The sequence below is a fragment of the Chelon labrosus genome, assembly GCF_963514085.1.
Source record: "Chelon labrosus genome assembly, chromosome: 18".
Taxonomy (NCBI): domain Eukaryota; kingdom Metazoa; phylum Chordata; class Actinopteri; order Mugiliformes; family Mugilidae; genus Chelon; species Chelon labrosus.
In genome coordinates this window covers 1,056,960-1,129,048 of record NC_140351.1, presented here as the reverse complement: position 1 = coordinate 1,129,048, position 72,089 = coordinate 1,056,960, and the positions used below count along the sequence as shown (strand labels likewise).

The following is a 72,089-nucleotide window of genomic DNA, read 5'->3' as shown; positions in this document are numbered from 1 at the left end:
AAGGACAGACTTTAGGAAGACACAGGAGACCACCTCTAGGAGAAGACAAGGAAGACAAGGACAGACTTTAGGAAGACACAGGAGACCAACTCTAGGAGAAGACAAGGAAGACAAGGACAGACTTTAGGACGCTACAGGAGACCAACTCTAGGAGAAGACAAGGAAGACAAGGACAGACTTTAGGAAGCTACAGGAGACCAACTCTAGGAGAAGACAAGGAAGACAAGGACAGACTTTAGGACGCTACAGGAGACCAACTCTAGGAGAAGACAAGGAAGACAAGGACAGACTTTAGGAAGCTACAGGAGACCAACTCTAGGAGAAGACAAGGAAGACAAGGACAGACTTTAGGAAGACACAGGAGACCAACTCTGGGAGAAGACAAGGAAGACAAGGACAGACTTTAGGAAGCTACAGGAGACCAACTCTAGGAGAAGACAAGGAAGACAAGGACAGACTTCAGGAAGCTACAGGAGACCAACTCTAGGAGAAGACAAGGAAGACAAGGACAGACTTTAGGAAACTACAGGAGACCAACTCTGGGAGAAGACCAGGAAGACAAGGACAGACTTTAGGAAACTACAGGAGACCAACTCTAGGAGAAGACAAGGAAGACAAGGACAGACTTTAGGAAGCTACAGGAGACCAACTCTAGGAGAAGACAAGGAAGACAAGGACAGACTTTAGGAAGCTACAGGAGACCAACTCTAGGAGAAGACAAGGAAGACAAGGACAGACTTTAGGAAGACACAGGAGACCAACTCTAGGAGAAGACAAGGAAGACAAGGACAGACTTTAGGAAGACACAGGAGACCAACTCTAGGAGAAGACAAGGAAGACAAGGACAGACTTTAGAAAGACACAGGAGACCAACTCTAGGAGAAGACAAGGAAGACAAGGACAGACTTTAGGAAGACACAGGAGACCAACTCTAGGAGAAGACAAGGAAGACAAGGACAGACTTTAGGAAGACACAGGAGACCAACTCTAGGAGAAGACAAGGAAGACAAGGACAGACTTTAGGAAGACACAGGAGACCAACTCTAGGAGAAGACAAGGAAGACAAGGACAGACTTTAGGAAGCTACAGGAGACCAACTCTAGGACATTTAAGATCAGAGAGGGACTCAGATCAGTCGATACTGAATATTAAAAGCTTCTTAGTGTATACAATGACTAACCTACAGCTTCTAGCATTACATGTAGACATGTAGACATAAAAGTACAGAGAGAATATAGTATTTATATATTTTTAGTAACTCACTGCGTGAACACAACTGGAAGTGGATTTAAAATAAAATAAAATAACTCAACGTGTCCTGCTCACCTGTAACTGCTCCATGTTTTACAGTAAATTTAAAGTTCGACTAATGAAGAACTCTTTTCTTCTCCTAATGAAACCGTGTGGACAACACCCTGAGGACACAGGACAAATCAAACCAAGAGTCCTTGCTCCAGTAAATATCCTCCTCATAATTACTCCCTAGAAACCAAAGCTATATTTTGGACCAACAGTTAAATATAAGTATCTTGGTTCCATCATGAGGCAGATTAAAGCCTTGATGTTTAATTCCATGGGTCCATGAAATCATTTGGCTTCTCTATTGTTATCAGCCACTTTATATTCATATATATATATATATATATATATATATATATATATATACTGGCTAGGAGTGATTTTTAGGAGTGGACTGAGCCTAGCACAGCTCTGTCCCTGGGATTTCTCCAGACCATTCAGCCCTTCTAGATGCTCCGTTGCCCACTGAGCTCATAGAGAACAGTGAAGTGGAACCCAGAGCCCATCGGAGCTGACTGATAAACTTCCTGCCACTCTTTGGCATTCCACCAGAGTCCCAGTCCACACTTTATCTCCTGTGTGCTTCTGAAAACCTTCGGCCGTTATCAGGAAGTGGACCAAATGCACCTTTTACATCCCATATATACTATAAATATATTCCATCATCATCATCATCATCATCATCATCATTGGTTTAAAATGGTCTAAACCAGAAACAGACGACGTTGTGTTTTGTTGTAGTGATCCTGAAGGTTTATTTCTTTATAATTGTGTATTCCTGTCAACATATTACAGTTACCCTGATCCTCTACTCTCACAGCTGACACCAGTCATGTGCACTGAGGTCTGTGGGTGGTGAGGCACGATTTACAAATATGAACCCAATGGAACAGTTTAAATTAACCATGAAATCGTCTGATTTCACACCAGCTGGTTATGTTTCGTACGTCACATGATCATTATTTACACACATATAGGTCAGGTTCAGATCTGGCCGAGGAACAACCTTAAAGCTAAAGAGAGAGGGAGTATTTCCATAGTTCGTCCTCATCCATCTATCTATCTATCTATCTATCTATCTATCTATCTATCTATGAAGGATGGAGAATGAAAAGGTGGGACATGTCAGAAGACCATGAGGTAAGAGAGAGAAAGGAGAAAAGTAAAAATAAGACAAGGCTGGAGTTACATTCTTTCTTTCCTCCCTCCCTCCTCCTCTCCCTCCCCCTCTCCCCCTGTTCCCTCTAAATAAATAATGCAGAGTGTGACGCCCCCGGTGTTGTGAAGTGTTTGTTAATGGCCGTGCTAATTGCAATAAACAGGAGTGGTGTTTGAGCCGTCGAAGACAGACAACGCTTCTAATTAGGCAGCCTCAGCCTGATGGGACACTGGGAGGACAGAGGAGGAGGGAGGGAGGGAGGGAGATGAGGAGCGAAGATGAAGGATTGGGCTATAGAGGGGGGAGCAAAAAGGGAGGAGGCCACAGTGAAGGAGCAGGATGGGAGAGAAACTGGGAAGATGGCAAGACAACACTTGTAGTCAAGAGGAAGTAAAGCAGGAAGAATATTAAGAGTAGAGGTAAGAAAGAGGACAATGATGAGGAGGAGAGAGAACTGAAGGGGGACATGAGGAGGTTAGTAATGAAGAGGAGGAGGTGGGGGGGTAGAAAAATGAGGAGGGGAACAGGAGAAACCAAGGAGATGTCAGATCATGACTGATCAGAGGTGAAGCAGGAAGTAGTCTCCATGGTGACCACTGGTCTCTCTGGTCCAGGAAGTAGTCTCCACGGTGACCACTAGTCAAGGTCTCTCTGGTCCAGGAAGTAGTCTCCACGGTGACCACTAGTCAAGGTCTCTCTGGTCCAGGAAGTAGTCTCCATGGTGAAAGTCAGATGACCAGATACCTTGAGTCAGAATTCTAAACTTACATCTGAATATTGTTCCAGAGTCATGTCCATGCTCCGTTTAGACCAACAGAAAAGATTTGAAATCACTGATGGAAACTTCTTCTTCTTCTTCTTCTTCTATGAATCTAAGAACCACTGGTTTCTCCTTTACTTCTGTTCCTGGTTTCTGGATTAATACATTAAAGGACAAGGGTACATTAAACCATTGAGTTGAGTTGGCAAAACATGAAAGAAAGAAAGAAAGAAAGAAAGAAAGAAAGAAAGAAAGAAAGAAAGAAAGGACTCCTTCCCTCCATGTCGTAGTCCAGGGATGGGCAACCTAGATGATGGAGGGGGCCACAATTTTTCATCGACACTACCTGAGGGCCACATAGGACCGCACACTTAACCAGATATGATAAAACTGCCATTTTAAATATGTTTGTGTGTGTAATTAGACTATATTTATATATATACATTTATAATTATATATGTGTGTGTATGTTTATTGAAGCAAACAAAAAATAACCACTTACTGTGATTTTTTTTTTTCATTTTTATTAATTTGTGCATTTTTACACTAATAAAGAGTTCAACATTGTCCCTGTATACCCACTCTACCTCACCACTACCAGCAGTGGACACTGGTAAAAAGCTGCCTTTGTTTGTGTACTTTTGATTTAAGGTCCGCTACGACAGCAGCCCTTGCAGCTTCAGTATAGCTACCTCTCGTATTTAGCTTTGTGCAACGTGTTGTAGCTGTGACTTAAATTGGAATCCTTCATGGCAGATAACGTCTCTAAGCAGACTAGCACATAGGTTTGCCCTTATATTCTGTGAACAGGTAATCTTCTTTCACCTGAAAGACACGATTTTCTTGATCAAGTTTTCTCTCTCCTCTGCTCTGAGCCATGGCTCAACATGTCTTCTTCACTGGTAGAGAAGACCCGGTGGAAGCGTGTACGAGGCGGCGTCTGCATTAGAGGCGCCTCCTAGTGGCCAACTGTGTCATTACAACTGATTCAGTGCGGCAGAGGATACAGTTTTATCATTTTCAAAAATTAATCTAAGGGTCACGTCGAGTGAGGCCGCCAGTTGCCCATCCCTGTCGTAGTCCATTGCACTCTGCTAAAAGCAGCGTTACTCCTTCTCTGTGTAAACTATTTGGAATCACATTTCAGTCCACCTCCACATCTGGTTGTACTTCTCGTTCGTTGATGTTTTGAGTCATTTCTGTGCAGAAACTTCTCAGCACCACTCTACTTAATGCTTCTGTTGGCTCATGATGAAGATTAAACATCTCTGCATCCCCAGGAGATGAACTGCAGCGTTTGTTAAATAATTAACAAGGTGTTTATAAGATAACTACAGAGTGTGATTCTTCTAGACGACCAGGGAGCAGGAGAACATGGACAGAGAAGATGTTCCACCGTAGAGACACAAGCAGGACATGAGCAGGAAAAGAAGCAAACATATAAAGTGTTAGAAGTAACGGTGCCACTCCTCTCTTATTATCATCCTACTCTCTTAACTTTTTATGCAACATCATTAAAACTACTGAACTGTTCAAACATGTCAAACATATCTCTGAGCTGCATAATTGGATCTCTAAAGATCCCAGTAAAACATCTTTGTCATGATCATTAACCAACGTTTTAAATCTTAATATGTGTGAGTCATGCTCAAGGTCCAGACCCACGTCCAGCTCTGCAATGCACTGAGAAACAAAACCTTTAACTCAGCAACCGCCTCGCTGCAGGACACTTAATAATACATGAAAATATCACAAAAACAGAAACAGTGCTTTGGTAATCTGCACCGAGAACAGATCTGAGTTTAAGTGTAGAGGCAGAGAAGGAGTGAGACACAGAATGATGTGGATGCATGACACAGAGAGACTATAAATAAAAGAGGATTACTGGAGACACTGGTAGCAGGTGGACAAGTGGATGGCTCTGATATTCTTTCAGGTCCAAAGCTAATGGAAGGTTCTGGGTCTGGGGACAGACAGCAGTATCTTTATTAATCCCTCCTCTGTGGATTAAACGCTCGGCCATGCACGCACAAAGAAACTTTGATTGAGGCCTGACGCAAAACGTGCATCATCCAGATCTCACACTGTGTCTCTAAGGTGGAAGATTACAATGTGACTAACAGCTCATCCCTCAGCTGCAGGTTAGCAAAGTCACTTTAAGAAGAAAAAGGAGTTGGAAGGAAACACAAAGAAAAGCTGAGGCTCTCAGAATCTGAGGATTCAGGCTGGAAACAAGAAAACAGCACACAGACGAAAGGTAAGATAAGACCAGAGTAACGAGGGAGGGACAGAGACAGGAAGTAGACCTGATAGACACAAGGTAAGGGTTCATTTTCAAAATAAAATGTGAACTACACTGATAGGACACAGAGACCAGGACCTTTTTCAAAATAAAACAAGAAAACAGACTAAAACGAATGAACCACAGTCAGTTTAGTTAATCTCTGGTGCATCTCCCCCTGTAGACAGACAGACAGACAGACAGGCAGACTAAATTAAGACTTTGTTCAGATCATGTTGCTGTAATAGCAGCAAACCTGATGATGATAAATCTAAACTAGAATCAACAAATGAAACCAGGAATACGTCTTGAACTGAGATTAGCAGAGTCTAGGTTCTGATTACCAGGAGATTACAACTCAGCCATGCATCTGGAGAAGCTCCACCTCCAACACACCTGCCTCCACTCCTGCATTTAAACTCACCAGAAAGGAAAGGTAGCGTACTTGGACAGTACGCTCTGAGGAGTGCAGACGTGGCTTCAGTGCACTACAAAGTCTTTTTGTTCACCTGTTATCTGGGCCCTTCAGCCCTCCATCACGCCTCTCCCTGCATTCTCATTTATCTCTTTTCCCTCACACTCATTACTGATGCCTATTACGGTTTGTTTCTGCCAAACAGAGTTGGGGACTTAATTAGACTCACAGGTTACAAGGCAGCGCTGAGAGAGCTGCTGCTGCTGCTGCTGCTGCTGGTGAATACACCCACTTTAACCGAGGCCCGTCGCTGGGACCGGACTGAGCTGGAGCTCCAAGTTCATCATGTTAGAATGAGTCAGGGCGTCTAATGTTCACCTCAGAAAAATAAATGTTGACATCTGAACATGAAATAAAATGAAAGGGATGGAAATGATGAAGAAGAAATCAGAACTGTACACTGGCTTGTCAGAGGCAGGAGTCTTAAAGAGAGAAGGTTTCCTCTAAAGAAGCAAAAAGAAATAAAGCGTTTCTTCTTCAGCAGCTGAAACAAACTGTACTCAGTGTGTTATTGGTGTCACATGACCAGGGACACTCATGGTTGTTGTTAATCTGTTAATCCTGTGTGGGACGTACGCTGATGACTGATGGACGCCGCAAAAAAAAGTTCTTAAATTGTTCACACGAGTGATTTCACATCCACGGTTTGATGCTCCAGCTCAGTCTTTATTCTAATGAAGCATTTTTTTATTCAAATGTTTAAAGTTTACTGAAAACAAAGACTCTCCTCTGGTGAGAAGATGATTGTAATTTGTGCAAATCTATTCCATTCCTTCACTGCATCCCAGTCGGTTATTATTATATTAGTCATCAGAGTGATATCATGTAAATGTGTTGTTTAAAGAGACAGAGTCAGAAACCAAAAGCTCCAAAGAGTCTAGAGAAGGATGTCCCTCTGGTTTGATTCTATTTGTATTCTCTTGATAATTTCATTTCAAATGTTCACTCTCCCTCGTAAAGATAAATAAATAAAGCGTGCTGCGGACCACACTGAAAGGCCTTTTATTGGTTTTCCATTTATGCATCTGTTGCTACGTCCGCCCTGAGTTTCTGCTCTGTGAAACACAGCAGAGTTTCACGCTCGGTGAAACGCTGTAATCTCCATCAGAACAAAGATTGGTCCGGAGCGTGTACACCTGCTGGGAACCCAAACAAACGTCTCTTCGTTCTGCCAGATACGTCCAGGCCCATTGTAGCAGGCCGGCTCTGAATAATACACTAATTGCTGCAGCATTATCATTATGTGGGCATGTAAGCAGAGGAGAGGAAACACAGGGATACTTGGAGGGGCGGGGGTGTTAGGTGGGAGGGGAGGGGAGGGGGGCGCCCTTCAACAGAAAAGCCCTCTGGCCTGCATGTGGTCCTAATTAGAAGGCAAAGCTTTTTGACAGTAAATTGATTTTTAATTGTTCAGTCTCTGCATTCATCCAGGTGGCCAAGTTCCCCCATTTAATCTTTCTCCGTGTCTCTCTCTCTCTCTCTCTTTAAGTGGAACATGTTTGGAGCTGCTTGCCACTGTTAGCAGCAATTTCCTGAACAAGAGCAATTCATTCAGCATTAGACAGAGAGGATGGATGTGGAGGGGAGGGAGGGAGGGAGAGGAGGGAGAGAGAGGAGGGAGGGAGGGGGACAACATTGGAAACTGACAAACACAAGAGTTGTGCCATAATTGTCAGTAATGCTTTTCTACTTTAGTCATTTTGGATGTGGTACAGGCCAAACAGTCACAGTGGATGTTTTCCATTTGCTTTGATTATTTTTTTTCCCCGTCTAAGCGAGGAGCCACTCAGGCCTGTGCAGGCTAATGGCCGTGACAGTGTGTAAAAGCAGTTTGACAGCAGTGATCTACGTAAGCCATTGTTGAAGGAGGCCTGGGATTGGCTCGTCTGATTATTATGCTGCCGCTGGCTGAGCACCGATCCTGATGCTACTGGTGATCTGGTGAGTCTGAGGAAGCAGGTTTACACCAACGAACTGTCTTTTACTGAGAATCATCTGTGCTTAGGTCAACCTCTCACACGTTATGTTACTGTGGAGATGGAGGGACGTCCTGATCTGGTCCTAAATGTCCTAGAGTTGGTCTCCTGTGTCTTCCTAAAGTCTGTCCTTGTCTTCCTTGTCTTCTCCTAGAGTTGGTCTCCTGTGTCTTCCTAAAGTCTGTCCTTGTCTTCCTTGTCTTCTCCTAGAGTTGGTCTCCTGTAGCTTCCTAAAGTCTGTCCTTGTCTTCCTTGTCTTCTCCTAGAGTTGGTCTCCTGTGTCTTCCTAAAGTCTGTCCTTGTCTTCCTTGTCTTCTCCTAGAGTTGGTCTCCTGTAGCTTCCTAAAGTCTGTCCTTGTCTTCCTTGTCTTCTCCTAGAGTTGGTCTCCTGTAGCTTCCTAAAGTCTGTCCTTGTCTTCCTTGTCTTCTCCTAGAGTTGGTCTCCTGTGTCTTCCTAAAGTCTGTCCTTGTCTTCCTTGTCTTCTCCTAGAGTTGGTCTCCTGTAGCTTCCTAAAGTCTGTCCTTGTCTTCCTTGTCTTCTCCTAGAGTTGGTCTCCTGTGTCTTCCTAAAGTCTGTCCTTGTCTTCCTTGTCTTCTCCTAGAGTGGACTGGATTCAGTCCAATAAATCTTTCAGTCAAAGTTAATGTAGTGTGGAGAGGGTAGCTGGTACCTTGTGTTCTCTACTCCAGAAATGTTCTGGTCATCCAACGCTGCCATAAACTCCCTAACCCTCTCTGGAAGATGTTTCTCCTTGACGCTGTCTCCAGGAAACTTTTCTCTTCTTTTAAACGTTCAGTGTTTGTTGTTGTTGTTTGGGTGCAGCCTTTGACTGAGTGGACTCCATGGATTCTGTTTAGATGATCAACTACTACCACCTCACCACACATCCACATTACACAGACATGGTTAGTCACTGAATTCTGGTTCTTCTTCTTCTTCTACTTTTATTTTTTGCAGCTTTGACGCTAACCAACCACTATTACAACAGAAGAGGTTTTGAGGCTACAGGGACTAACCTGATATCGATCAGGACGTCCCGACTTATTAGATTTCATGTTCTGACCTTCTGTTCTCGTGGTACTGTGATATGTGTTGGCCAACCAACTGACCCACATCACTACATCAACAGTCATAACATGGCACTAAAATCTATGAGGAAGGAAAATTAAACTGTAGAAAGGTCAAGACTCCAGCAGCACTTGTAGTAGATGGAACAACTTTATTAGAGCAACACGTCTCAGCCTGTGGCCTTCACCAGGAAACACACGGCACAGGACATTTTAAATAATGGAAAAAAAAAAAACATAATTTTAAATGGGAACAACCAATCACATACATAAATCAGCCAGGAGCCTCTTGAAAGTGTGGTTTGGGTTTATTATCATGTGGTTTCCATCTTATTATTGAGCCAGGCTGGCAAAAGGAAAGAAGAGAAGAGGATTTAATGAGTTTAAGAGCAGAAGAGCTCTGCTCCTTGGATAAGATAGGACTTTATTTATCCCCGTGGGGAAATTAGAGAAAATATAGAACAGTAAATACGTTAAGATACAAAAAATATTTACATATTGCATCAGGTTTAAAGTAGCTAACCGGCTAATGTTAATGAAAGGGTGAAGTGGTGGAGGCTGAGTATACATAATGACATTCATGAATATCATGAATAAAGACAAACTCCAGTCTCAGGGCAGCTGTGGCTCCGGTAGGGCGGGTTGTCCATGAACCAGAGGAAGACCGGAGTGTCCTTGAGTAAGACGCTGAACCAGTTGGTCCCAGTGAATGTGTGAATCTGTAAAGAGTACCATTTACTATTTACTGGAGTTGCACCAAGTATTGCACCAAAATGACATGAAGAGTTATGAGGTGAAGTAACACAGGGATGAGTTATTGTAGACAGATGTATTATGTTCATTGCTTAGATCCAAGAAAGAAGCTCAGCAGCAGAGCTAAGAAATGCTGAAGTTAAAGAGTCTGACTGCTGAGGAGACAGAGGACGTCTGGAAGAGCTCCTTCATGAACCATGGGTGCAGCAGTCTCTGGATGAAGGAGCTTCCTAAAGTCCTGGAGCTGTACTCCTCAAGGTTCTTTGCGTAATGAGTTGCTCCGAGAGAACAAACTCTAAGAACATTCCTAGAATCATGATGTTTTCTCAGAGTAGATCCTGGTGAAGATAAAAGGTATTCCTAAAGAATCTCAGCTCTTCAGAGAGCTCCTAAGGTGAGATCTGTTCAGAGCAGGGAGGAGGACTTTTAGGAGGCTTAGGAGTTTCTGAAGCAGAGGAGAAAATGTCTGAGAGAAGAGGAGGAGAGATATTCTCCAAACACTGGATGACAGTGAATTAATTAAACGCTACAGATTGGATCGTGCAGGAATCATGTTCATGGCTGATCTCATTAGAGATGTGTTTACTTCTCCAACCCAACATCACAATCACAATATCACTGGAAATGAAAGTCATCACAACACTGAGGTGTTTAGCCACTGGTACACCCTCATTAATACCAAATGGATGAGGTACAAAAATGACCAGCACGGTAAATGAATTGATCTGATGCTCCATTCTAGGCTCATTATCACCAAGAGCTTTTAGGATCAACCAATCACAACGGGGTCAACCACACCTCCTCACTAAGATCAGGGTTTCTGTCCATTCCTTGATCAGAGTTCCTAAGATAAGACTCCTAGCTAGGAATGTTTGGACTGAGGTAGGAGCTCTCTGAGAGGATTCTCTGGATCTTTAGGAATACAGGCCCAAGTTGTCTCATGCAGAAGGTGAGGGGAGTTGTTCTTGATGTTTGACAGCCTCCTTTACCTTCAGCTGCTCCACTGAGTCCAGAGGACAGACCAGGATGGAGCTGGCCCTCTTCATCAGTTGAGTTTGGCTGTAGGGTAGAACCACCACTAACTACTCCTGCGTTAAACCTGGAGCACAGACGTGATGTTTGATTTCTACACCTGTACGTAAAATCCCAGCCCCCTCGTTACAGCCAAAGATACAGAAACTAGACATCTCTCTTCCGGTCTAACAATCACAGAGCTCCACCTCTCCTCCTCCTCCTCCTCCTCCTCCTCCATTTACCACTGTGAGAGGAAAAGGCAGCAGCATTGAGCCTTGGAGGAGGTGCAGCTTTATTTTTAAAAAATCAATCAGAGAGACAAACTGGTATGAAATGGCAGGGAGATAATGCAATGGTGTGGCGTGGTGACCTTTAAACATGGCCTGCCGCTACATCCCAACCACTGAAAGACCCTGACCTTTGTAGAACCATTACAGAAGCCTCTAATCTGAAAGGTGGGGGGGGGGGGGACATGCACACACATACATGCAGTATGTAATTTGTACACACACACATGCAAACCACACACAGTACAAGCATGCACTGCATTCATTTCAAGCATTACACACAAATGAAGACACAGACCTACAGAAAGAATACAGCCATGTGTGCATACAATCATGAAATCAATTAGTGCCGACACACAGGGTAGAAACCTGCAATCAGACTGAGGAGTGCATACAAACACACACACACACACACACACAGCCCTTCCTGTTGGCTGCAAAGGCCAGATGTGATAATGGCTGCCTGTATATTAATGCTGCTGGCTGGAACGCCTCTCCCTGCTCCTCAGTATTCTGCTCAGGCAGCGCTCGTATCGTTTTGAATTGCAAAAAGCCAAAAGTGGAACGGCACATTGTTTGTAATGCCATTGGCGCTGTGCATTTAGAGAAAATACAGGAAAAATATCCTGTGGAGTGTTTGAATAGATAATTATGTGTGTGTGTGTGTGTGTGTGTGTGTGTGTGCGTGTGCAGACTAAACAATCTGACCCAGGCGAATGGAAGACAAGCAGTAATTGTTGCTGTAAAGGAGAGAATGGATCAATGTGGATTGATTATCTTCTGTCCATTAAGAATAATTGGTGATGTTTGAGTTAGTGACGTGATGACACATCGACATGAGTGAGCCGGGAGTAAAACATCATTGATTCCAAAGAAGATGCACAGCGTGGCCGTCGGTTCAGAGGATGCATCTCCACCTGATCCTCCTTCTGTAGCTGGAGGAGAGAAGAGGAAAGGTTTGTCACAGATTTAAGACCTGTTCATCCTGACTTATTTTACTGAGCCTCATGTTTTCTTCCATGAACATGTTCCCGTTCTACAAATTCCCAACGACTCTTCCAATCTGAATAATTGTTTCTGCACAAACATAATTATAAAGGACGGTGGTCTTAAAAAAAAAGAGGGAATATCGATGCACGTTATCAGACGTTCTCTCCAGGGAGACATTGATGATGTTTCATTGGATTATACACATTGAACATGTCACATTAGCTGAGGTGGATTGATGCTCTGTCTGAGCTACATGCTGGACGGATGATGGTCAGATTCTTTACCCTGGTTATTAGAACACCATCAAACTAAACAGGTTAAAGTAAATGGAAAAGAGCCAGCTGTTGGAGTGGTGAATGTCACATACATCCAGATGTGATGCAATAAATGTGAACTGTAAACACACATAATAATAATTGTAGTTTTATTTTAGAGAAAATTATGTTCATAACTGTGCATTGCAAATATTTGTCCACTGTTTATTTGCATTTCTTTTCAACCTGTAACAGTAAAATCATTTTATAAAAACTGGATTATGTTACAAAAACAAACATTTCCTTTTGTCTTAGTGAATAAATTACAAAGTGAAGGATCCCTTGTTCCTTCGGCCAATAGCAAGAAAGAAGAATCCACCTTCATGGCTTTGGTTTCCTCTTCCAGAAGCAGTGCTTGCTGGGAGTAAAGAGTGAGAGAGGAGCTGAGGGAAGTGCAGCCTGTGATGGATGGAGGCGATGCGTCGACCCGCCGCCGGGTGAGACTGAGGGGTGAGACTGAGGGTGACACACAGCGTGGCTTGTGCAACAGTGACATCTTTTGGCTGGCGCTCAGCTGGAGTGTGTCGGTGCAGCCTGCAGCCTGCCGGCCTCACTACAGTAAATAAAGATTATGATCACATTATGTAAATGACTGTTCCATCTGTACGCAACTCCCTCGTGTTAGCCTGCACGCTTTCTTTGTCTTCTGACACTTACTTGAGTCCTTGAGGCTACAGAGAGTCAGACTGAGCAGCCGTGTGTTGATAGAGAGAGTGTGTGTGTATATATATATATAAATATATATATATATATTGCTTCAGGTGCTCTGTGCCAGCTGAGCATGACATGAGCTTTCAAAGGTGAGCTGCCAGCAGATACATGTCTGGACTCAGAACCGTTGACTCTGGTTGAGGCTTGTCTGTGTTTGATTCTGGTAACTTTACCAGTTATTGTTGAGTCATGCTAAGATTCTCACGGAAAACCAGGAGTTTGTTTACGGGCCACACCGCTGAGTTCTAACTAAGAGAGGTCTGGATGTTAGAGCCCCTCATGGATCATCTGTGATTGTAAACCTAACGGTGACAAGAGTCCGACTGTTGCCAACGATGCAGGACACATCAGAAACTGAAGAGAAATAAACTGGAGGCGACATTAGTCATTAGATGATCCTGCTGTTAACCAGCATGACTTTTAGATTTAGGGATGTGAAATTAGTTCAGGCCATCAAACAAATACAAACGTGTATATATAAAAATACACAGAATATATAAAAAGGTATATAAGAAATACAACAACAGAAAAAATATACAAGGTATAAATAAAATATACAAAGATGTACAATATACTATAAGATATATATATAATGCAATAAATATGGATATGAAAATATGTGGAGATATAAAATGTATAAATATTGTGAACAGTAAATCAGTTTAAAGACCGGAGATATTTTAGATATGTGATTTGTTATATATATAGATTATTAAATGTGTCTATATATGGTTCTATATAGCAGCAGCAGAGCAACCACAGGGTCATCATTCAGAGAGGTCTGCAACAGCGCTGGGGTCGCTGGAACGTCCACATGAACAGAAGGAGCCAAGGTGTCCCTGCAGGACGCTGCACAAAGCATCACACCGTCTCTGTCGTCCCATTAGTCCCTGGGGACGCAACGCTGAGAGAAAACGTGATTCATCTGAAATACAAATCAGCTTTATTTATATACATTTATATTCATATAAAATGAATTTTTTCTGTATTTAATTCATTCATTTGTACACACAGAGAGCAGAGACCACACATGTAGCATAGGACGTCGATACAGGGAGCCCAGGGTGGACAGAGGGATCTGAACCAACAGTTGACCTGAGATGAATTAATAAATGTTGGCTTTATTCATTTACTTCAGCAAATTATCAAAGTATAAATGTTTCTATGACACTTTACTTTGTAGAGCACATGTAGGAATAAATAAAAGCATAGAATCAAGCATAATTTAATAGAGCACCAGTAGAGCAGCAACTTTAACACGTGTTTTATTTTGCAGATAACAACAATACAAGTTAATAAATAGTGATAATAAATAAATGTACACAGACTAGAAGAGTTCAGAGGAATGTGACTGAAATGAAACTAAACGTATTTCTAAGAGGCAGGACGTTATGATGATCCCAGTCAGTCACACAGAGACAGAGACAGACAGAGCGATCCGTTCTCTGAGCTCTGGGAGGACACTTCCGCGTCTGCGCACTGGGGAGTTCGGCACTGTGGCGGAAGTGGAGGGAATGTCGCCAAAATAAAAGCCTCAACTATTATGGCAAAATAAAAAAATGAAGAGTTAATGAACTACGAACATTTACTGCGATGTTTGATGTTTTTAGTTCTTCCGTTTAAGTTAACACACAATTCTAGATTGAACTGTTGGAACCAACTCTTTTTTTTTTCAGTATTAAAAAATAATAATAAAATATAACTTGTTGATGCTCAAAAGAGAAATCTCTTATCTGAATATCTTGTCACTATTTGAGTGGGAAAATTAAATGACTAGAAATTACCTGTTAACAGTGTTTACCCTGGAGCCCTGGTATGATATAATATATTCTAAGTATGTTTTAAACTAATGTCTCTGAGTTTAACTTCATTATGAACGCAGAGTCTCCATCCCTGTTAGATTTTGTACTACTGAAAGTTAATCTCAATCTTTTACTGTTGCTCAGCTCTGAGTCAAGACACGTGTTTATTAATGAATGAGGAAATATATGAAGAAAATAGTTTTAATAATTCATTAATAATTAAGAACCTTTTAAAAGAAAAGACCAAAAAATATATAAATGTCTTTAAAATATAAACATATGCATGAGTTAAGCTTTCAGTTTCAGGTCCATGCAGTCAACTTTACATTTAGACACAAAGACAGAGATCAGCTCTGAGTCGTGTACTTGTACACATTCATCAGATAGTTTATCAGCTATAAAGAAACACACTCTCCATCAGGGTTCATTCATTGTAATGTCATTCATGTCATCATCTGCTTCTTTCAGTCTCATCATTCATTCACTCATTCCACGCTGCTTTTATTTTGAAAGCGGACACCGGAAGTGCCGTCCCCCCCTCCCTCCCCCTCCCTCCCTCGGGTGTCTCTCAGCTGCTCTGAAGTTGTGCTGGAAGTTTGTCGCAGGTCTGTCTCTGGAGTTTGTCCCGAGCTAAGAGTGCGATGAGCGGACAGACGGTTCCAGCGGACTTCTCTGGACACATGTTGGACCTGGACGAGGACGAGGACCTGGAGGTCTTCACTAAGGTGAGGACAGACACAGGGACAGGGTCTCTTTATTTTCCTGCTACGTGGATTGGCCGTGGTGCTGACTGAGCCTCTTTAACTCTCGACTCATGTCAGAGGAGAAAGTCTGTCTCCTGTCTGTCTCCTGTCTGTGTCCAGTCTGTCTCCAGTCTGTCTCCTGTCTGTCTCCAGTCTGTGTCCGTGTCTCTCATTGAGACTGTGGAGGAGGAAGTAAATCAAATGTCCTGGATCAGCTGATGAGTTGACCTTAGGACCCGGCTGTGTCCTGCTGCATGGAAAAGTTCATTAGCTGCAGAAACCTGAACTTCATCCTGGGGGGGTCTGAGCTGGGGGTGCAGAGGGGGGTCTGGGAGGGGGGACACAGAGGGGGGGCTGGGGGGGGGGGGGGGGGGGGGGGGGGGGGGCATGGTGTCTCAGATTAGAGCTGATGTTCTAGACGTTCTCTAGAGTTCAGATTCAGAATCTGTTGTTCTTGGAGCATGAGAACCAGTGACATCACTGGTCCAGGGTGGGGCGCTCTAGATCAGGAGCCTCCACCTTTTACATGTGTGTACATGTACTGGACATATATATTATATATATGTGTACACAGGGAACGAGTAAATGTTGTACAAGTACTTCTCTAACACAGTACTGCACCATTTTCTGAACATACAGATATTTAATTAATCCAAACCAGGAGGTTTGACTGCTGCAGCAGCGACGTACAGGCTGTCAGCATACTGTCTATTATCTATAAAGATATATATATATGTGTGTGTGTGTGTGTAATATCTGCAAGAAAAATAATAGTATTGAATTTAAAAATATGAAATTACAACCACATGAATGAGTTAAATCACACAAACCAAAGTCTGCCAGTTACAGTCACAGATGTTGGTCTTCACTGCTCTCCTGGTTGTTTCATGATCATCTGCCTCGACTGTGATTCTATTTATTTCATGTCAGACCTAAAATAAATAACAACTAAAGACCAGACTGGGCTGAAGCCTGAAGCCTGAAGCCTGAAGCCGACCTGATCATTTTAATAACAGTTTGTGGTGTTTGTCGTGAAGCTAACATTAACGTTGTCTCGCGTCTCCAGAACACGTCTCTGGAGGAGGCCAGCACCATGCCCAACTCTCCTGGCTCCATGATCAACCAGTACAGGCTGGAGGAGGACGAGGCAGGGCAGCAGGAGGCCGACAACAAAGACCTCTTCATCACTGTGGACAACCCAGAGAGCCAGGTCACCGCCATCGAGACCTTCATCATGTACAGAGTCGTGACCAGGGTGAGAACAGTGTCTGCTTCACAGCTTTAACCTGCTGCTTTAGCCTGCTGGTTGCTGCAGGAGGTAACCGTCAGAGTAATCCTTCTGCTGCAAGAGACATTTATAAAACAATAAACGTAGTAGTAGTAGTGGCCTTTGATGCAATCAGAGTCAGAGAGCAGGTAAACACATGCTGTCTCCTCTGAAACCACACGTCCATGACATCCTAGAAGGAAGAAGCTACTCTGCTGCAGAGACGATTGGACGTCAGATTTCTTTGTTTAAATAAAGGTTTATGATCATCTACTTACATCTGTGAAGCTTCCAGGATCTTAACAGACACTAGTCATGTGAGTTTTAGATGAGTAACACCTACAGATGGTCCAGTTTAAACCTGAGTCCACACAGGTCATTTAGAAGACAAGAAGACGAGCAGGGAAACATTCCTGAGACACCGTCCAACTCTAGTTGCTCTGGTTTCATCTTGTTTTTTGGACAATCTTCACATTTTAATCTAATATAATCTAATATAAATGATGTGATATTGGTAGTTATCATTATATTATTGTTATGTAGTAGTATTATTTTACACACATGTAATTGATTTAATAAGGTAGTAGAACCCTGAACCTGCATTAATGAACTAATTAATTAAACAGCTGACGGTCTTTAAAGACAGATTCAGGTTAGATGCATTTAAAATTCACTGAAACGTTGGACTGACTTTCAGATATGTGGAGTCCATGTCTGTCCATTTTAGATTTCAGAAGAGTTTAACAGTTGTAGTAAAAGCTTCAACGTAATTCATCAAGAGATGTCGTCAATGTTCTCACAGCGAAGAATCAAGATTCAAGAGGTTTATTGTTATAAACGCTGCGATAGACCCTATCGTTTAAAGACACTAAACTAAACTAAAATGAAACTTAGTCTAAACATAGAAAACTAAATAAATAAAATAAGCCAGTAAGAGTAGAAGGTTCAGATGTTGTTTAGGTTGTTCATCTGTGCAGATGAGGCAGTGTGTAATCTCAGACATGGGATTATCCAATAATCCTGTCTCCTCTCTTCAGACCACTCGCAGTGAGTTTGACTCCAGTGAGTACGAGGTGCGTCGACGCTACCAGGACTTCCTGTGGCTCCGAAGCAGACTGGAGGAAAACCACCCGACTCTGATCGTCCATGTACGTATCAGCGCTGCGTCCTCACTGCGTCCTCACTGCGTCCTCACTGTGTCCTCACTGCGTCCTCACTATGTCCTCACTGTCCTCTGTCTCTCTGCTTTTAAAGGCTCTGTTCACAGATTCAGCTTTACAGTATTCAAGTCAGAGTTAGAAATGAGACGTTCATGTCAGTGAGGTTCAGACACACAACAGCAGAAGAAAGTCATTCTTTAAAAGCTGTTTTAAGTTTGACTTTAATCCTAAGACTGCTTTTAAGAAGAATAAAATACAACATGCACTCACACTCAGTCCCACTCACAGAGTAAGAGCTGAATAAATATTAAATGTATGGAACATTAAATATTCAGGATGGTTACTGATTGTGTTTATTGAGGCGATGGAGATTCAGGGATGAAAGTGTTGACTAGTCTGCTGGTGTGAGTCTTTATGGGACCTGTATCACCTCCTAGGGGTCAGGAGGTCAAACAGGTGAGAGGAGTCCTTGAGAGGAGGGTAGAGGTCAGAAGATGATCCTCTGGTGATGAGGTGTGTTTGTGTGTGAAGCATGAACATTAAGGAGTCGTCAGGTTTGGGGTTAGTTCATGGTGAATCCAGTTTGTGTTTTGTTTCTGTTAAACGGGACACTTCCTTCTGTTTCCTTGTTCTAGTCGTACTGGAGGGACGAGTCACATGATCAGACCATAGACTGTATATAAACATGTACACCACGTCTCCTCTTCCTCTCATTGGTCAAACTGACTCTGTTTTCCCGGGGATACGGGTGACGCCAGAGTGAAGACTGAGAGCCAGGCCCTTCTGGTCCAACATCAGTGTCTGAACTCACTAATGTTCTTCAGGAAGAACGGTCAAATGTTCCCATAAACTCCTGAACCTTGTAGAAAGCCTCCCCAGAAGAGTTGAAGCTGTTCTAGCTGCAGAGGGTTGACCCACGTCATATTAAACCCTGTGGATTAAGGATTAGATGTCTCTGTAGTTCATATGTGTCTAAAGGCAGATGAGTGAATACTTTTATTGATGTAGTGTATACAGTATTCAAATGGACCTGATTATTTGGTTGAACTAATCAGCATGAGTCAGGAGAGGCCTGTTCCTATATTTGAATAACAAATAGAGTCTGTTTCCACTTCCTGTTGTGAAGCCTTGTTTCCTCTTCTCTTATTCATGTGTTCATATCTAGACATTAACATAAACATTGAGAAACAGTCAGAGGAGGATGGTTCACAGCTTTCTCTCTCATTTCTCACCATCTGACGTTCATTATCTCACTTGGTCTGGAGGCATCATATCTAATACATGTATCTGATAAATACGTCTTTACCTCAAAACTGCAAAGAAGAAGCACAGCTGTAAAAGCAGAAGTAAACTTTAACAAACAAACCGATTAGAAGCAGAGCACGCGAGGTATTTACAGTCGGGATCAGCTAAATCTAATATACGCCTGATTAGATTTAGTTCTCCAGGAGAAGCAGATCTGTAACGTTGAGTTCTCAGTAAACGCTCTGAAGCCTGACACCAACTGACGCTGCGTAATACTTTAACAGGGTTTGCTGTAATTATGTCTTTTACATAAATTAAATCTTTATTTACTCAGAGTTTGCATCATGGCAGCGATTTAACCAAAAATAAAAAGAATATGCAGTAATTTAATGATGTAGTTTAACACTAAACATTGTCCTGATGATCTTCTGGCTTGTTCACGTGAAGCTGATCAGTGCAGTGTCTCGTTAGATCTTACTGATCCTTTTAAAGTCTTCATGGTCGTGGATATACGTCACTTTTTAGCCTTTTAGCTCCATACATGCAGACATGAACCTTGAGGTCCTCAGGGTTAAAAACTAAAAGGGGGGCAGGGTGTTCTGGGTAAGGATCTCCTTTAAACCTCTACCTTTACTGGAGACTCATTCCTGGTTTTACTTTAAATTGCTGTGGCATGCGTTCAGTTTGATTTATCGTGTTTGTGTCTCCAGCCTCTTCCAGAGAAGTTTGTGATGAAGGGCATGGTGGAGCGCTTCAACAACGACTTCATCGAGACCAGGAAGAAAGCTCTGCACCGCTTCCTCAACAAGATCTCTGAGCATCCCATCCTGTCCTACAGCCAACACCTGAAAGCCTTCCTCACTGCTCAGGTCTTCCTCTCTCTCTCTCTCTCTCTCTCTGTATAATAATCAGACTGTACGGTGTGGTGCAGTGCGTCTAATGCACTCTTGATGTGGGACATCTGTGCAGGAGCTGTCGTCCCACAAGAAGCAGGGTCCAGGCTTCCTGACCAGGATGGGGGAGACGGTGAGGGCGGTGGCCAACTCGGTACGAGGTGTGAAGAGCCGGCCGGAGGAGTTCACTGTGATGCAGCAGTATGTGGAGGACTTCAGCAACAAGATCGGCACCGTGGACAAAGTCACCCAGAGGATCATCAAGGAAAAGAAAGGTGGGAATGATGCACCAATCAGCCACAACATTATGACCACTGACAGGAGACGTCAATAACATTAAAAACATCCTGTGACAGTTCAATGTTCTGCTGGGAAACTTCTGGAGCTGGCATTCATTAGTGTGGATGTTACTTAGACATGTAGCACCCACCTAGACCAGACCAGGAGGAGGAGGAAGAGATCATGTATTTTGAATGTCTGATGTGGGTTTTAAGCGTCCTCTGTGTTTCCAGAGTACGTGGATGAAGTGATGCAGTACAGCCCCACCTACACCCAGTGGGCCGACTCAGAGCAGGACCTGGCCGAGCCTCTGAGGGGCATCGCCGGCTGTGTGGAGCAGTGCAGCAAAGACACAGAGGAGCAGATCCAGCATCTGTCAGAGGTCCTGGTCCCTGCCCTGCACGAGTATGTCCTCTGTGCAGAGACACTGAAGGTGATGCTCTTATACTGTAGGTCCAATCAGAGCGGGACAACCAGACACGGTCACATTTAGGCTGAGCTTCCAGTCTAACATTTAACTTTCTCTTTTAGAGGTTAAAATAAAGGTTTCTTATTAGTTTTTTTCCAGTTTTTCATTTCTGGTTTTAAAAGCAAACATGAAGTCCCACAGACTTTAAGCCAATATTACATAACTTATATTACATTGTGAAGAATTTCTACTAAAGTCCTGAAGATTTATTATTGTTCAGGGAAACGTGTAATTTTGTGGTAGTTTGGGGAAAAGTAAAAGTATGTCTTCACTGGTTGGTGCCAGGCTGTGCTGAGACGGAGAGACAACATCCAGGCTGAGTTTGAAGCCAAGAACGAGGCCATGATGACCAAGAAGGTCGACCAGGAAGCTGTAAGTACCATCTCACCTGTCCTCCATGTCGTCCCTCAGATTAGGTCTAATAAAGTCAAGTGTTAGGCCGGTTCCTCTCCCGTGGGGGGGGGCCTGGTCGTCCAGCAGTCGGTCCTGGGCTCAGAGGGAATGAGAGCCGTCCATATTATTTCTCAGTGGAAGCTCAGCAGCTAATCACAGCATAATGAAAACTCCCTTTTCCTTTTTTAGACTCTGAGCTAGGAGACAAATCTAAAACATTAGAAGGACAGGTCTGATCTTAGACACCCGGTGTGTTTCTCCCCCAACGATCTAACATTAAAACCCATCTCTATGACTTTAATGAAGGACGGGGACAGAGATTTAGTCCGTCCCTAGAGATGATGTTATATTCCTGCTTTAATTAGCTCTATGTGTGTTGAGGGACACGTCCACACACTGATGTGAATGAGACGCTTTCATTCAGCTTTTATTTAGATTCCTTTATTAGTTTGACGCAGGTCATCTGTTGTTGTTTGAACATATTCTATATCCAAAAAGAAATGTTTAAGAAAGGCAAAAGTTTCTTGAAGACGTTTCATGTCTTTAGTTCTAAGGGACCGGTGTGAGGATGAGGTTTAAACAGGAACATGTAGCCCATCAGAAGCTGGTACCACTAGTGTCTATTAACGGCTGGATACTTAGCTGTGGTTGAGGGGGGCCCGTTGGTCCCTGTCCTCCTAAAACTGAAGATGCTACTCAGATGAAACGTCTTCAAGAAACTCTACGAGTCCAGTTACCATGACCTGGATGACCTTCACAGACGAGCACACTCTATGTTCTAGGATGGTGAAGAGGGGAGGAGACATATGTCTGCTGGTATTAACTGTGTTAAAAATATATTTTTCTATAAATGTAAAACACATTAAACTGTAAACTGAGTTCTTACTTTAGACATCCAGGCCCTGAGACTACATTCAGATCCATCCATTACAGATTAACACTGCAGAAATACACCGATCAGCCACAACATTATGACCGCTGACAGATGTATCTCGTTGTATGTCAAGCAGTTAAGCTGCATGTCAAACATACGACCAACACCGGCCCCCCACAGGGGTCTAATCAGGCTAAAGTCCTGATTTTAGTTTCAGGGTGTAAACCTGTCCTGCACCATGTGACTGGTCCGGCCCCCTGTATGTGGCCCCTGAGCTCCAATGACTTTGAACTGGAGGCCCAGATGTTCAGATTTAGACCCTCACTCCTCCACCAGTCTTTTAGAACTGAAGACTTTGATGAAATGTCTTATTATAAATGTATGTATTGATAAACTGACAACAGAGTTCCAGTCACATTCTTTCAGACTGTGATGGTTGCTCTCTGCAGGTGTCAAGTCTTTACTCTGTGTGTTTGTCTCTGCAGCTGCAGGACGAGGTGGACGCTCTGGCGGACCGGGTGGAGCTGACCAACAACGCCCTGCTGGGGGACTGGTCCCGCTGGCAGTGCAGCATGAGAACTGACCTCAGATCTGCCTTCGTCTCCGCCGCCGAGAAGAACGTGGAGTACTACGAGAAGGTGAGCTCCAGATCCAACACCTTAACCAAAACACCTTAACGGGGTCTGCACAGGAGATTAAATCTCTGGAGATTAATCTGAGGGTTATAAAGACAAAGCTGTATTTATTTATCTCCACTTTAATTTGGAGCTAACGTCCGATTATAAATGACCATCTGTGGACTAGATATAAAGATGGACAAACCTTCTGTCATGAAGCCAGCGTTCACAACTTGAGTGAGAAGAATGAAAGTATCAGCAGAGCAGAGAGAAGTATGTCATGTAGATAATGATATATCCAGATTAACGAGCAGGCGGCCAGCAGAGACAGGAAGAGGAACTGGACATTTAGGAGCTGACGTTACAGCAGCCGTTTACTTTGTTATATCTTAGGTTAGACAAGTGTAGCTGAGATATACAGCTTCCATGTGTTTTGGATGCATTGTGGGTCCAGGCCAGCAGATGGCAGCAGAGCTTTACTTTTATTTCTCAGTCTTTCCTTTCTAACGAGTCTGAAGGTATTTTAAAATAAAACACAGATTAAATAAATATAGTTCATGAGTTCCTTCATAGTCCTGAAGTCTTCAATATTAATCTACAGTGTAGACAATAATAAATATTAGTGTTAGGATCTAACGGCCCTGGGTCATGTGACCGTCTTCTGATTGAGCCGTGATGAAATGAATCGATCCAAAGATCTGCAGAGAGACTCAACCAGTCATCTCTTGTCTTGGATTATAACTTAATCTCAATCCAGAGCCGTCAGGTGTCACTGGCACAGGTCAACCGTCTGGGGTCTTATCACTACATGGTGCTGGTGTGTAACCCTGTAATCAGAGCCCCGGTAGTCTCCGTGGTGACCGCTAGTCCAGGTCTCCCAGGTCCAGGAAGTAGTCTCCATGGTGACCACTGGTCCAGGTCTCTCTGGTCCAGGAAGTGGTCTCCGTGGTGACCGCTGGTCCAGGTCTCTCTAGACTTGAAGTCCCAGAAAGTACTCGGACTCGATCTCAAACAAAGCTAATTTGTGGTGTGATTTTTTTCAGGGTCCCAGGTGAAACTAGTCCCGTGTGAATAGGGCTTTAGTTTCCTACTGGTCCCAGAGGAGGAGCTCATGCTTTGATATTGTTATTCAGGTGTGGATGTGGGTTGGTGTAGCTCTGGGGCCTGTGAATGATTTATTGGAGGAGGGCACAGAGAGGCGGCCGATAAGAATCTAATAAGACTCCTACGCCTCGGAGGGTTTGATGCCACCTGGGTGGGGCGAGGAGAAAAGAGTGGGGAACAACAAGAAAGAGACGTAGAGAGGATGAGGAAGGCAGGATGGGTGAGGAATGTTGGGAAAGTGTGGGAGTCGTAGCGGGAAGAAAGAAAGTTAGAGACTCCAGGAACCCAACACATTATTGTAGTTACTCCACAGATCCCCTGGTACTGGACCGTAGACTGGTACTGGTCCATGGATGGTGACCACTATTGTGTCAGAAGTCAGAAATAATGAAACTCTACTGGATGTGATAGAACTGTAGGAGCTCTGTCAGGGATACAGTGATGCATAGAATGAATCCACCCGTTTATCTGCAGCCACTGGCTCCAGTAATAAAAGGCAGCAGGTCAGTCTGTGTGACTGACTGGGTTTACCTGCTCAGGACCAGTGGAGCAGGTCTCTGCTTCCCTAATGAAGCCTGTAATTAAAGCCCAGGCTTCAGGCTCGTCTGCTTCACCTCTTGTGTTTGTCAGTTAATGGCTGCGTGTATTTCTTTGCATCATAAACCACATGCATGTGTTCGTTTGGACTTCAAAGCTTAAATCTGCTCAGTAGTGACGACGTTGGCATCGTTCTACCGTTGTTTAATTGAGCTTCTATCAGCTTCAAAGCCGGTTACTATCGTACTGCCGTGTGTACGCCGGCCTCATTAGCGCTCCTGCCTCCTTTAAAAGAAAGAACTTCATGGATTTGCTCCAACAAAGTGGAATCCAAGGTCAGACCTGGTCTGTGTGCTGCTGCTGCTGCTGCTTTGTGCTTGTCACTGTCACTTGGTGGTTGCACTGCTTCCTGCCTCTCTTACTTTCCAGCTAACTGCTTCTTTTTTTTCTTTTTTTTTGCCATAAAAGTGTGATTCGCTTTGTCAGGTTCTCTGCGACACACACACATAATAACACACTGTCTGACTCTCTCTGAGCCTCTGTCGGGAAAATAATGTGCCTTCACTGATGAGACGGAAAGGAAAGGAAGACGCTGATAGAAGAGTTTTAGATGTGATGGCGCTGGTGATGTTTTAGAGAAGAAAATAACGATGTGAATAAGAGCCGTCTGTGCTTTAGGATGCTAACAGAGATCTGGCTCTTCTAGTGCTGATGTTATTTATCCAGTCTGGGAGCACACACAGTCTCTCTGGGCTTTGACACTGCTGCAGCTCTAACGTCCTGCTCTCAACTCTGGGTCCTCTGATAAACTCTGCCATGTGTCCAGAGATGAGAGGTCTAGATGAGCCTCACCACAATGTCTGCCAGCAATGAGAGGACGACGTGCAGCTAGGGCTGGACCAAAGAGACCAAGAAAAGCTCTGCTCACACGGGACCAGTTTTATCACTGGTCTAGAGGGGGGGGTCCACCCTGGACAGGTCTCCAGTCTATCCCAGCTGTCATTGGTCTAGAGGGGGGGTCTCCAGTCTATCCCAGCTGTCATTGGTCTAGAGGGGGGGTCCACCCTGGACAGGTCTCCAGTCTATCCCAGCTGTCATTGGTCTAGAGGGGGGGTCCACCCTGGACAGGTCTCCAGTCTATCACAGGGCTAAGACAGAGAGACACTCACACCTACGGCCAATTTAGAATCACCAATGAACCTAACCAGCATGTCTTTGGACGGTGGGAGGAAGCTGGAGAACCTGGAGAGAACCCACGCAGACACAGGGAGAACATGCAGACTACACACAGAAAGGAACCAGTTGGCCTGGATTAGAACCCAGAACCTTCTGACTGGGAGGCATCAGTGCTGAGTTGGCTGTTGACACTGTGAATATTTTCTATGTCTTCTCTGAACAATAACATGAGAACAGCATCTCTGTTAGTCCTCACGTCTCGTCTCTCATGTTCTGCTGAAGCTACACGTTAATATGCTACGTCTGCAAAGTATCCACATCTCTCTGGCTCATACTTTACAAACCCATGAGTTTCAACTTCCTAATGGGATGAAATGTTTCTGTTCTTTACTTCCATCGGTGCCGTCTAGTCCAAACAGAATGACGCTGGTAAATGTGGAAGCTAAAGTTTGGAGCTTTTTAGTTGTGCTTGTTGTGCTGCGTCTGGAGCCAGCGTCAGAACTTTGTTGAGGTATAAATTGCTTTCATTCCACCGCATGCTTTTATTTCATGTGCTGCAATAAGCTGTCAGCTGCTACTTCTAAGGTCTTTTATAAAAGCTACCTGTTTCATTTCACTAGTTGGTGATATTTCCTCGTCTTCAGCACTATTACTTCTCAGACATGTGCAGAAAAAAAGGATCAGTTGAATTAGATCAGACGAGGCACCAAAGAGATTGTGTCGGCAAAGTCACGCAGCGATTCCACATAAAGTTTAGTGACCTTCTAGTTGCCTTGATGGGGTGTGACTGTGTCGGGCGTTACTCTCACCTCCACAGTTGGACAGTCACTGGGTGAAAAGAGGGTCAGTGCCAGATCACTGGTTCTGGAAAAGGACGAGTGACGGTCGACCTGGTTCTCCCTATCTGCTGTTGATGCTGAATATTACTGCAGAGAACGTGTCCAGAAGTTAGATGAAGGGTTCATCTGCATAACAACATGATTATTTGGTAAAGAGGCTGGATATGAGTCAGACTCTGATGAAGGAGGAGGAGGAAGACACTTATTGGAAACTCCAAAGTTGTACCATTTGTATGTCGCGTCTTCTTAACTACTGTCTAAGTTTCCATCAGTGATTACAAATCTTTTCTGTTGGTCTAAACGGAGCATGGACATGACTCTGGAACAATATTCAGATGTAATTTCAGACTTTCTGACTCAAGGTATCTCACCATGGAGACTACTTCCTGGACCAGTGGTCACCATGGAGACTACTTCCCGCTTCAATCAAGGACAACATATCACCTCTGGAGAAAGAACATTAAGACTGAGATTAACTTTCTATTTCTGTTTTCAGACTCTCAACCGTTTCTACAACATTTGCATCTGAAGTATGTCAAAGACTTAAAGTTTAAATGAAGCTCAACGTAATGTTTTGTGTCTTTCAGTGTCTGGCTGTGTGGGAATCGTTCCTCGTGTCTCAGAGACAAGAGTCCAGCGAGCAGAGAGACGGGGAGGACGCTTCTTAAAGTGTGGAGACGACCAGAGACCACATGACCACACCAAGAGAAAGACTTTGAACCACTGCCCCCCAATGTAAAAGTGCCTCATGCAGTAAAACACCTCAGTCTCTCTCTCTCTCTCTCTCTCTCTCTCTCTCTCTGTCTCTCTGTCTCTCTGTCTCTCTGTCTCTCTCTCTCTCTATCTCTCTATCTTCCAGTCTCATCATTCCAGTGATAACTTCATCACTAAAACCAGCACTGTGATCCAAATGTTTAAAGTAACCATGTGCATGGCCAAAGGGCTCTTCAGCCTCCACTTTGCTGCTCCGTGCTCCATTCCTCTTTATATAGATATGAATATATTTATATATTTGACAAACAGCTGTGGCCTGTTTCAGGGAACACCGTGTTGGGAGAATACCAAATCCAGAGTCATGTCTAGGCTGCCGTTCTAACAGCAGTTTAGTTTGTTATCACATGTCAGCCATGTGACCAGTCCTCCACCAAATCCTCCCCAGACAACCTCCATGGAGCCCGGTTAGTGTTGACGTAGGGGAACAAAGTAGAAACGGATCCACTCAGGACACAGTTTATATTTGTTGTGTTTGTTTTTCTGACACAAGTTCAAACTAGAGCTGCAACTGGGTTTTGGGGATGACGTTGTAGTGTCTGTGTCTATCCTCAGCTGCCAAAAAAAAATAAAACCCAAACATCCAAAGTGTAAGAATTCAATGAACAGAGACCCAGTGAATAGAGAGACTACCAAAATATGAAATGTCTGTAGCATAGCAGTGAAGCTCAACCCCCCCCCCCCCCCCCCCCCAGCTGAGAAGAGTCACTGGTTTCCTGACCAAAACAATGAGACGACAGCTACAGAGAGTTCTCTCTGGTTCTTGGTTTGTGGTCAGTGTCTGTGTGTAGAGAGGTCCCTGATCTGGTATCAATCTTTTAATATCAGGTATCAGTTGATCTGATCCTAAATGTCCTAGAGTTGGTCTCCTGTAGCGTCCTAAAGTCTGTCCTTGTCTTCTCCTAGAGTCAAAGTTAATGTAGTGTGGAGAGGGTAGCTGGTACCTTGTGTTCTCTACTCCAGAAATGTTCTGGTCATCCAACGCTGCCATAAACTCCCTAACCCTCTCTGGAAGATGTTTCTCCTTGACGCTGTCTCCAGGAAACTTTTCTCTTCTTTTAAACGTTCAGTGTTTGTTGTTGTTGTTTGGGTGCAGCCTTTGACTGAGTGGACTCCATGGATTCTGTTTAGATGATCAACTACTACCACCTCCCACACATCCACATTACACTAGTTACTGACTGCTGTTGGACTGAGCAGCAGAAATGTTTAGACACATGAATCTGGTTCCTCTTCTTCTTCTTTTACTTTTGGTAGCTATGACACTAGCCAATGACGATGAAGAATAGTCCATTTATTTTAAAATGCCTTAATCAACATCGATGCCAATCAGGACGTCACTGTTGTGTCTTCTTCTATTGTTTTCCTGACGCCAGCATGGAGGAGCTGCTCTCTAGTCCATGTCCAAGTTCTAAGCAGTTTGTTTCTGCTCTATAAACCTATAAAACCAAACAATGTAGATTCCCTTTAATGGTGTTAGCCACTTCTAGTAGATGAATAATGCAGCTGCACGGTGGTGCAGTGGTTCTTATCGTTGCATCTCAGCATGAAGCTTCAAACCTTGTGTGCAGAGTTTGCATGTTCTCACTGTTTCCTGTTTCATTCCAAAGACACGTCTGTTAATGAGGTTAGTGTGAGATTCTAAACTGAGTCCAATTTTAATCAGCAGAAGTCATTAAAGCTAATTCTCATCAGTAATTAATTAGAGAGTGGAGTAAACAACATGTTTCCTAATCAGCAGTGAATAAAGCTGAAGCTAATGATTTACCTGTAACTAAAGGATCATGACCTGAGCTGACACAGTGACCACATTAATGACTGAACGTTCAGTTTCTGTGTCTGGACAGACGAGTGACTCTGTCACATATCAATGAACATTTCATCTGTGTCCCCAGAGAGAGAGACTTCACCTTCAGTACGAAGCTTTTTACAGTCTGAGCTTTTCTTCTGCTTTTATCGTATGTAATAATAAATAAGAAAAACTCATGTCTGACGTTTTAAATCAACACTATCAGGTGTGAAAACCAGCTCTCTGCTGCCTGGACTTGGTCATTATTCAGACTGAACACATTTGAGGACAATTACAGATCAAATCTAAAGACCAGCTCCTCTCTCTCTCTCTCTCTCTCTCTCTCTCTCTCTCTCTCTCTCTCTCTCTCTCTCTCTCTCTCTCTCTCTCTCTCTCTTTCTCTCTTTCTTTCTTTCTTTTTTCTTTCATTTCTTTTTGAGAAAAGAAACACAAAAGGTTTCTGCTCATTGATTAGCAGGCACATAGGAGACAGTTGTGATCAACGTGTTTCTACAGCCGTTCTTCTATAACGTAACCTGCACTGTGCTCAGCTGTCACTCTTTCAGGTCTGCAGGATATTCTAGTGCACTAACAGTGACCTGGCTACATTTGAATGCAGTCTGTTTACATAGTGATGTGTTTACAGTCATTCATACGCTGAGCTTCCCTCACTACTACTTCTTTATTTCTTTATCTGAGTTGATGGTCAGAGGACAGAGGATGGTCTGTATTTATTGTGACGTCCTTCAGGCAGATTTGTGATTTCAGGCCGTATCAATAAAGTTTTGACAAACTGGTGAAAGGACTGATGTTACTGCTGTTGGACCTTCTGGATGAATGTGATTCACTCTCATTTACACTGGTCTCCTAAAGGGACAGATCTGGATTCTGTGTTACTGTTTGGTTTTAGACTCTAAGATAAAAAAATAAAAAAAGAGTTTATTTGAGTTTCAATTTAAAAGGTTCTTTCTTCTATTAAACCATAAAGAGAAGTAAAGAGTAAACTGGTTATTAGAGAAGGAGGAGATGTGAGGAAATACTATTTACTGAACAATAACAGTGTTCTTCCATCTTTCCTCTCAGCCATGATGTCCTATTAACATAGTACTAGCTGTAGATGGACTTATTTTGTCATTATTATTATTATTATTATTGTCAAGTGAAAGCTTTTAACGTAGAACACTGATCATGTTTAAATCATTTCCTGTCTCCCTGTAGCTGTGAATGTTTCCTATAAGTAGGTTATCCTACACACGTCTTCACATTAATTATTAACCAGGGTTCTTTAAATAAAGCAGCGCCTTAGAAATGAGGCGTTCAGCGGTGGGGAATACAAGAGGAGGAGGAGAAACTGTGTGGGGGGGTGTTAGTAGAGAGACATCAGTGCAGAGCTCCTCTATTGTTCTCTGGATCTACGTCTCTGTAGAGAGAATATTTCTTGGTTTAGAGATGAACTGTTGGCGCCAACATGATGAAGGAGGAGGAGGAGGATGGAGGTTATTGTTTCCTCTCATACAGCACAGACCCTCTCTCATGATCCTGGAGCTGAGCATTCATAAATCCAGAGGTGGATTAGTCTACAGCCGGATACACCTGGAGATGTTTCCAGTCCTCCCTCATGTCTTGCAGCAAACAGAGCTAACCTTCATATTCATCTTCTATCTAGACTCCAGGGCTTAGATCACAGTGAAACGGTCTAATCAGTAAAAACCTGTTAACACTCACTATCTACTGAGGTCTGCTTTGAGTCATGGGGCCTGGACAACTTCCTGGTTCCTCCCTGACCCGCCTCCATCTCCATCTCCACCAATCAGAGGACTGTCTCCATCAGGTGAGCTGGTTAAAAGAGGCCTTTCACCATCATTAGTCACAGCTGTGTAGAGAGAAGAGCAGCTTGACTGTTTGTTGGAGAACGTTGTTGTTAGGTGAACGTTTAGATCACAGCTTCAGCTGTAGAGATTAGAGTTCAGCTGTATGTCGTACTGTTTTTATTCTCCTGTTGACTTGAAGGTTAAACCGTCTGATTTATGTTCAGTTAAGACTTTACATGTTTTTGTTTTTCACCTCGCTCACTGTCTTCTACTTTGACCTTTCTAAAAACCAGCCAGAGGCACATGTGGCCACATGGGTCCTCCTCCTGTACGTCATGTACACATGATGTTTCCCATCCCAACATTGACCCGTGGGTCAGGGCCAGTCCATGGTGAACCACTAAAACACTGCACATGAAATAACAACAGTGGAGTAATGAATTAATCATCTGGATGTTAGCTTGCTCTCTGGGTTTCAGCGTCTTTGCTAGCACCTCGTAGAAACCTCCCTCAACAGATAAGCACCTGAATAATGTACAGTCTCCATTAAAATGCTCTACAACACTATGTCTGGGATCGTCACCTCTGTCCTCAGCACTCATGGACTAATGGAGCGTCCCTCCACCAGAGACAGAGACAGAGACAGAGAGGATTCATAATGTGATAATGGCTGCAGCACAGAGTAAAGCTTCTGTTAGCACACAGACTCTGAATGTGAAAATATACATGACCTACACACTATTTAATGTCACTGCTCAGAGCGTACATGGTGCTGTGTGAAGTAAAGGTCTGATGCAGAGAAAGGATCAGTGAAGGAAAATAAGGACTGGTGCCAAGATGCTGAAAGAGAAAAACATGATGAAATGAACCTAACGTCAGCAGAATCAGGTCTGTGCTCAGAACTGAAGCAGATGTTAAGGCTCAGACGAGGACGCTGTGGTTCTGGTTAGTTCCTCTCTCCCTGAGAGCTGCCACAGGTCTTTGGGAATTAAATCTCCTCAGAAGTAAAAGGTGTCAGCTGTCTGACTGCCCAGCGTTCAGATCATTCTGCTCCATGTTCTCCTCAGCTACTCATGCACAACATCAACTATGAGCTAATTAGCAAACGCTATAGTTTGCACATTGATGAGAGACGTTGACTGACCTGCAGAGAGCTGAGCTGCTGCTGTAGCTCTACCTGCAGAGAGCTGAGCTGCTGTAGCTCTACCTGCAGAGAGCCAGCACATTAAGAAGTGAGAACTATGTGAATGATGTGTTTTCTGGTTCATCAGGACAGAGTCTCTGTCATCCGGAGACAACCTTGTTAGCCGTGAGGCTGCTTCATTTCACTTCCACCGACTCTGTAGAAAAGGTCACCGGCTGATGTGTTTTCATCTTGAGCAGAGCTCCAGGCTGAGTCATCGCTTCCTTCTGAGAACATTTAGGAGATTTAAGGCTCCTTCCTTCCTACACCGTCTCCTTTTTGGTCTGATTACTCCTCAGCTCAGCTCAACTCTGGACATGAGCAGAATGTAGTGGAAGGACACATTTCAGACCATAAACAACAAATAGATTAGATTTCTGTCATGTATGTTTCCAAAGAGTCAAAACTTTTTTTCTCACACCCTCTTGACATTATTTAATCTGTCTTCGCTTAAAACACATCAAGGTGTCCCGTAACGGTGGTTTTAAGATAAACCTGTGTGATGTACTGGGATGCATCATCTGACTGTATGTTGGTTCAGACCTCACATTAAAATCCATCCTCACTGATCTGGTCTCTAGAGTCCAGGTTAAACAGGTCCAGGTGTGAACACTGATCTGGTCTCTAGAGTCCAGGTTAAACAGGTCCAGGTGTGAACACTGATCTGGTCTCTAGTGTCCAGGTTAAACAGATCCAGGTGTGAACACTGATCTGGTCTCTAGAGTCCAGGTTAAACAGGTCCAGGTGTGAGCACTGATCTGGTCTCTAGAGTCCATGTTAAACAGGTCCAGGTGTGAACACTGATCTGGTCTCAGTCCACATGTGGAGGTGGTCTGGGACACATGTGACCTCCTTCCTTTGGTAGTGTGAACACACAATGAGTCCTGGGTCACATTAAAGACCACCTTTCCTCATGGAAGCTTCCAGGGTTGGAGTTATAATCTGAGTTTAGTGCAGGTCTCTGAAATCACTAACATCAGGACTGAGATCAATAAATAATAATTTAATGTTCTTGGTTCTGAAACAGCAATAGATAAAGATTCATTAGAGACAATAGATGTTCAAATATATAAACTGAGATCAGATGTGAAGAGCTGGATGGAGACACATGTTAATACCAGGTGTGAACAGGTACTAAAGTCCTGAAGGTCTGAACAGAGCCGTACTTTGCTTCCATAACAGAAGAAAGAGAAGAGAGACGAATCGTTTCAATGTTTTTATTCAAAGGCGGTAAATTTGTTATTTTCTACAGTGTAAAAGATCACAGTTTGAAGTCATGTTGATTAGAAGGGAAACCTTTAAAATATAAAAACAACAACATCTGGGTTAGAGGAAATAAAGTGGTGAAGAGGGGGAACACCATTAATTTATATCTCAGAAGAAACAGAATACGTCAGTAGAGTAAGTCAGTTAAATAGAAAAATAACATGAATGCCACTATAACATGAAACACAACGTTTTATACTGAAAGGATATGAGGAAGTCTAACAGTTATCTGAGGAATAAAAGAACACCTAGTAACAGCCACACAGTGCACCATGACCAGACTGTAGAGAAATACATATTTATATCTGAACATATACACTTCTTCTTCTTCTTCTTCTTTTTTACAGCTCTCTTTTACTTGGATAGTGTAGCAGCTCTCAGGATGCACGTGTCAGAAGGTTTTGTTCTTTAGAGTCCTGAAGGTTCTTGTTTTCTAAGCAGCCGTTTCATTAACGATGAGAGGATGAGCTCCTTTAAAGTGCTGCTTCGCTCTTTACTAGAAAAATAGAAATCTGACGGGGCAAAGTAACTCTACCTTCAGTGTGATCGTACTCCCCTCCTGGTGTGAAAGAAACTTCAACATGTTATTGCTACAAAGGAGAATAAGTGACGAGGATGCATGGCACTATGACAGATACGATGTTCATCTACAAATACACAACACAACAGTAATTAGAATATGTGTTCAGCTGATGAAGGTCACTCTGCTTTTAGCTCACATGCTACATGCTCCCTGTAACATACTGTAGCACCTGAAAAAGGTCAGTTTACCCACATTACTGGGACTTAATATGCTATTTTTAGATTTTCTATAAGTTCATTTGAAAGAAGAGCCAATGAGGAGAGGTGACAGGAAAGAAGGTCAGATGGACGGGGAATGACATGCAACCAAATGTCCACAGCCAGAGACAAAAACCAGGATTAACGGTTGGCACCTGAACCCAGAGACACCGAGGACGACCTGTCTCTGCCCGCTACTCACGCTGGATTCAGAGTCTAGTTCATTCTGCTGCAGATTTAACTTTAAATTGATAAAAACAACATTTTCCCTCAGATTCACACCATTTATTTCACAAATAATGACGAAGCTCATTCTGTTGTATGAGATGAATAACATGTGATTCATGTTGAACAGTTTATTGGAAGGTTTCTGGATGTTAGACTTCATCTGTCCAACATCTAGCTGAATCCAGTTACAGTCCACATCAACCCTGTGCAGTCAGTTCCTGGGGGTGTACATGACTGTGGGCTACAAACACCCCCACACAGAGCAGACCTCCCTCCCTCCCTCCCCCCTCATGGTTTTACAGACGACCAGTGGGCAGCATTTTAACCAGCAGCCTCTCAGAAGAGAGAGTCACCTCCCTCCCGTCTATCCAGGATCTATACCTGCCACCACCCACACCACCCACGCACTGTTTAACCTTCCACCCTCTGGCAAACTCCACCACGGTGAAATAGTGCCAGACTTGGCGAGAGGCCGTCTGATCCTCAGCTCCTTTTAACAGGACTGCTGAGCCCACACACTGCTCACCTCCTCCTCTGAACGGCTGCAAACCACTCAGTGTTTCCTTCACTGGTTTTTAACTTCACCACAAACTCATGTCTTCTGATGCAAACTGAGAAACCAGACTGGAAGGTCCTGGGTCAGAGCCCAGAGGATCAGAGCTTCACAAGTAGATTTAAATAGCCTCCTCATGGTGTCAAGCTTTTAAAAGTGGTCATAGCAGCACCACATATATATACTGTATGGCAAGATAAGATAGAGAGCCAACTGCTCCACTGTAGCAGCACATGGGGTCAGTGCATGGTGACCTGTGACCTGGTGATGATTCATTCATTCATCTTCTGTAACCTCTTGTCCTGTTAAGGGTCATGGGGTCTGGAGCCTATCCCAGCTGTCATTGGTCTAGAGGGGGGTCCACCCTGGACAGGTCTCCAGTCTATCCCAGCTGTCATTGGTCTAGAGGGGGGGTCCACCCTGGACAGGTCTCCAGTCTATCCCAGCTGTCATTGGTCTAGAGGGGGGTCCACCCTGGACAGGTCTCCAGTCTATCCCGGCTGTCATTGGTCTAGAGGGGGGGTCCACCCTGGACAGGTCTCCAGTCTATCCCAGCTGTCATTGGTCTAGAGGGGGGGTCCACCCTGGACAGGTCTCCAGTCTATCCCAGCTGTCATTGGTCTAGAGGGGGGGTCCACCCTGGACAGGTCTCCAGTCTATCACAGGGCTAACACAGAGAGACACTCACACCTACGGCCAATTTAGAATCACCAATGAACCTAACCAGCATGTCTTTGGACGGTGGGAGGAAGCTGGAGAACCTGGAGAGAACCCACGCAGACACAGGGAGAACATGCAGACTACACACAGAAAGGAACCAGTCGGCCTGGATTAGAACCCAGAACCTTCTGGCTGGGAGGGATCAGTGATGACCACCACACCACTGAGCCGTCCCATGATGGATCAACTTTACTCATTTAGCTCCTCTGAAGGTCTGAAGCAGGGTTCTTTATGTTTAGGTTCTAGTTACTGTTGTTAATGAGAGAGTTGATACATTTATTTTTAATTATTATTATTATTATTACATTTATTGTGGGTCACTGAGAGCTGACTGATAATATGTTAGTTTCATCCATTTAAAGTCACGTCTACAACACAGATCTATGAGAGCAAGTTAACTGGTGATTTTTAACTTTTAGAATCCGCTGTATTACCAGAGTCCTATAAATAAATATATTTACAAAGAGGACAAGGTGGACAAGGTGTCCTGGGACAGACGGTCTGATGTTAGCTTCATGGACTCAGTCTGGGATTAAATTAAGAGACGGGAGACTGAGATGAACTGTGGTAAGTTCTGTCAAAGGATGGTTTCACCACATATTAATGTTCTTCAGATTCTTTCTGTCTGCGTTTGCACAACGATGCATCTTTTTTATTTATTTCTTTTTTATTTCTTTTTACCAGACGGCTAAACATCAGGGACTCTGGAAATACCTCTGGGGCTGCAGGGACAGTATGAATAAAGTAAATCACTGGATTTATAGTTTTTGTTTTGTGCAAAATTAAATAAAATAAATATAAACTCTTCTAATGGACAGCGCAGTACAAGAGTGACTGCGTTCTATTTTCTGTTTTCACCGTGCATGTGATGTGTCAGTGAAATGATTCCTCCAACGCCACTGCAGCCACAGCAGAGCTTCACCTGACCACTGGATGACTGGACAGATAGATAGAGGGGGGGTGATTGTCTGGTGCCGCAAAGAAAACCCATGACAGGTCTGAAAACAGTCAGAGTGTTTTCATTGGTTCAACTGATAGACAGCGTTATAGCACACACACACACACACACACACACACACACACACATCTCACTGAGACGCCCAGAAAGTATGGATTTAAAAAAGATTTTCCTAATTTACTACTTCAACTTCAGCCCATACTTATCAGCTGTAGAAAAACTATTACACTTTATTACAAGAGCTGCACTCTGCAACACATCCACCCGCATCTTTAAGATACTATTATTATTATTTTGATCAAACTTCATTTCATTTGTTTGCACTCTGCTCATTATTAATTATCATCACACAGGACTTCATGTCTGGACCAGGTTACAGTTTGATGCTGTGACTCTAATCACTTCATCTGATTGCATCGTTAAGAAGGAAACGTTCTGGTTTTGGGGCATTTAAAGTCAAAATAAATATTCATTTGATAAATATTAGCCAAAGTGGTAAAGTTCACTGTGAAGTAACTGAACAGGAGAGTGTTTGGTCAGCTTACTCGTGTCTATGAGGATAGTTTCACACAGTAAATAACACAATGTTTGTTCTAGGCACAGTTGAGATGGTTCATCCAGGTCTTCATTTGTTCCAGCTCACAGTAAAGCTTCAGTCAGGAGGCGAGAGTCTGAAGAGGGACGGGGGGTAAGTGCATAGATGGAGGAAGCAGCAGCAGCAGCAGCAGCAAGCAGCCCCACTCCTCTCTCTGTATTATTTTCCTGGTGTCCTGGTAGCTGCAGGTGACAGCGGGGGGGGGGGGGGGGGGTCTGGCAAACACATAGAACATAGAGCGACATACGGCAGACCAGACACACGCACAGGACGGGTTTAGCGCTGCACTCGGGTTAATTGGGCTGGACGGTGAAAAGCGTGGACGTCCAGTGGGTCTGCCACACGGCCGACTCCACGTCATGTGACCTCTGCGAAGGCGATGTGGTTCTGTAAAGGGAGGGGGGGCAGAAGAAGAAACAGCTCAGTCAGAGAGGAAGGAGAATCATTCAGGGTCGTTCACACAGCAAAATCAGACAAAGAACATTCAGTCTAGTTCAAGATGATGATCTGTGACGTAGATCTGTGACTCTCTGGGTCGTAGGGATTTGAGGAAACGTCATCCAGGAGTATGAGGCCGTGCATCTGGGATCACACTCAGGAATCATTTATATGGAAAGCATCTGTTTAAGAGAGAACACTGGATTTATCCACTGTTCAAATAAAGGTTGACAATAAAACAAAAGAGTTCACATCAGCTATGAGGATGTGTCACCTGGTTCAGTATTCTATTATGATCTATAACTATACCAGCTGATATATAGAACGATAGTTGGCTCATCTGACTCTATATGAATAAATAATAATAACAGAAGTCATTTTCTCTGATCAGTGGAACATGCTGCTGTTTCCACCAGCGTTCAAACCTCCAGATGGTTTTATTTTACAGCTGAATGTGATGCTCTGTTTCCATTAGTAGTATGATGCTCTATGTTACAGATTTAACAGCAGAGCTGAGGCAGAGATGATTCATTTTCATCTTATTCTTCAATACTTCAGCAGACTAATGTCAGTATTTACAACATTCCTGTTTGTAATGTTTGATGTAATTTGTGTGTATAATCTGTTTTATATTAGATCTAAATCCTTCATTCCTGTAGATCAGAGCCCTGTCCAGTTTGCTCAGGTTGTCCATAATAATGACACCTCTTTATTTACTTCCACACATCAGACTGTGTGCTGTCTACCTGATGAATAATAATTAAATCCTTGCTGTGGCTGCAGCATCCAGAGGAAACCAAACCAAACACGTCTCCACCATCTCTGCTGCTCAGATGTTCCCTCCTACCCTGGCTTTCTGCTTTCTGTGGGTTTCTCAGCTTCTAGGCATCTTCAGACTGTCAAACCGTTCTATTTTTAGACCGGGCAATTTTCCACCGAGCCGAGTTGAGAGTGTGAGATTTTCTGCTCTTTGTCGGGCGCTGAGCGGAGGCCCTCTCAGCACAAAGCTGTGAGCTGAATCATCAAACAGGAGCTGTGTATGTTAAATGTGTATGTCAGCAGAGGAAAAGGAAAGGTCACACAGGTGGCTGGTGTGCACAGAAACACGCCACTGTTTCATCTGGGTTTAAGAGAAGTGAAGACATTAACACGCAGGAAAAGAAGGAAATATCACTTCAACACACACACCAAGCTCTCTGGACAGCTGAGCCTCCACCTCTCTGTGATCACTGAGGACCAGGATGGAGACCAACACAACCGACGGCTGGTCACTGGGTTTTCACATAGATTCATGAACCTGAACCATGAAGCCTCAGAGGTTTGATGGAAGAAGAGTTCAATGGTGGGGGATAAATGACGGGAGTTAAGAAGAGGATGAATGTGGAGGTGTTGGCAGCTGCAGAGGCTCAGATAACTGTAGGAAGAGCAGACTATGAACCTCCAAATGTCTCCAAACGAGCTGACCAGTGAGCTGAGACTCAGACTGAATGGTCACAGATGCATCATCTGACTGGTGGAACACATGAAATAGTTCTCTGTGCTTGTTCAACCAGAATCTAGAGGCCATTTTCCAAGATTGAGTATATCCACACTTCATCAGGAGTGGCTGCAGCTCAGTTCAACCAAACCACCACAGCTTTTACTGATTTGTTCATTTTAAAACTCAAACTGTTTCTGTGAGACGCTGATCTCTGCACACAGTTAATTCTTGTTCAGACTGACGTAAGCCAACCTCACCATAAACACAGACTCAGATGAATGTGAGCACATCTCTCTCTCATTCTGTCCGGCTCTGATTAGTATGCGCCTCCTGAAACATTAATCTCACTAATTAATGGTTCCAGTCTTTGATGTTACACAGTCCTGTGCAAATGTTTTCAGCATCAAGCATCAGTGCCGTCCAGGAGGAGGTGTCCAACAACATTTAAATTTATTCTGCAGCAGCACATCAAGAACAAATACACACCAGAGACTACAGAGTCCTGGTCTGGCTCCCACAGAGCTCTGATCCTGAGAGAGTCGAACTCCACCAAAGAACTGTGGCAAATTCTCCAAAACGCTTGGAACAACCTACTTTCCAGGTATCAGTGTGGAAGTGAACACAGCTGGTGATGTTTTAAACACAGAGGCTGCTCACATCTTTTAGTTTACACACCAGGTAAGGCTCATTTATATACGACCTATGTACGTAGCCTACGTTAGTGTGATCCATCTCTACTTGTACCTCATCAGTCTGTAACATCTCCACCCAAACACTAGTTGGCGCTGTGTCTTCTTTACCAGTCGGCTTCATTCTTGTTTCTATTTCCTGCTTCACTTTCAACAATGGAGACTGATCCATCCTTTACTCTATGAGGCTCAGTTATACTTTAACTAGATCACTGATTGTCTTGTATCTGGAGGGTGGTTGGACACAACCCATGTCAGCTGCATGGACATCAAGCGTAGGACAAGAAGAAGCGTGAGGCTGTGTCCAGAGGTTTGGCAGAGCTCACGATTCAAAACACTTCACAGCTTTTTGTTTTTGCCTTTTTTTTCTGAGATGTCGGAACAAGCTGAGACCCCTCAGCCAGCGCAGGAAGTCCTGGAGGCGCTCCTTCACGTTGAAAGACTCCTCGCTGTCATCGTCCATCTCCTGCAGCAGGAGTGTGTGTGTGTGTGTGTGTGTGTGTGTGTGTGTGTGTGTGCAACAAAGGACATATTAACATCACATGTACTCTGAACGACTCTGAATCAGCTTTAAAGACGTATAACTGTACGTGTTCAACACATCTGGGTGAGTTAATGAGGTCATACCTTGATTAACTGATGTACAGACTATTTCTTTAATTAAGTTATAAAATGATGATCTGAATGCAGGTGTGTTGTGTTGTGACGTATGGACCTGTGAGGCGATGTACTTCTCCAGAGGACTTTCCACGTGGCCCATGTTCATCATGGATGTGTTGGCTCGCTGCTCGTCTGGAGACTCTCCACTCAGAAGTAACTTCCCTTTGAAGTTATGAACCACACACACCACCTGCAGATACAACACAGTCAGGAACACACTACAGAGACAGTAACACACTACAGAGTCTCACTGCAGTGAGAGGATCTGATAAATACAGATGATGGAGCATGGACATGACTCTGGAACAATATTCAGATGTAGTTTTAGGCTTTCTGACTCAAGGTATCTGGTCATCTGGATTTATCTCTGAATCTGGAGAAGAACCAGGTTTATTTAGAGCTGAACACAATGATCCATGGACCAGAGAGACCTGGACCAGAGAGACCTGGACCAGGGGTCATCATGGAGACTACTTCCTGGACCAGAGAGACCTGGACCAGAGAGACCTGGACCAGAGAGACCTGGACCAGAGAGACCTGGACCAGTGTTCACTATGGAGACTACTTCCTGGACCAGTGGTCACCATGGAGACTACTTCCTGCTTCATTCAGAAATCACCTCAGGAGAAACATCATGAAGACTCAGTTAAACTTTAGACGACACAAGCAGAGAAAGGGTTCTATTAATCTGCCAAACGCTCTGATTTGAACCTTTTCACCTAAACATCCGGCACATACACGACTTGTGGACGTGAGTCTCACCAGGAACGTGGCGATGGCCGTGCCGATGATGAAGCCGGCAATGACGTCCGACCAGTGGTTGCGGTATTCGGCCACGCGGTTCAGACCCGTGAGGAAGGCCAGACACACGAGACCCAAAGACAGCACCGGTTTGGCCAGACGAGTTCCCTTAGCCTGGACGGTGCACGTCACGTACATCTGCCAGAGAACAGAGAGAGACTCAAGCATTTAGATCATCTGGTCGTTATGACTCCATCACATCCAGACTCATTACTCTACTGTGACTCCTTGGTCAGGATTCGAACTAACAGCAGATCAACATGGGATGAGACTAACAACAGAACACATTCACATTAGAGACCATTTCTAGATAATGAATATTTTTTATATTTGTCAGTTTCATATTTCTATATTTCTAATAGTTATACATAGATGTAAATTATATAGAGATACAGAATAAATATAAGAGGTTACAGCTGAGGTTCATCAGGTAGATGCTGATGGCTGGATGTTGTGAGTTTAGAAAGATGTTGCACATCCAGTGCGTTTAGTGTTGAGTTCAGTAATTATTAATGAGCTTCCTTTCATCTGATCAGATCTGATGGTAGCTACACAAAGTTAAAAAGAAGAAAAGAATAAAAAGTCTTTCCACACTCAGTAAAAACCTCCGTGATCACTTCAGTTTGACTTTGAAAGATATTCAGAAACGTCCTTCCTGTGCTCCTGATGTTTTATTAAATCCTCCGTAGCAGACGGCTGTGACTGCACGGAAATATGAGCTGAAACGCTGCCTCTCTCCTCGGGGCCTCTCTCTATTTTCTGCCCTTTATTTAGAGAAATGCCGGCGGAACTACAATGAGATGGAATGGGAGAGAGAAAAATATATAAAATACAATAAAATAAAAGGATAGAGACAGATGGAGAGGAGCAGATGATGATGATGAAGAGACAGAGCTATTAAATAAGGTAACAGACCCAGAATGGACTGGAAAGAGAAAGAGGAGAAGAATGAAGGAGGAGTGCAGGAAGAGAAGGATGATGTGTGTCACGGTGACTTTTAAACATTTCTTGTTTCTGTTTTAAAAGTTTCCTGAGTTTTCTCTCCTCTGATTATCTGATTGGTTTCTCCTCATGTGCTCCGCCCTCATTAGTCCCACCTGTGTCTCATCAACCAATCAGTGAGTATATATAGTCCTGCCCTTTGTCTTTGTCCTCTAAGTCATCTGTTCAGTTACCTGATCCTTCTTGTTTCTTGTTTTCTGTTATTTTTTATTACCTTGCTTCAGTCTGCAGCTCTTTTTGTTTCCTCGATCATAAAGCTTCATTAAACTAAGGTTTATTAGTTTCTGTCCCATCTCCTCACTACACATTGTGACTTATAACTTTTATAGTTGTCTGACTACGGTATGCACTTTTAAAAGGCCCCCAATTAAACTACAACATTATTATTATTATACGTGTGACATCCTTGAGTCCAAGTAGACATCCATGCTCAGTGAAGGAATCCCCTCACGACGACGTCCCTCAAATATTCATGAGCTGAGTTTTGGCCAAGAACATTTTTTATTTTTTTGGACCTTGACTGGATGTAGACATATTCTGATTATTAGATATTATGAGAGAGGAGAAAGACCACATCTGGATTTATCTAGTCTCTGAAGAAGAGACGGAGAGAGGAGAGAACTAGAGCCTCCAGCTTCCTCCTCCTCCTCCTCTTCCTTTGTTTTTAACCATCTGTCCTCGTGCTCATTATAACGAGGCTAACTGAACGAGTTACAACAGAACCAGAGAACACGTCATCATCATAGTCCACTCTGTAGATTCATCAGTAGACTCTAACGCCTCCAGAGTCTACTGATTCAGTTTTTCAGCAAACCTGAAATTATCCTCCTGAGTTTAAACCGTCTTTCCTGTATAATTATGTGCTGTGTTGTAAGATAAAATCAGAATCCACACAACTCAAGACTGATGCTTATCTTCATGTGGTCTTAGTAACATGACATTAGAGTCAGCGGAATATGCTAAGCTAACGCCCACACCAATGAATGCCAGGTCTAAAAGTTTCCCAGCAGAACACTGAACTGTCACAAGATGGTTTTAATGTTATTGACTTCTCCTGTCAGTGGTCATAATGTTGTGGCTGATTTGTGCATGTGTGGGAGCAGTAATAAAACTGTAACCCTGGTTTCTTCTCCAGACTCTTTGGGCTGATGGGTGTGACGCAGGTTACAGTTTGAATCTTCTTTAATTTGACACCAACGCGCTGCAGGAAGTCTTTGCTGCCTCAAGGCATCAGTCTCTTTGTTTTCCTATATTACAGTATTGTTTATTTTATATTTAGTTCCATATTCTGTATGGTATGCTGTTTCTTTCTATCTATCTATCTTCACTGGAGGCCATAATTAAAGAACAAGCATCAATCACATGTTAAAACACGGAGGGATTAAAAGGAGTTTGTTGAGTTTGTTTCACTGACACGTTCTTTCTGATCCATTACTGACTAACATTTAGAAGCAGCAGCTCTGATATTCCTGTCCCTTGTCCTGTGTTGATGCTGGCTGGTCTGGAGCAGACCTGATGCCTCTGAGGTTTTTAATAAGGCCATGCTTCCTGTCTGTGTTTTCACATCCAGCAGGAACGAGGCCATACGCAGCAGAACGATCTCAGCCGTGCAGCGTTATTATTCTGGACCTGCAGACTCATTCTTCTTCTTCTTGGTTGCAGCTAAAATGACACAGGCCAAAGATATCAAGTTCTGATTCTCAACATTAATGCCTCCATTAGCATGTGAATGGGATAATTACAGGCTGACTGGGTGAAGTCTTGGCTTCAGTGCATGAGAGAAAGCTGCTGTTGGCCCTGGAAACGCTGTAATGACTCAGACAAAGAGGAGGGCTAATCATCATCTGCTCTGCACTGCAGGGATCACATGTATGCTCACATACGACGGCCTTCACCAGATGACCTCAATAACAGACGCAATCTGTTCCCCTCATCACGCAGGGAGCCGCCGATGGGCCACCGTGGTCATGTGACGTACGCCACGGGGCACCAGGGCAAACGCTGGCTCTGTGACACGATATCAAAGAAATCAGAGCATCAGCGAAAACCAGAGGCTGTCTGGAAGGTCTGAGTCAAAGGATGAACCCACGCAGGACAGAGAGGAGATCAGCCACAACATTATGACCACTGACTGGAGAAGTCCACAGGACGCCCTCAGAAGGCCCATGTCCATTCTCTGACGAGTCACCTACAGTATTAGGAAGGTGGTCATAATGTTATGTCATTGTTTGTACAGTAATGCACATTTTGAGGCAACCTCCACAATCAGCCTGATGTCACAGAGAATGTCTTGGAGAAGGATTTCCTGGATAGATGAGGAGCCTGAAGGTGATGAGACATTCTCTAAACTATCTCTGGTTCTGTGGTGTCCTTATTCCTCAACAGGAAGTGGTGGAGACTGACAGGAAGTAATGGGCCGAGAGAGAGAGAGAGAGAGAGAGTACGACGCTGCTGACATGATGGGTCGTCCACAGATTCATCGTGTGCCATTAAAGTGATCTGTTGCTGTAAAAAGCCTTTACGTTGACATCTCTTTCTCTCCAACAGCTCTCTGATCACATTATTCCTCGTTGACCATGAACACAACATTCACCAAGATAAAATCAGCTGTTCAGCCATTAGTTGACATCTTCCTGTTCTTTATCAAGCCCTGAATGTTTGCCCTTGACGAACCTGTCATGTTGTCATGTACCTAATATTGTGGCCGGGGCGTGCATCCTGGGATCAGTGAAGTTGCTGGAGAAAGCTGCAGAGAAAACTGTATGTATGAGACTGTACTTAATGTTTAATTATTAACTGATGATTATTAAAAGGATTAATAACTATTAATTGATCATTTACCATCATCAGTTTATGAGGCTTTTTATTAACTAGTGAATTCACACTGGGGCCAGATTTATTATTTATTTAATCATTTATTTTTACTTTTTTGGTTTGATCTTTTGTTCTTATAGATTAAAATAAAAACTAAAGCTAAAGCTATACCATTATGTTAAAGAGCTTAGCAGTTAGGGTCTGTGCAATACCAAAAACTAGAAAAACAACTTATTAAATCAAAATTTTTATTTTTAAATCCAAAAACAAAGAAAGAAACCTCTCTTATTCTGTACTTTAAAACTGTTAACATCACTGATAGCTGTGGTTCAGTGTGAATGACTCCCTGAACCTAAACGATGAGTAGTATTAGTCTGAAGGACTCACGGCCAGGTAGAGGGCGGCGTAGACGCTGAGGGCGGCCTCCTTGGAGGGGAAGGTCTTGCGGGCCCTCATGATGTCGTCCTGGTTCCCCGTGCAGGCCTCCTGGTGGCTGATGTAGCGCAGCGCCTGCTGGCAGCCCAGGGCCGTGTAGTTTGGCTTGCAGACGGTCAGGAAGTAAGGGGCCAGGTTCCCCGTCACCACCTGTCCCGCGTTGACAAAAATGTCAACGGTGAAGAGGCCGAATATGTAGACTCCTACAAGAACAAACAAGACGACGTTGAGAGAGAGGAGAGGACACAGAGACTGGAAGAAATGGGCTGTTAGCTGAAATAAAGGCGCTTTTATTGGAGAATAAACTATTACACATTCACTTCAGTTTATCTCTTTTGAATGGCGAGCACACAGAGAGTCTCATCACTGGTCGTTTGTAGTGATGTACCGTGAGGGTCAGATTTATAGATATGAAGCTAAAGGAACAGAATTAAATGAACCATTCAGTCATCTGGTTATGTTTTCTATCTCATACCAGCATCCTTTATGCACACATACAGCACACATACCATAGTTTAAAGCACATTTAGCTCATATTCTGATACAGATTGTTCAATAACTTCCATTATTTACCACTTCCTGTTTAAGAATCTTTCTAGGTTAGATGTACCTCTCTTAGACACCCCCGTTAGTGGGCGGGGCTTGGACCAAACTAAAATACATGTCAAATAATTTATTTTCAAGGATGGTTTCTGTGAGTCTGGAGGAAGTGTGGGCGGGGCATCAATATCACGGCTCAACCCTCAGACCGTACTGATCAGACTCTGGATCCAAACTCACAAGATGGCGCCGCCCGTATCCCCGGGAAAATAGAGTCAGTTTGACCAATGAGAGGAAGAGGAGACGTGAACCAACCATCAGCCTCTTCTCCAGCTCTGCTGCTGCCGTCCTCCAGTGCAATAAATCTAACACAGTTCAATCACTACCAGTCCATCTGGTGAATGTGTTCTGATCTGATGCGTGTAGAGGTGTAACGTAATGAGTCAGTATCTGAAACCTGTTTCCTTTAGAAGACTTCACTGAGTCTCTGGTAAAGGCTGAAGCTGTTCTAGATATTCAGACTTGGAGGGTTTCGGGGGTTTGTGTGTTGCCATTGTGTCTTCACCAGAGCTCCATGATCAACTCAGACAGCAGCGCCAAACTCCTCTGCACGATAGAAGCAACCCCCCCCCACCCCCACCCCCTGTCATGGTCACAGTGGTAAAAAAGAGAAACAGCAACCGTTCACTGAGGTCTTACTCAGACTGAGAGCTACCACCCTGAAGCTTCTGCTTGTCATCAGGATGATACGAGCACGGTGACATTACTGCATGCATCCACCAGCTAACACATGTCCTTTAGCTGATATTATGCAGAACTGATAATGCTGCAGAAACAGGAGCTATTTAAATACAGACCATCATGACATGTGATAGATTCTGCAAACATGAGGCCGTCTGAGCTCAGTTCATGTCCCTGACGTCTCTCCTGTGTGTCCCTGACCTCCTAAAATGAGACATCATATCGAGACACTGAACGGCGAGGACATTAATCGTTCCACTAACTTGTGTGTTCAGTCTGAAGCGTCTCCTCTGAGGGTGTGTGTGACGTTACCTCGACCAGGCAGCAGCATCGATCCATGTCAGGATGAAAGACGTCCATCGTCATTTCCCTCATCAGCCACAGAGAGGAGTCATGTGACGCTGGAGACTCTGACGGCTTCATCTCTTAACAAGCATCAAGTATTTTGTCGAGCGTTGGGTGACTCACTCACTCACCCCCCCCCCCCCCCCCCCCCGCCCCCCCCCCCTCCCCCCCACCTCATTGCTCATTGTTCTGACACTGCCCCACTTTCTCTGACATGAGTGTGGAAATGTGGGTGCTCTACTGTTTACGGATGACTTCCATTTGCATCCCCCCCTCCCCACCCCCTCCTTCCTGTCTGGCACTGGGAGCACAGAGAGGGGGACATCCAACATTGCTTATTAGGGCATAAATCTAAGCGAGTGCGCCCCCCCCCCCAACGATACCTGGATGTGAGAGTGTTGATGATGAACAGAATGGAAGCAGCTCAGCCAACGACCTCCCTCTGAGCTCATGCACTAGATTTACAGATTATTAATGTATGAAGCCATATGATCAGTTAGTGAAGCGTCTCTTAAAGACCCTCATGACTTAGGATCTGGTACAGCTTGGTGTAATCTTTGATTGTTAATGTCATTTAACGTGCACATAAAACAGGACAGCCTTCTGTCATGTGTGAAATCTTGCTTTAAATTAATCCTGAAATAGTCATTAATGTGTTTATTTCTATGAATGACCAGATAACTCCTCAGAAAGCCTCCAGACCAGATGATGCAACAAGACTTCTGATCTTCATTTGCTCCTTTACAATAAAATCCTTTTCTATACCAGCCAGACCCTTCATGACTGAGCTCTTTGTTATCCTACAGACCTCATAGCAGCTTTCTACCCAACAGGACAGTTTACTCTTAAAGTTCAGGTTTACTCTTGATACACAAAGTAGAACTGGAGGCAGATCCTTGATCTAGCAGGCTCCTCTACCATGGAACCAGCTCCCAGGTTGGATTTGAGAAGCAGAAACTCTCTCTACTGCAGGAGAACCTCCCATGATCAACTCCTCTAACTCCTCTCAGCTCTCTGTCTTCATGCACCTCCTGCATGTATCTCCTCTGATGTCCTGACTCTTCTTGAGACATGTCTTATGCCAGTCAACTCATCTTGGATTTACCATCTTGTGACAGTTCAGTGTTCTGCTGGGAAACTTCTGGACCTGGCATTCATTGGTGTGGATGTTACTTAGACATGTAGCACCCACCTAGACCAGACCAGGCACCCCCACCCCATAGCAATGACACTCCTTGATGGCAGCAGCCATCCCCAGCAGGATGCAGCCTGACACAGACACACACACAAAAACACTTTAGGAACAACTAAAAAAAAAACATGAAGAACAGCACAAGGTGTTGACCTGGCCTCCAGATTCACTAGATCCCAAACTGATCAAGTATCTGTGGGATGATCCACAGAGGCCCCTCCCCTCAAAGGCCCCCCACTAACAACAGGACACCTTCAGAAGGCCTACACACTATTAGATCAGTGTATTCTTTCTATTTCTATTTTATTCACTGCAATAAAAATATATTTGCACCATAGTTGTTTGAGGTGCTCTGATGTGGAGCAGGTTGTTCAGGTCCTTTAGGGGGCCAGGAGAGTTTATTTTTCACTCATTAAGTTCAGAATCAAAGGTGCATGTGATGATGTGATGATGTGATGATGTGGTCTGGGATCTCTACCTGCTAAGACGGGCAGCAGAAGTCTGTGAACACACGGTTCAATAAACTCTGATGATGACGCAACAACGGTGCAAAGATTGTAAACCGTTCTGTTTCATAATCATCACTCCTCATGATTAGATAGAAACCTTGCATCTGCTTCCCCTCATGGTCCTTGGGGGTCGGGGGTAGGGGGTTGGGGGGTTGTGAGTCCAGGCTGCATGAGGCAGTAATGAGGGAGGATACAGATCATACAGATCTGAATGGACAGAGGGTTAGACTCATTGGAACAGACAGCTGAGATGAAGAAGACGTTAGCAGGACTCAAAGCTCTGGTCTGTCATGGTGTCTGCTGTAATGTAAAGACTTCCTATCAACATAAAGTCCAACGAGTAAAGGCTTACGATGCATGAAGGTAAAAACATTCTGCTGAAGCTGAGTGTGTGAGAGTGCCACAACCCTAGGCTGTGTTCTAAATTTAATCTTTCCCAAACAACATGGCCTGTGAGTCATTATGCAAAGCTAGGCTGCTCAGGAGGGAGTGGGGGGGGGGGGGGCAAGATGGCTGGGCTCACATGATGCTGCTCTAGAAGAATTCCTACTGGAGCGCCTGAATAGAGACACTCTGGCACATCTGCAGAAATACGTACAGTATGTATATATAGACATGGAGACACACACTGACACTGACATCAGGCAGCGAGGCCAGAAAATAAAATACGTAGAAACAAACCAGGCTGCATTAGTTTGCCCAGTGTTTCATTCTGGGTGACAGAGAGTCACCTTCCTACACTTCAACTCAAGTCCAAAGATGTACAGCACATTCACAACCTGCATGCACAGAGCTGCCCAACGGTTTTTACATACCTCAGAGTTTTCTGCATAAAAAAGACTCAAAACATCATCAGAGTCCTGACAGTAGACCAAGAGAACCCAATGAGAGACACGATGGCACGGAGCAAGGTTCTAAAACCAAACCTACGCCTCTGATGAGACGGGACGTCACAACGGAAGGTTTTAACCAGAACTTCTGTCAAACTTTGAGGATAGTTTTGTTGCATGAAGAAGATTAATGTCAGGTCAAAGGTCATTTAGTGTTACAGCCATGGCTCAGATTGAGTTTCAGAAAGAGCATCCTCTCAGCTGGAAGATGGGGGAGGGGTGGGGGGTGGGGGGGGGCACAGCTGTTCATCTAAACATCTGCCTCTCCATCTGTTTGTCAGTGACACATCGTCCTCACTGTGACTTTCTATCTGAACTCTCTGTAGGAACCATGCATTACCCATGAGACGCTACAGAGGACAGAAGAACGGACCGGGTCATCCACTGTAGTTCAACATGGAACCTTTTATGAGTGAAGCTCCTTTTAACGTGTGGAGAAGCTGGTCTCGTGATGCACATATTCAGAGTAACGTTGACTAATGAACCCTGCAGAGAATGATCAGGTTCTCAGGCAAAGGCTGCACCCAGAAGACATGGACAGACTTTAGGAAGCTACAGGAGACCAACTCTAGGACATTTAGGATCAGATCAGGACTCAGATCAATCCATACTGAATATTAAAACATCAGATCGGGACGTCCTATAGATCCTTATTTCAGGGTTTTCTTTCTCTTGGTGCCTCTCTTGTTATATTATCAACATTTTGTCCTCAGATTTTCTCAGTTTCATACAGAGAAACAAAGAAGACATTCCAGATGAGTTTGTCTGGTTCCATGTCCCAGACTTATTCTGTCTATCATCTGCTGTATGAGGGAAGCTAAAGCCTCAGTGCTGCTTTGTCAGGAGGTTCAGTTTGATCCCTCCCAGGGAAGCTTCTGTATTTCTGTGCTTAAAACTTTACACTATGATCCCTCACACATGCAGTCCCTCCACATATGAGTTAGACCAGCTCAGGAAGCCTCTGAGTCCAGGGCTCAGCAAGAGACAGGCGAGAAGCAGCAGCAGCAGCAATATCACAAGGAAGTTCGTTAGTGGTGGGGGGGGTGCATGCTCCACACACAGCAGAGAATCAGCTGGACTCGTTCATCTGTTCTTGGTCACTGTGCCAACAAGCCCGCCAAAAGTAGTAATCAATAGGCACGGATTAAATGCACCGTAAAAACCCCCACACAGCATGTAAATGGATTTCCAGATTGCATTATGTTAAATAGTACTTTGTAATTTGGAGCAACTGCTGCTGCTAACGTTGCTGCAAACAGACACGGACAGACCAACGCTGAACCGCCAGCCGATGTTCAGCAAAGAGAAGCTAATGTGGCACCGTTTGTTTCCACGTCTGAGCATTTATTCAAGGGGCGCTATTCTGCAGCATCATTATGGTTCCTCAGGTAATCTAATCTCTACAGCCTGTCACCCTGAAGAGCCTCAGTACGGTCAATCTACAGCTGCCTCTGATCTTTCAGGGGCAGATAGTTTGAATGTGAGTTCCCTTCTTGTTTAACTCTTGTGTCCTCCTCACATAAACTACCATCTAGACACCATCATGGCAATAATGTACAAACGCAAAGAAACTGCCATTAGATGATCATACACCAATGTGTTTTTTCATAAATCTCTTAAACAACTTCAAACTTGCCCAAAACTACGCATTTAATAGTTTTCAGGATTTTAACCCTTTAAATGCCAGTCTAATGATGATGAAAAAAAAAGACAAAAAATCTATTATTTTCCATGAAATACATAGTAGGGGCATTGGGCTTAGGTGGTGATTAGAGTCTTTGATACGTCAAATATTAGCAATAAAGTTAATGTGATTGTATATTCGTATTTTTTATGTAAAGCCAGATACTCCCTCTGGACGCCTACGTGACCAACACGCCCCATTGACATCCATTCAAACCACATGTAGTAATCTCATTGCCATTATAGTATAAAACCATGCATTATATAATGTTAGCATTTCATTTAGAAGAACAGTGGTGATATGTGACATTTTTACTTTATTCCACCAGATTCAACCATTTTCCCATGGTAGGATGATGAATGAAATTCTTTCCTCATTGTGCTGTTTCAGAACCAAGAACATTAAGTTATTATTTATCTGACGTTATTCTAACTCCAACCCTGGAAGCTTCCATACGCAGCGTAATCTCTGGTGATAAAGGGAAATAAAGACACCGGTGATTATTGAGGAAACATGTAACTGAACTCCACACGGCTCCTGATACATCAACATGATCACATCAGTAATTAACCACATGATGAGACATGACTTATTCATGTGATCATTTCTACTAGTGGTTGAATGAATGAGTTAAACTCCTCTTCCTCAGATCAGCCCTGTTGAGTAGGTGGTCTTTAATGTGACCCAGGACTCATTGTGTGTTCACACTACCAAAGGAAGGAGGTCACATGTGTCCCAGACCACCTCCACATGTGGACTGACACCAGATCAGTGTTCACACCTGGACCTGTTTAACCTGGACACTAGAGACCAGATCAGTGTTCACACCTGGACCTGTTTAACCTGGACACTAGAGACCAGATCAGTGTTCACACCTGGACCTGTTTCGCTGTTTTAGAAACCATATTTCCTACTTTGATGCTTTGCTGGTAAAAGTAGAACTAAATCTAAACTCTCATTCAGACTGACATCAATTAACACTAAGGCCTAAGCCTCATTCTGATTCAACACTGTGTCAGTGTATAATACATGATAACCTATTCCAGTGAGTCTCCTGGGGATAAAAGCAGCCTTAACCTCCAATGAGAAGCCTGTTAACATGAACAAGCATCAGGGATTTAACGCTTGATGTGTAAGTGATGGGGTAAAGCCAGGCCACCCAGAGAATCCCCCTCAGGGATCTAGGTAATAATCCTCTTGTGTAGTCTTATCTCCTCCACTCGCGAGGTACGAGCCGAGGCCAACGCTGTGCTCCACTGTGTCAGACTGACATCCCGTCCATGAGGGGGGTTTTTCCTAACGTTGTGCTTCTATTTCTTATTTTATTGATTCAGTGGTTGCACAACTTCACAACACAAGTTTAATAAGACTTTAAGATGAGTTTCAACCTTTCAATGTGTATTTTTTTGCAGTTTCAGATTATGTCATGATCCTAATCCCATAAGATCTGATCATAAATGGTCACTGGAAACACGAGATGTGTGTTTTATTAGAGAGTTGACTGGAGGAAATTTCACCAATAGTGAAGTTCAGCTCTGCCTTCATAAAGCCAAAGCAGTGAAACTAGTGATGGCTGCGTGCTGACTGGACAGAGGCCTGAGACTCACCAAGGAAGCGGAAGGTCCTGCGTACCAGCGGGTTGAGGTAGCAGCAGTCCCCCGTGGCCACCGTCTTCTCCGAGCGGTCAAACTCCTTGGACGTGTACTGGACGAGGAACAGGATGGTCTCTGTTATTGTGATCTGACAGAGACAGAGAGAGACAGAGAGAGGGAGGGAAACGTGTTGAGATGGCAGCGCTAGTTTATTTTCACAGCACTCAGATGTCATGTTTGCTAAGTGGGCTCCATCTGCACAGACACAGCTGTGAAACACACAGAGTAAAACAGAGAGGATGTCAGCACATGGTCCTGAGAGAGGAGGCGTGAGAGACGACATGCTACTAAATCAGTCTTATTTAAACTAGGGAGAGACACAGGGACACAGCCAGGCAGGACCATGAGGCAGGACCGTCCCATCAGCACTAATGAGTCAGACATGAAGATATACCAGTGAGGAGGGGGGTGTGATATCATCTCACATGACTCTAAATCAATCTTTGTCCTCTGGACACAACTGAATCAGCTGTTCTACTTTAATGATGGAGCTGTGCTGCACACTTGGACACACAGAGGGACGTCCAGACGGGCATAGGTTTAAAAAAAACAAACAGGCTTTACTTCTCTTTCTGAAAAAAAAGCTGAAAATATATAATAAACACAAGTTCATCAGAGCGACGCATGTCCCACCTCCAGAGGACCCCTATGACCCCTATGACGAGAGCCTGTGTGAGCTGTAATTACCACACTACTAAAATAAGACCATGCAAATACAGTTAGATCACATTATGAGGTGTTCAGTGTTCATCAGTGTGTTACATTAGTACGGGTCTCACAATCAGAAAACAACCTCCTTCCAGCCTTCTTATATTGTGCAGGTCTCCCTTGTGGTGGCTCATCAGAGAATGGACATGGACCTTCTGAGGGTGTCCTGTGGTGTTGGGGGGGGGTCTTTGCCATCAAGGAGTGTCATTCCAGATCTTCTTTGTTAATCAGAGATGAGTCTTTGCTTCAGTGTGTTCTTTATACGTAGACTCTGTCTGTGATGGTTGGGTCACACAGACGATGACAATAAAAGTCTTTCCTCCTCTCAGCTGGAGGTCAGGGTTAAATACAGGACCGTACTGTGAGAGTCTTTTTGAAGGCGCTCAACATTTATCATCTAATGAAGTGACGGATCACAGACTAGACAACAACGTGGCTCTGTGTGACCCTCACAGCCTGCAGCCAGTCAGGATTACACGGTTAGAAAACACAGCGTGGACGAGGCAAGGCTTCTGGGCGTCAGACAGGTGATGAACTACAAACAGACACTGGAGACGTTTTCTGTCAGCGTCTACAGCAGCTGATCCACTCGTATGATCTGAAAGCACCATGATCTCCTATAAACATTTAAACTGAACGGGATGCACGTCATGCAGGAGGCAGCAGTACGGAGCCAGAGAGGAGGTGAACTGCAGCTGAATCTGTGAAACAGCAAACGAGCCGTGAAGCGATACCACGTGAGGACGAGGTGCATGTAGCTGAGAGGTTCAGGGCTGCAGAGAGTCTACAGTCCCACGCTGAGTCTCTTCAGCGTCTCATCAGTGTGATGACAAGGTGCTTTAACACCACTACCAGGAACCAGAGAGGAGCTGCTGTGTTCAGGAGAGGATTTTATGAATCCAACGTAAACTAGCTGATATTAGTATCTTAGTACTTAAGATGTGCCCTTTGCAAATAAAACATCTGTCTGTATCAGTGTATGAGGGATTTCCCACCTCTTCTGTAAAGAATCTTAATATATTCAGTTAGAGGAACAAGATAAAGATCATGTAAAGCGTACATGTAGAATCTAATACTAGAAGCAGCTGATGAATGTTACAGGAGAGACTGAGAGATGCTTAAAGGTCATAAAGTTACTGATAGAGGGATATTACCAGAGCTGCTGCTGCTGCTGCTGCTGCTGCTGCTCTACAAACAGTCTGCTTCTTTCATGTAGAAGATGTCACTGATCATCATTTTTATCCTTTATTAACTGTTATAATTAAATTAAATGATGTCAAACACCCTGACCCCAGAGAGGAGGTCCTACTGATATCAGTGACGTGAAGGCAACACTACTGAAGGCTTACAACAATAAATCAGTTTGTGAATCAGTTTATTCTTGACGTAGAACTGAACATCATGTAGAGTCCAGTGTTGAGGCTGGACGTTACTGAAGCCATGTGTGTGTGGGTGTGTGTGTGTGTGTGTATGTGTGTGTGTGTGTGTGATCATTAGTCTGCAGCTGGTGTAGAGTAGAACTCAGGAACAGGTGGGTAGGACGGGGACAAAGGAGACACCTACTACTGATTCACTGCAGGGGAATAATCGCTGTATTGTTGCCATGGAGAGGATCTCTACTACCCAGTGGTTATGTGCATACACACTGTATGTTGCCATGACGACCAACTGATCCTGTGCAGGGTGAGTCTGTGAAGGCAGCACCAATTCAACCGGCCATGATCAAAACTTAAACTTGACAACGTGTTTCTGACCACGCCGTGCACAGTGTCCAGGTTAAACAGGTCCAGGTGTGAACGCTGATCTGGTCTCTAGTGTCCAGGTTAAACAGGTCCAGGTGTGAACGCTGATCTGGTCTCTAGTGTCCAGGTTAAACAGGTCCAGGTGTGAACGCTGATCTGGTCTCTAGTGTCCAGGTTAAACAGGTCCAGGTGTGAACGCTGATCTGGTCTCTAGTGTCCAGGTTAAACAGGTCCAGGTGTGAACGCTGATCTGGTCTCTAGTGTCCAGGTTAAACAGGTCCAGGTGTGAACGCTGATCTGGTCTCTAGAGTCCAGGTTAAACAGGTCCAGGTGTGAACACTGATCTGGTCTCTAGAGTCCAGGTTAAACGGGTCCAGGTGTGAACACTGATCTGGTCTCTAGAGTCCAGATTAAACGGGTCCAGGTGTGAACACTGATCTGGTCTCTAGAGTCCAGGTTAAACGGGTCCAGGTGTGAACACTGATCTGGTCTCTAGTGTCCAGGTTAAACGGGTCCAGGTGTGAACACTGATCTGGTCTCTAGAGTCCAGGTTAAACGGGTCCAGGTGTGAACACTGATCTGGTCTCTAGAGTCCAGGTTAAACAGGTCCAGGTGTGAACACTGATCTGGTCTCTAGAGTCCAGGTTAAACAGGTCCAGGTGTGAACACTGATCTGGTCTCTAGAGTCCAGGTTAAACAGGTCCAGGTGTGAACACTGATCTGGTGTGAGTCCACATGTGGAGGTGGTCTGATTAATTCGTATATTAATCATCAGTAATAATAATACTAATAAATGAACTAGCCTCCGTTTTTCACTGTGCAGACACTATGAAGGTGATGAGGCTACGTTATCCTGCTGCACTTCTGCAAACGTTTCAGGTGACGTTTAACAGACTGATCCAGCTCCACTCCCACAGTGAACACTACAGGACGTCATTCATACCAATGTTATTCATGTTAATGGACATTATTGCACCTTACTATCATTCCTGTGTATATAACATATATTCTGTATATTTCTATTTCTTGTACATTTGTTCATATGCTACTTCTGTACATTTTTGCTTATAGCATTTTACTAGATTTTATTTATTTATTTTATTTTACCTTTCTTTTACTTGTGGTTCTTAAGAGTGCGTTTATCTAAGTCTAAGTGTTTAAAATCTACATCAGTGATTAAAGTCATGGCTCCTTGTCTTTCTGCTGTGACACCTGAATGCACCATATGTCACACGGCATCAAGAACACAGCAAAACGTCAGCACATAATAATAAGGAGTGTTATTATTAATACTACTGGCCTAGTGGTGTTATTTTAAACTCACCCTCTGCCTGCTATGACTGGTCTTGTGTTATAGTGGTCTGATGGTTCTCTGTAGAGAGCTCAGTGAATTTCCTGTGATATCACTGGGAACAGTGAGGAGTGGCTGAAGGGCAGCACTGTGACAGCCGTGGGCAATTTGTCCCACTTTCTCAGTGGGTGTAATAAAAGCTGACAGGGCCACAGCGACAATGTGCTGCTTGCTTAGTCCCTTAACTACTTCCCTGCTCTCTCTCTCTCTCTCTCTCTCTCTGTGTGTTTGTGTCTCTCTCACTGTGAAGCCATTCTCTGCCGGCTAAGTCAAAATGACGGGGCCAGGTCGTCTCGGGACACTTATTTACTCAACCTGGACATTCCTCTCACAACCCCCCCCCCCATCCTCCCCCTCTCCATGGGCTGGCGGTCGTATCAGCTACCCATCCATACGGAGCAGATGACGGTATATCAGCATCATACACCAAGTAATAAAGAAGTGAAATCTATTTAGTCCCTTCTCGTGTCTGATACATCAGTAATACCTTGACACTGCCTCCATACAGTCCAACTTAAAGACACCAGACTGTCCCTTTAGTTTCCCTCAGACACCTTCATCTGTCTCCATCAGTAGTGAGAGTGGAGCTAAGACCAGAAGACACTGAACCAATATGTGGACAAGGCTTCTCCAGTCATTGTGTCCGCCTCCAGATACTAGTTGACAGTAACACTCAGTGTCTCCATTCGTCTCCATTCCCAGGTTCATGGGGCGTGCGGGAGCAGCCAAGTTCACAGGGTACGTACCACCACAGAGACCAGGAGAGCAGAGGCTTTCATTTTCAGCCAGCTGTGGCATGAATTTATGAATTAAGCCTCTGACCTCTGTAGTCAACAGTGATGTATGAGAGTCGTTCAGGAAAAGACTGTGACCAACACAACAAGCATCCACCACAGCTGAGGTACAAAGGCTAGAGCTCTACGTTACAACAATATAGAACACTATGAGGAACTGTTGATGAGACGAGACCAGAGTGTTATCTGATATCAGTTAGCATTAGCTACCAAAGCTAGCTAGCTGCTACTAGCCTGTGGCTACAGATGAGGTGGAGCATCACTCTGATATCTCTGCAGCCTCCATCACGGTCACTAAGATAACTATGAAGATAAAGAAGTCTCATCTAAGAACTTTACTAGTTAAAGAAGTCTCGTCCAAGTACTTTACTAGTTACATGAAGTCTCATCTCAGTACTTTACTTGTTAAAGAAGTCTCATCTCAGTACTTTACTAGTTCTAAGTCTCATCTCAGTACTTTACTTGTTAAAGAAGTCTCATCTAAGTACTTTACTAGTTCTAAGTCTCATCTCAGTACTTTACTTGTTAAAGAAGTCTCATCTAAGTACTTTACTAGTTCTAAGTCTCATCTCAGTACTTTACTTGTTAAAGAAGTCTCATCTAAGTACTTTACTAGTTCTGAAGTCTCATCCAAGTACTTTACTAGTTAAAGAAGTCTCATCTAAGTACTTTACTAGTTCTAAGTCTCATCTGAGTACTTTACTTGTTAAAGAAGTCTCATCTGAGTACTTTACTAGTTCTGAAGTCTCATCTAAGTACTTTACTAGTTCTAAGTCTCATCTGAGTACTTTACTTGTTAAAGAAGTCTCATCTGAGTACTTTACTAGTTCTGAAGTCTCATCTAAGTACTTTACTAGTTCCATGAAGTTATTGACCTCTGACTTTTGACTGACACGTATGTAAACAGTGGACAGTAGAGTGGATGATGGATTAGCATTTAGCATGGAGCTAACACTGTCCATCAATGTAGTTCCTGGAATGAATCCTTCCTCTTTTCTCTGTAATGTCTGATCCAACCTTCTAAATGATCAAGGACAGCACAGCAGCTGAGATCCAACTCTGGACAGAGATCTGCTCAGAGATCAGTGTTGATCCAGACTGGTACCTGGATTCACATTAAACTGCTCTGATTAATGTTTAGTCTGTTACATTAATGTTGTTAGTGTCACTTTGACTCAATGTAGGAATTAAAAGTTGATAAAGATGAAATGACTTTTAAAACTAGAGAGATAAAAATGACTAATGAACATTTTCATCTGGAGACTAAATCAAATATGGCTGCCAACATTAACACTGATGGAGAGGAATACTCTTAAAAGTATTAATGTTTTGTTTTAGTTTCTTTCCTTCTTCAGGACGAAGCATCTTCTTTCATCATCTTTCTGTCCATCAGCTGACAGGTTTCAGTTTACAACAAATTACACCAGTGGACTGATATAATCTGCTGCAGTGCATCGCTGTATTTATTTACACTGGTTTATAGTTAACCCCCCCACCACCACCACCACCATGTCCTCAGTGACCTGGCGTTCAGTCCTTCCAGTGTCTGGGAGGAGAACTCAGTCTTTCTGCTTATTCTGCTCTTTCTCCTTCGTTCCTCTTTCATTCTGGAGGACTGACAAAACTAAACAGTTAATTATCGACTGTTCACAATGATGACACAGAGATGAGGCACATATTTATACTGACGTCGTAGCCCCAGAGCTCAGCCGTGCTAATAATCAGCAGCATCAGACCGACCTTTCCTCTCAGTTAACTCAGAATGATCTGCTCTTATTTGATTTGTAGCAGTGAATACAAAGACCTACAGGTCAAGTCAGCATGGCCGAGGTCCTCTCCTCCTCCTCAGAGGGATGTTCAGGACTGATGGTACAATGGAGCCACAGATGTTTATAGTGTAGCTTTAGCATTAGCTTAACGGCTAATCCATTTCCTGTCACTGCACGAATGCAACATGTCTGTGATCGTACATAAAACCTAAAGTCTACTGCATCGTGTTTTTATTGCGTCTGTGAATATTCAGTCTGGAGTGTTCATGCACGTAACCTGAGCCCTGCAGAGTTTAATTAGGTTCCAACTAAACGGTTCTGATTGGTTGGAGGAGTCTCCAGCTGATGCACAAGTTTAATGAATTAATAACATACTTTAAATAATCACGAGTCCATAAAATCAACACAAACACAAAACGTGATCATAGAAAACGTCTTCATCAGCGAGAAGACTCTGAGTCTGACGTCTGCATCAGGGACACATGTATGTGGTGTAGAGAGTGACCTGCAGCTGGAGGGAGACCAGCCTGACCTTTGACCTCTGTGATACGTCTAGAACATGAATTTTTCGATTTAGTCAGATTTTCTCTTTGACGCTGAACCATTTAATTGTCACAGGGTTCATGTAAGTGACCTGCGTGGAGTTCAGCTGGTCATCTTGTCAGCTCTCTGTTATTCTGCTTCCAGGGTTCTAGTTATAATCAGATCTCTGTGCAGGTCGCTGACTTCACAGCTCATGACAGAATCAACAGTAAGAAGTCTCCACGTGGGGTCAGATGCATAACCAGCAGAGATGTTTGGTTGAGGAACAGTGGCAGCGTCTAAAGGATGTTTCTCTGCGTGTGATCGGATCTAAAGCCCTGATGGAGACGCTGTGAGATGAGTCTTCATTATGTCCTGATAAGGAAACAGGCTCTGCTCTGTTTACAGCTGAGACTCATTCACCAACAAGCTGAGCTGTCAGTGATTAGCAGACAGAAACCAAAGCAGACGTCGAACATTTAGAAAAGATTAACGACACAACTCCAAAATAAATCCTGACTCTGAAGTGGTAAAGGACGAGAATATTATTTATTATTAACCTTAATGAGCTGCACGGGACAGACTCCAGCCCCTGCACCCTTTGCCCCCCGCCAGAGGACAAGGGGTTACAGAATATGAATGAATGAATGAATGACTGAATGAGCTGCACCGACATAGCATCTATAAACACTGAGCTGATCATTTATTCTAGTTTAATTCCATAATCCATCCAGATTGAGGCGATAACGGTTGAGTTAAGTCAAACAGAGTCAGACCGTCTCTCCTTCAGTCATCTGACAGACACAGGAGAAATCTCTTATTCATAAAGTGATCCTTGCATAAGACACCTGACATCTCTGAGCATTAAATATTCACAAGTAAAGAGAGGAAGAGAAAAATAAAACGCAGTACAAACAGAAGTGAAGAAGAAGAAGACGTTTCACGCCTCATCCAATGTGTTGAGCTGCTCTCGTTTTAGATCTAGACCTGGATGAGCTGAGTCTCCACAGACAGACACACTGACGCCTGGTGGTCTGAGTTCTCCTCTCAGTACTGAGACACTCACCTGTTCCTCTCAGGTGAAAGAGAACACGGGGAACCAGGAATATCTTAGTGTCAACATCCTGTAGTTTGTGCTGGAAGCTGCTGCAGCTGCAACTATATGTTTTATAACCATGAGGTCTTATTTATTTACTATATGCTGATTTAAACTTCTGCATCAGTTTCAATCTAAATCCCAATAAAGCACAGACTCAGTGTCATCATTTAAGGGTTCTTAGTCGTGTGTCTTTATTTCAGTAAATATTTTATCTCATCTGGTCTCTGAACGTTTCCACCTATGATATAATCTGGTAGCACTGCTCCCATGACACATCCTCCTCTCTACAGATCTACTCTAACTTCATACTTTGCCTCTGAAACTACAAACCTTCACCTCTGAACTGAGCTTTATTATGTGAGCACATGTGAAAGCAGCAGTAGATGACGTTGCATCCATGCCCGTCTCTAGATGAGGTACAGACCACAGATGAACGATGCACCAACCAAAGGGTTTGGTTCGGTTCCCCAGGGTCGGGATGGGGGTCATGGTGAGGCCTCACCAATGCAAAGAACACTAGCCTCATTATTAATTAATAAAAATGAGTCCCATCAGAGTCTGTGATGCTTGGCCTCTACGTTCAGTGTGAATACAGACAAACGATAACGTGACAGAAGCTCCAGGGGAAGCAGATGAGCTGGAGGCCGAGCCTGAAAGTAACACAGCTGCTCTGAGACCCAGACACGGAGCAGCTGAACCGGGCCGTCCTGCACGTGTCCAGAGCAGGGTCACTGTACGTGAACGTCTGGCTGGAGACCAGCAGCTGCAGCATTAATCACTCCACTTAATATTCAAGGTACATTGCTCTGCTGTAAAGCTAAACAGAGAACTGCAGCAACATGACAATTTAATAAAGACATGAATGAAGAGGAATCGGTTGTTTGTCCCCTTTTAAAGGAATCACATCAGAACAGACAAGTACGCTCCACGTTTGATCTTTTCTCTCTGAGCTCTGACGTGACCAGTCAGTCTTTATCTGATCATCTGAAGCATGACTGTTAATCGCAGAACAAAGTTCAGACAGAACACACCTGTAGTCTACAAGGAGGAAGCATCAATCTGCTTTTTACATCAGAAACAGATTCATTAAAGTCTCCAGTCCTCCTCGTTGTTTCCAGCAGCAGCTATGTCCCATCTACTCAGACAGGCAGCGTTATATACCAGGACTGTAACAGCATGTGTCCATGATGGGTTTAAAGTTTACAGCTCAGCCTGACGTGGCCTCAATAAATCAATCAATGTCATTTAAAAAACTATTTCACCAGGAGTTACAGCTGAAGGTTTAGCATCTGATGCAGCAGGTTGATCTGAGCATGACATCTTGTGTTTGAGCTGGTCACTTATTTGCATCATATCATTAACTCTAATCATGCTCTAAAGTCCTCTAGGCCTCGGCTCATGGATGTCGTCCTGGTCTTCTCCTAAATGTGTTCTCTGTTGAATGCATGAAGCGTGCACACACAGCTGATCCTGTTCTAACCTCCTGCTCATGCTCATGCTGATGAACGGTGTTAGATCAGATGCTAACACCGTTCATCAGCATGTAATGAAGCCATAATGGACAGGCAGCCCTAACCCTAACCCAGTCAGACAGGAGGAATGAATGACCATCAGACATCATCCTAACTTAACTCATCTGCTGCTTTTGATTCCACATAAAACAAAGAACCTGGGTTTTATCTGAGCCGTAGTCTAACATGGGCCAAGTTTATTTAAATCATATAGAAATGAATAAATGTCTCCAGTGCATCATCCAGCTGAGATCATAGATATAAATATCAGATTTAAAAGTCCACATGATTAAAAGGTTTATGTTTTAATAACGTAAACCTTTTTATTTTTATTATCACTAATGTTTCACAGTATAAAGACTTTGGTGAAACTGGATCTTAAAGTTTGATTCTTATTTTTTGATGAATTTATAAAACGTCTTGTAGGAGGAACTTAGAATGAGCTCATAGATGACTGACATCATTATGAGCTGGAATTAACATGAATGAATGAATGAATGAATGAATGAAAGCGAACCCCTCTAATGAAGCCGCAGACTCAGACATCAGCTGGTTGACTCCCGGTCACCAGCCGTGGGTAACTCACCAGCAGCGTGGGCAGCCCGGACACCAGGGCGTAGAGCAGGACGGGGGGCACGGCGCTGCTGTCCTCCGGGCCCAGGTAGGGCTTGGTGTAGGCGGTGTCGTAGCAGAAGAAGCCCTGCACGTGCACCGTGAACGTGTCCGTGTACTCGAAGTAGTAGGCCAGCATGACGGTCCCGGCCATGATCACCAGCTGGAAGTAGAGCATGATGCAGGCAGGCGGAGAGCGAGAGACATTGAATTCAACAGCTACACCCTCCTCTCTCTCTCTCTCTCTCTCTCTCTCTCTCTCTCTCTCTCTCTCTCTCTCTCTCTCTCTCACTCCTATCCAGCCTCCTCCTGCTCCACAGCGGTAACCTCCCCCGCTGACCGGAGCATGACGGCTCGCCTGTACCCGAGGAGGAGCCCCTCTGTCGGTCACTGAGGCTTCCTCTGCTCGCTGCAGCCCTGGACCACAGACTGGTAGAGAGAGAGAGAGAGAGAGAGGCACGGAGAGAGAGAGGAGGAGGAGGAGGAGGAGGAGAGAGAGAAAAGGGGGAGGAGGAGGAGGAGGAGGAGAGAGAGAAGGGGGAGGAGGTAGCAGCGACTGTGCGAGCGTGAACGAGATGAGGAGATATCAGGTCTGCATGTGTGTCAATGAGAGACGAAGATTAGAGGATGACAGCATCTCTCCTCCTCTCTAATCCCCCCTCCCCCTTACTCTCTCTCCCCCCTTCTCTCTCTAATCAGCCTCACTAATATTGTACAGTCTCCAGGTCTCTATGTGCATGTCTTCCTCTCTGTCCATCTGTCCATCTGTCCCTGCTGCTGAGGCTCTGCTACCTGATGATAGCTGGACTTGATGCATCAACGTCTGATATGAACACATGTGTCTGGTCTGAGGGGTCCTGGCTCAAACCCCTGACCTGGACCTGTCTGACCTGGACCTGTCTGACCTGGACAAGGTGTTTGACCAATCAGTGCAGACGTTGAGCTAAAAGAGACCATTAGAAGTAGAGACTACCAGAATAATAATAATACAGGAGATGAGCACGACATGGCTCCTCATCCAGAGATGGAAGAATATGTAGAAAGGTCAGTTATCTCAGCAGCCCTCCTGACGGGAGAGACACGACGGGTCACAAACAAATAACTAAAGAAAAGAAGAGGAGCTCTGGAGGTCCTACATCTGGAGACCAGAGGCTACAGATCATCAGGGATTAACATGTCACCCACAAACAAGTCTGCTTTTATTCACAGTTCTACAACCATAAACTCACGTCACACTAAATATATTATTCTTTAACGGGAAGGAAAATCAGTTGTTGCTTTTGTTCTTTAATAATGTGAATGTTGATAAAACGCATCTAAAGGCATCAGACTTAAGTGTGTGAGCCACAAACTGCAGCGACTGGACAGGTGACGTTATAATCAGACAGAAATAGATCTAACAGATACAAAGGTACCCAGGAGAAGCAAATAGATAATGAACAGACGTATTCTGCAGAGAACAGATTATTAAATATATTATTTTAAACTAAGCACAGTGCCCAGACATTCCTGGAAACCATCAGCTGTATGTGGTGGTACCGTGTATAACCCAGGATCAATGGAAAGCATCAATACAGACGTCACAACGTAGAAAGGAGAGGAAGAGAGAGGAAGAGGAGGCAGCAACAGGAAAAGAGGCTTAATGAAGGAAAAGGCCGACGACAGAGGGAATCTAACAGAGAAGTAAATAATAAAATAAAATAAAAGTAAAACAGGAAACACGTACAAGAATAAACAAACTGAATCGAGACTAGAAAAACATAAATCAGTGATATAGAGACGTAAATATAAAGACTTTAACTCTCTACTCTCTGAACATAAAGATGTGAAATCAATCACTCAGTTTCCTTACGTGTCATTAAACCACACACATCCTCCTGTTACTGACTGACTCTATAAATAGTCATGTGGTGGAGATATGAGGAATGCTTACATTGTGTTTTATTACTCCATTATGCCGAAGGCGGCACTGTGACCTAGATACAGTCCACAGACGCACACATCAATCCGTCTCTCCGTCCACACGGACTCGGTTTTATTTTAACACAAAGTCAAACAGCAGCAGCGTGAAGAGAGGAACGTGACTGATGACATTTATGGAATAAGCGTTGATTGTCGCGGGCGTACGAGGCCGTGTGATTCCTGCAGGCGAGTCAAACGCAGCGCAGCAGATTGCATCATTGCGTGTGAATAAACAGCTCTTATTAAAAGGCGAAGCAGCCGAGGAGCAAACTTCAAAGTAGCCCGCTTCAAGCCGCCCCGGCTCATCCACCATGTCACCCTTCAGAAGAAATTCATGCAAAGTCTTTCCTGGCGCTCACTGATCTGAAGGCAGCTGCTGCAGGCCCCTGTTCCTGGATGGGACGGGATCACCTGGTCACATCAAAGACGTCCTGCCATGAATGTTCTTCAAACTGTGACGACCAGAACCAGGCGGCTGTTGTCAGGCTAATGAACGACCAGTGAAGTGACGGTGGATATTCTGATCTAGTCTGAGCACTGAGAGACATGGACATCAGTTTGAGACCAGCTGCTGTGATGTGTAGCAGCTCATCAGACGTAGCTTTGTGTCCCATGATACGCCCTCAGCAAAGATCTGACATCTACAGCTCACTCAAGTCAGAGAGAGCAAAGACTCCAGAAAGCAGCAAGCCTCCCTGGCTCCACGTTCTGACATGGAAGAGGCTCCAGGGGGAACTGGAAAGCAGCTTAGATGGGAAGCCATGACTGATGTGGAGCTCTGAGCGCTGAGAGAGGAGAGATGGATGCTGTGGTGGATGATGATGCTGCTGCTCTGATGCAAAGAGAAAGAACAGAACAGAGCTCTGTCCAGGGACGTGGGTTCCCCTCCTCTGTGGATGGGATAACAAATGAACGTTCCTGTTCTTTGTGATAATGTGACTCAGAAAATGAAGCTGGATGTTGGTCCATGAAAAGAGGAAAGGAGCTTCCAGGGCCCAGAGGACTACTCTACTACTACAATAGATGTACAGAATGAGTCCTGATCCCAAATGTCCTAGAGTTGGTCTCCTGTGTCTTCCTAAAGTCTGTCCTTGTCTTCCTTGTCTTCTCCTAGAGTTGGTCTCCTGTAGCGTCCTAAAGTCTGTCCTTGTCTTCCTTGTCTTCTCCTAGAGTTGGTCTCCTGTAGCGTCCTAAAGTCTGTCCTTGTCTTCCTTGTCTTCTCCTAGAGTGGACTGGATTCAGTCCAATAAATCTTTCAGTCAAAGTTAATGTAGTGTGGAGAGGGTAGCTGGTACCTTGTGTTCTCTACTCCAGAAATGTTCTGGTCATCCAACGCTGCCATAAACTCCCTAACCCTCTCTGGAAGATGTTTCTCCTTGACGCTGTCTCCAGGAAACTTTTCTCTTCTTTTAAATGTTCAGTGTTTGTTGTTGTTGTTGTTTGGCTGCAGCCTTTTTTTTTATTATTGGAGCAGTTGAATCAAGGTGGTACTACTGACTGATGATCTCCTACTGCCTACCTGGTTAGTCACACATGGTTCTAACTAGCCAACCACCATTAAAACAGAAGAACAAGGCTTTTTGACGCTGCAGGGACGTGGTTTTGATTCATGCAGACCTCATTGGACAGTTACAAACCAAAGATGGAGAACAGAAGAAGAAGACATTTCTGATATTTCTGCTTCTTGTTGAGGCTACAGCTGCAGCGTAAACTTCCACCATGATGCACCTGTAACCTGTAAACCAAAGATGGAAAACAATGTCTACCACAAACCCACCAGAGCATAATACAGCAACAATGTTTAAAATGTTCTCCCGTTCAGCTTCTGGTCCATCCAGGACCAGAGTAAAAGTTAAAGTAATGGTCCAGTACTCTGGTGTGGTGGGTGAACACATCTCTCTGCTCCATGTGAAGCCTCAGCCTCATGTGGACACAGAGCAGCTTTAATGACACATAAATTCCTCTGATTAAGACAGACAGCAGCTAAGGAAGGAGCTGGGGTGGAGGCGGTTAGCAAAGGAAGCATCCAGGGTAGGCCGGCTAAAGCAGCTTAAATAAAAGACTCCCTGAATGAGATTTGCGGGTGGAAGCCGTCAGCTGATGTGGGCTGGCTTATTAGCTGAGCTTAACTTCACGGCCTGTCTGATTAATGCTGCGCTCGGTGTCTTCAGTCTGAACGTACATCAGCGTACAGAGAGGTGATGAAGGTGACCGTCCATCACTAACACTAAGGGCCTGGTCCAGGACGGTGGAGGAGATGGATGGATGGGGGGGGGCTTCTCTGTTGCACATCTGTTTTCTGTCAGCTGTTCTGTTCCTGGAGAGGCCGTGGCACATGATGTGTCCCCTGTGATGTGATCAGAGCATTAGATTTCTAATCCAAACTAATCGGCTCCTTGACGACGCTGCCAGGAAACAAGTCATTTATTAATTAGTCAATGTGCACATTTACAGGAGGCAGAGAGGCAGCATGTGATAACCAGGAGGATCTGGATCCTCTCAGGGAACCAGCACCAGTCAGGTTTCTGACCTCGAGTCCATTCCTGCCTCTAAGGAGTGTGCAGGCTACGCCCCCTAGTGGTGGAACAACACGAGCACAGGACCTGAGCTTCTGAGGATGGAGGAGACGTTTAGAAATGATGTTCAGCTTCTTTAGAGCACGTTAACAACGTAATGACTGATGTTTGTTTAAAGGTGCATCATGGTGGAAGTTTACGCTGCAGCTGTAGCCTCAATAAGAAGCAGAAACATCAGAAACGTCTTCTTCTTCTTCTTCTTTGGATATGCTGGATTTGTTTAGCACCTGACAAGTTCATCATTCCTTGTTCTCTAACCACATGTTTTAGAAGAAACTAAAGGAGAAAAATGACATCCCAATATTTAGTAGTAGTTTATTTTAGCAAATATATCAAAACAACTTAACGTCTCTACTGTCCTTCAGGTCAGACCCGTTTCTAAATCATATAATCTGATATAAACGTTCTCTACTGCTCACGGTTCTACAAAGAAGTTTACAATAACTGGTAATTAGTTAAAAAGAAGTTGGCTAAAGATATTTAGTTTATTAAAAGGCTTTATAAATAGTCAAAGAGACCGGGACCAAGGAGGACAATGGCTGCATGGTCCTTGACAAGACAATACAAGGGTTACACCAAAAAAACAACAAAAAATAACTTCAGTGCCAAGCATTCAGTCTGATCATAATCACTTCATTCATTCGTTCATTAATCACTGATGCAGGAATAACAGCTGGAGCCACCTGAGCTCTGAGCTCACAGAGATGAAACACTCCACTAAAACGTTTTAAAGATGACTCAAGTCTTACCTCCTTGGCCAGAGACGTGTAAAGCTTCCTCCTCTCTTTTCTGCTCAGTTGTTTCAGAGGCATGTTGACTCGTTCTTCGTATCAGCACCAGCTACAGAGAACCAGACACAAGTAGAACAGAGAACGTCACGTTATTCAGATCACCTTCTTCATACGACAGCTTCAGGTTCTGGAGCTGAACCTGCTGCACTGAACGGCTGCATGTGATTGGTCAATCAGAGACAGAGACGGTAAAAACAAAATCATCTCCAACATCATTTTTGAGGAGTAGCAGCAGATTCATCATCACGTCATCTCCTCCATCAGTGTGACTCTCTGTCCTCCTCTGAGACTAATCAGTCCTCCGTCCTCTAACCACTCACCTGACACTAACAGGAGACTGATAATAACCTGTGTCTGAACTCTACCTCAACCTCACAGTGGCTGAAACTGTGTGGACGAGACCAGTTCATGTCCTAGTCACTACCTGCTGAGTACAAGTGTCCACTAAGGTCAGAGGTCACGAGTCGTGATGTGTTCACAGACGTTTTAAAGTGTGGTAGATTCTCTGTCAATGAAACTTCTTGTAGACAGACGTTAGGACTGTATTGTATATTGACGGCAGGACAGGTCTCAGTCCACCTCCTCTGTCCAGAGATTGGACACAGATGTCTTCCTTTCCTCCTCCTCTTTAAAGCCTCTGGATAAAACCTGGATGTTGTTGGAGCCTCTGACTGATAATGAGTCGTTTCTTTTCTACACAACAATGTTCAATAATAATGTGTATATTTATAGTTTCATAGTTTTTTACAGTTTGTGTGTATTTAGTATTTATTTCTCTTTCTTGCTCGTTTCTCTGCTGCTACTAAAAATGTTTGGTTTGAAACTGACTTGCACAAGAATTCCAGTGAATCTGTGCAAAAGGAAGTAAAGTCTATTTCAGTCTATTCTATTATAATCTAATCTAATCTAATCCAAAAATAAAAAATAAAAGTGTAGTGATAGTGAATATGTAAATGTGTAAGTGAAATATGCAAACATACACTATATACTAATTTCAGTTTTATTATAACACAATAAATATGAAGGATATGAAGATATGTGGTAATAATAAATCAGTTTAAAGACCGGATATGAATAAATGTATGAAACTATGGAGTGTCTGAGATATTTAAGATGTGATATTTGTAACTTATATATATTATTAAATATGTCATACTGAGTCATTAAGGACAAAAATGCCCATAAATCTCTTAAACTACTTCAACACTTTGCAAAACTATCTCAGTCATTTTAAGGATTTTAACCCTTTGATGTCAGCTTCATTACTATTATTAAGTTCTATTTGGGGTCATTTTCCATAAACTTAATGTTGGGGGGCTGGAGCATTTTTATTTATTTTTTTTAATATCAGTCTTAGATATGACCAAGATGATCTAAAATACTGATTTGATGCATTCTTAGTTTTTGTGTAGCATCAGATTTGTGTAGCTGTCCCATTGACTCCCATTCTAATCACATATTTTAATCTCTCAGACACATGAACTCCTCCACCAGCCTCTTAGAAAGACTTGGATGAAACATCTTCTAAAAACTCTACAAGTCCATTTAACCCTTCAAGGTACAAAGTCCCTGTGCACAGCCCTTCTTCCTCCAGGTGCTGATGGTGTGCAATATGACTATACAAAATCAAAAAGTGGTATACATCGCACACTGGAGAGTATTTTTGCTGACTTTGACACAAAATCTTTTAGTCACCCTCATTCGGGCAGAAACTATGAAATTAAAGATTTTATTAATTGCCTCTCAACTCATGTTATATATATGTTAAAATGTCCTTGTGGACTAATGTACATAGGCCAAACTAAACGCAATTTAAAATTAAGAATTGCGGAACACAAAGCAGCAATTAGAAATGGTAACTTTGATTACGCAATTGCAAGGCATTACCGAGATAAGAGTCATGGACCAGCAACTTCCCTCAAGTTCATAGGTATTGAAAGAATCAAACCCCAACCACGAGGAGGTAATTTAATCAAACAACTTTTACAGAGAGAGGCCTTCTGGATACATAAACTCAACACAGTAGAACCATACGGTCTGAATGAGGTACTGGATCTAAGTGTATTCTTGGGATAAGATGTGTATGTAAAGTTTATCTTTGTATATAGATTATACTTTTGTATATTTTTGTAAAGAGTATATTTTTCTATATAAATGAATTGTTGTTGGTTGATATGAGTAATGACCTAAATTAAAAATCTATTGTACTTTTTAACATACAGTATAACTTGGATACAAATGTGCTTAAATGATATAGATTGGGTATATGTACATGCAAGTTATAACATGCAAGACATGGATTTGATGATATTTATTGTATTCTCTGGTGTGTTAGTGTGGGGAGTATTCTCACTGGGTCTGGTGTGGTCATGTGATGTTGCTACCATCTATTTCACCTGCGGATGTCAGATTGATTGTGAACGTGAACCTGATGAAGCAAATTGCGAAACGCGTTGTTCACGCCGAATAAAGTCAGCAAAAATACTCTCCAGTGTGCGATGTATACCACTTTTTGATTTTCCATTTAACCCTTGTTTTATCATATTAGTCTGGACTCAGTTGTATTGTCATTTATTGTCATTGTGCAGGTACAGAGTCAGTGACTGGACTAGTGGGGCTTTGTCCTCCAGGATCAGTTGTGTTACTAGACACAATCATACATGTTTAACAGTGAGAGTAATGTCAAATAAACATCTTTTAATTCTTTTAGAATATCTCTGTATATCCCACATTAAGTCATCAGTGTTCCAGCTGAAGTGTCTTAAAGACACTGGAGGACATGATCTGAAAAGAAGAAAACTTTTAGTTGGAGAACAGCTGAAGGATGGGGGGACAGACTCCTCTCCTACCTGGGACAGCTCCAGAAGTTCTTAGAGTCTCTCTGGAGACTCAGTAGGCTGTGGAAGAAAAAAATAAAAAATATAATAAAATAAAATTAAATAAAATAAAATAAAAAGACTCCAGTTAAAGCTCTGTAATAAACACTCTTCTGTTCCTGCAGCTGTCTACCTGGAGTTACTCACAGCTCCTCTACTTCACTGCTCTTCTCTTCTCACTGTTTGTACTGGAGCTACCGCAGCTACTGCGCATGCGCAGAGTCGGTCCGCTACCTGGAATGGATACCTTCACGTGGTGTCGGAAATAAACTGAACAGAGGAATCATATAGAGGAGTGATGTAGCTGAGGAAAACATGACGTGTTTAAAATATTTTTTTTTATATAAAATAAGATTAGCAGATTAGAGTGGGTGTGGACAAAATAATGGAAACAGTTAAACAGGTTCAACCCTGAACATGATGGGATGATTTATTACATCAGACTGCTTTAGTTCTAGAGTGTAAAAACTCTTTAAGTTTAAATTCATGTGTCAGTAACTAATAGCTGAGTTTTCTTCCTTAATATTTGTCCACATAGTGAAGTAGTTTTCCTTCGTCTCCTGACATGACTGACATTTAACATCATCCAGCTACATGCTCCTGACCTTTAAACCTGAACCACAGGACAGAGCCGTCAGATGTCTGAGCTCGTAGTGTGACAGTGAAGGCATCATTACCTCTATGTGGATCTGTGGCAGCAGCAGTAACTAGAGTCCTGTTCACACTGACACACATGAGTGGTGTCCATTTACCTGACCAATCAGA

At 43.6% G+C, this 72,089-nt stretch overlaps 2 protein-coding genes across 3 annotated transcripts; one reads left to right on the top strand and one right to left on the bottom strand.

Annotated features, from left to right (window-relative positions):
* Window positions 1–15,474: 15,474 nt before the first annotated feature.
* snx7 (sorting nexin 7) lies at window positions 15,475–30,697 on the top strand. Its single transcript, XM_084566031.1, has 9 exons — window positions 15,475–15,614; window positions 16,699–16,887; window positions 17,937–18,047; window positions 20,015–20,173; window positions 20,274–20,472; window positions 20,710–20,909; window positions 21,231–21,317; window positions 22,698–22,850; window positions 27,073–30,697. Exons 1-9 carry the CDS (start codon window positions 15,531–15,533, stop codon window positions 27,151–27,153), a joined length of 1,263 nt encoding a protein of 420 aa, XP_084422157.1. The 5' UTR covers window positions 15,475–15,530; the 3' UTR covers window positions 27,154–30,697.
* Window positions 30,698–37,496: 6,799 nt separating this feature from the next.
* On the bottom strand, window positions 37,497–63,345 carry LOC311503365 (phospholipid phosphatase-related protein type 5-like; the record flags this gene model as incomplete). 2 transcript variants are annotated; one of them, XM_084566033.1, is made up of 6 exons in its annotated part: window positions 63,094–63,345; window positions 52,967–53,099; window positions 45,411–45,661; window positions 41,169–41,345; window positions 40,462–40,596; window positions 37,497–37,526 (listed from the first exon to the last, which is right to left on the bottom strand). In XM_084566033.1, the coding sequence occupies exons 1-6, from the start codon at window positions 63,295–63,297 to the stop codon at window positions 37,497–37,499; spliced, it is 930 nt and encodes a 309-aa protein (XP_084422159.1). In that variant the 5' UTR covers window positions 63,298–63,345. The 2 variants fall into 2 exon arrangements, with proteins under 2 accessions (XP_084422159.1, XP_084422158.1); XM_084566032.1 differs by lacking the exon at window positions 37,497–37,526 and having other exon boundaries at window positions 39,552–40,596.
* Window positions 63,346–72,089: the final 8,744 nt, after the last annotated feature.

Coding starts and splice junctions, on each gene's coding strand:
- snx7 (XM_084566031.1), top strand. CDS start 15,531: ATGAGCGGACAGACGGTTCCAGCGGACTTCTCTGGACACATGTTGGAC. Junction 16,888..17,936: donor TGTACAGAGTCGTGACCAGG/GTGAGAACAGTG, acceptor TCCTCTCTTCAG/ACCACTCGCAGTGAGTTTGA. Junction 20,174..20,273: donor AAGCCTTCCTCACTGCTCAG/GTCTTCCTCTCT, acceptor ACATCTGTGCAG/GAGCTGTCGTCCCACAAGAA.